Raw genomic sequence first — 72,089 nt, 5'->3', positions numbered from 1 at the left:
GCAAGCTGCCTATTTAATCTCCTCCATGGATTTCCCTCACACTGGTTGAGCTGCATTGACACGTGCTGCAAGCTGTAGATGAAAAGGGGGCAAGGACCTTTCAGTTTGTGACAACAAAAGATTTCTTGATTATACTCACAACAGATCCCTCACACTTGTAGTGTCCAAGGTCTGATTCAGACTTCTTAGCAGAGTTTATGATGTAATCTACCTAAATGGCCAAGGTGATGCAATTCTCTCGCTGATAAGTTCAAAAACTGTGGCAAAAATCTAACCGGAAACGCACATAAAGAATCGATAGTGCTGAAGGGTAAATGGACTGATTCATATATAGCGCTTTTCTAGTTTCCTGGAGTACTCAAAGCACTCAATACAACATGCTACATTCACTATCTTCTAAGCTTTTAATGCTTCCTAACTAACACTGACACTCCGATGGATGCATCGGAGAGAAACCTGGGGTTAGTATCTTGCCCAAGAATACTTGGCATGCAGACTGGAGGAGCCAGGGATCAAACCACTAACCTTCCAATTGGTAGGTGACCTGCTCTACCTCCTGTGGCAGTGTGTGTCGTGCTTTGATGTTTGATCTTTCAGTTTTTCGTGTACCTTTTAAAGTTTTATAATTGGCAAAATGGCCAGTTCAAGGTCATACCAAAGCATAAGTAAAGACTTTACCTAAGCCACACCAAAACCTTTATTTTATTTACTTATTTGCATATATTTAGTTATTATATTCTTCTTCAGAATTTTCTGGTAGAGAGCAGAATTCATGGTTCCATCGATTACAGCAAATGGTCCAGATCCTGAAGCACCAAATCTTCAGGTAGTGTGATGGTCTGAGGCCATCACACTCGCACTACCACCACCATGTCTGACGTTGTTTTTATGAAATACTCTCTTAATTTTATGCCAGATGTCTTGGGACTCAAACATTCTGAAAAATCTACCTTATGTCTCATCAATCTACAGAATATGTTCCCAAAAGTCCTGGGGATCAACAAGATGTTCTTTGGAAAATGTGAGACGAGCTTTTGTACTCTTTTTGGTCAGCAGTGTTTTTAATCTTGGCTCTCTCATTAACATTCACACATAGTCAAAGCCCGACAGATGCACTGGAGAGGGCAACATTAACATGTAAGCTGCAAATAACAGGCATCCTTAACACGAGCTTAATGTTCAAGTTCCATTCATAATCAGCCTACTGGTTATTAAGCATGTGCAAAGGTTTGAAAAAACTGCATGTGTCAAAAAGTCTAAGCCTATAACAGGTAGCGTTTTCTAACCAAAGCCACCCAGCGGCCAAGAAGCTCCGCACAGAGTTCTGTGTCAGCTAGGAGAGAAGACAGGAGCTGTGTCACTGTGCTAATACCTACTTGTGCTCATTTCCCAAGGCGACTTATCTTTCCCAGGGGAAACGGACACTGATCCATTTAGCTGCTTGTTAGGAGCACTGTTTTGTCTTGCCTCTACTTTCTCCTGCCAGCTCCAGGGCTCCAAACAGAGCCCACATGGTCATTCATACATAAACACAAGAAATTTCAATTGAAGCAATCGCACATTGAGATTGATTGCATAAAAAATGAATACAACGTGGACCCCGTATTTCTTGGGAAATAATCTTACGTAATTGCACAGAGAACCCAAAATTATTTTCTAGCATGATTGGCAGTGAGTGCTTGAAATCCACATCATGGTTCACAGTGCAGGTTTACCATGGTGGTTGCAATCACTAACGGTAATAAACAGGAGTGTGAGGAATAGTTATACTGGTTCTGACTGAGCTCAGTGACATTTAAATATCAGGTGGTTGGTTTTAGAATTACTTATATCGAGTGTAAAATCATTGAGCTATATAAATGCCAATCTTTTTTGCATAAGGTTGTCATGAGGCATTCTAGATCATTCATATTTTCTTCTCACTAATACAGTGCAGAGGCTTAAACATTCATATTCAATTATTTTTAGTCCTACTGCCCTAAGTGCAGTAGGATATTATAACAATAATAACACAGAGTTTGAATGTGGCATAAAAGTGGTTCTAGTTCCAACGATCTGCTTCTATCTATCTGTTTCTAGACAAGACTAAAAGACAGGATTCAGTCAACAACTAGAGCAACCAGACACAGCAGTGAAAAGAGATACAGATTAGACTAAAGATCATTGTGACTCAGTTGAGCAGACTGAAAGACTATGCTTCTTCCTGTGGCTGCGGTATGAATGGGATAGGGTTTAGAGGGGGATAAACTTCCAGCATCAACGTCGCTACCAACTCAAGTCTGTCCATGAGGCATCGCACATGTGTACCAGTGTTGACGTCATAGGGAGTAGATTGAGAAGTCACTCATGACTAATTTCCACAAAATAGAGTTAAAGGTCTGTGACAGCTGTTACATAACCAGCAAAAGTGCTGTGAATATGCTAAGAATGATCCATCACAGTGTTTTAGAGACAGAATATTCCGTTTATTTTAATTATTTTTTAATTAATGATGGATCACATGACTTCCTTAGAGTGGCAGTGTTTAGCACTGTTGCCTCAAACCAAGAAGGTCTTGCTTCGGTTCAAATCTGTTGTCTGGGGCCTTTCTGGTAGAGTTTCGTATGTGGGGGTTCTCTCAGGGTTCTCCTGGTTCCTCCCACTGTCCAAATACACTCTTATCAGGTGAGCACTGAGAAAGGCTCATGACTTATCCAGGGTGTATCCCATTTTCCACCCCATGATCACTGGGGTAAGCTTCACACCTGCATGAACCAGAATTGGATAAGTGGTTAAAAAATGGAGGGCTGTCTAGTTTATTCAAATATGATTATGAATGGCATTTAGTTTACCCTTTTAGTCAGTTTTCTTAATGCTGGTTGTGCACAAGTAAAAATATAAAGGATAGGATCCACCTATGTAAAAAAAAAAATCATTATTGAACATTTTCTTGACTCTTACATTTTAAAAATTAAATTCTAATAATTTTATTTTAATGTTAAGTTGTGAAAATTAATGATTCATTTGTTTTTTCCCTCACTATCATACAGCCATGTCATCCAGACCCTATAGAATCACTGTTCTGTCAATCCTGATGTTTTGAAATTTTATATTGTTGCAGATTGCCACACAAACCAACTTAATCATAGTCTTCCTGTGTTGGCAGGCGTGACACACCGCCAGTAGTCACAACCACCGGTACAGCCAGTAAAAGCAAAACTCCCTTTCATGAGTGTATCAAGCTGTTCTGTACTTTAACTAAGCATCAACCACTTTTAGTATAAATACTCAAATTGAAGATGACACTTTATATTTGCTCCATATTAATCCAGGAAACCAGGACTAGAGTTTTTCCACCATAATATACCCCATGCTCCTGTTGTGTAGTGCCAAAGCCATAAATAAAAGCTTCAGACTGCATGTCTTTTGTGGGCATGTGCTGGTGTACGTAAGCTTGGTGATTTCAGGCTGGTGTGTAAAATATGGCTGAAAGTCTTCTTGGCTTAAAAACTACAGATTTATAGAAATAAATATCTTTAGCTCAGTTTATTTGGTATGTCCTTACTTGCTACATTTTTAGGTTTAGTGATATTCAAAAAGGAGATATATTGTAGCTATCGAGGTATCTTCACAGTCATTTATTAAAATGATCCTCTTCATGCTTAGGCTATTTTCATTAAGCCGACTAATCGAGTAAAACACCAATAACCTGACTCATATTCAGTGAGGGAAAAACATTCCCCAAGCTTTTCTTGACACAGTGTAACATGAGCGAAATAGTAATCTGTGAGTTTCCTAAGTGTACTGTAGCTGAAAGTGTTCCAGAGTTTGAGTAGTACTCTGCAATTGTTTCTCATAACAAAAGGGAAATATGTCTATCATTGTTTTTAATCCAAGGAATACACTGTAATTAATATAAGAACACTAGTAATATGAAGATGATTAAAAAAAGACAAGCTGCTAATCACTGTTTTGCATTAATAACGGATCAAATTACCAATTATCAAATGGTCAAACAGGGCCGTTTCTAGCGATAAACCCAGAGAATTATCTCATTAGGAGTATAGTCATGCACCTTTTTATGTGCAGAACAAGCCTGCATGGAAATATCAAAGAAAAGCCTTTGCTAAATGCGTAATGCAGTGACGTGGAAAGGACCTGATGAATACATTTATTAAATGTGACGTGCAAAACTTGTGACAATGTCCGTGGAGGCTTCCACTCCACTGGAGAGATGGAAACTATATGAAAACATCAGATCTGTGTGGAACAAAAGGAAACTTTAAGCTTCCTAAGAGAGAAAAATGAAATGACATGTTTTTCCACAATCTTTCAATGATGTCACTTTATTGTGTTCTCCTACTCTCCAACTATTTGATGGCATCTGACTGGAGAATTCTTGCTGTTCGTTTCAGCTCCACCTATATATTAATCACATGTTAAACATCAACAGAATTCGCATATTTTCTAAAGTCTTCCTACTGTAGTTTTCTTCAACTATAGTAAGAATTTTGACATCTTTAGCTCATTGTCTGGTCTCAACATGGCTGTTTGCAAAAAGAAAGAAAAACTGCATGCTACCTGTTACTTGGCTTACGCACCAAATGAGCTACTGAAGAAGGTGGAACAATTTAGCGAATAAAGGCTGATGTTTTTCTTTGGCGATAGCAGAGACCAAAACACAAAAAGAGAGTAAGTATTGAACATAGTTTCTTCTGGAGAACAAGAATGACTCCCAGCCTTTCTCTTCACATTGACATTATGAGATGTTAATACAGTTAGGTCCATAAATATTTGGACAGAGACATTTTTTTTCTAATTTTGGTTCTGTTCATTACCACAATTAATTGTAGTGCAGATTTTCAGCTTTAATCCAGTGGGTTGAACATAAAAATGTGAGGAACTAAAGTATTTTTTACACAATCCCTTGATTTCAGGTGCTCAAAAGTAATTGGACAAATTAAATAACTGAAAATAAAATGTTCATTTCTAATGCTTGGTTGAAAACCCTTTCCTGGCAATGAGAGCCTGAAGTCTTGAACTCATGCACATCACCAGATGTTGGGTTTTTCCTTTTTAATGCTCTGCCAGGCCCTTATTTCTTCAGCTTTCAGTTGCTGATTTTTTGTGGGCCTTTCTGTCTGAAGTTTAGTCTTCAGGGTTACGGTTAGGGTGAAATGCATGCTCAATTGGGTTAAGATCAGGCCATTCAAAAATATTCTACTTCTTGCCAAAGCCACTCCTGGATTGCTTTGGCTGTATGTTTTTGATCATTGTCCATCAGTATTATGAAATTGAGCCCAATCAATTTGACTGCATTTATCTGAAATAGGCAGACAGTATGTCTCTGAATACATATGGCTAATTCTGTCCTGTGTCACATCATCAGTAAACACTAGTGTCCCAGTGTCATTGGCAGACATGCACGCCCAAGCCATCACTCTGCCTCCGCCGTGTTTTACAGATGATGTGGTTATGCTTTGACGTCTTCTCCATACTTTATTCTTGCCATCATTCTGGTAGACGTTGATCTTGGTTTCATCTGTCCAAAGAATGGTTTTGTAGAACTGTGCTGGTTTTTTTAGATTTTATTTTTATTTTACCAAAGTCCAATTTAGCCTTACTATTCTTGAGGCTTATGAGTGGCTTGCACCTTGTAGTGAACACTCTGTATTTACTTTATTGTGGTCATCTTTTTACAGTAGACTTGGAGACCTTGCGTGTGTTGTTCACTTGGTTGGCTCTTCTGAAGGGGTTTTTCATCACCATGGAAATAAACCTGCGATCATTCACCACTGTTGTCATCCATAGACGTCCAGGTCTTTTTGTGTTGCTGAGTTTACCGGTGCTTTCTTTCTTTCTCAGAATGTACCAAACTGTAGATTTTGCCACTCCTGATATTATAGCAATTTCTCGGATGGGTTTTTTCGGTTTTCGCAGCTTAAGGAGGACTTCTTTCACCTGCATGGAGAGCTACTTTGACTGCATGTTGCCTGTTCACAGCAAAATGTTCCAAATGCAAGCACCACACCAAGGAATTCCACACAAGGAATTGCCAACACCTTCCAAAGAAATACTGAATTGTCCAATTACTTTTGGTCCCCTTGAAAAGATGGTGGCACATGTTAAGGAGCTGAAACTCCTCAACCTCCATCCAACTTGACTAGAGATACCCTCAAATGAAGCTGAGAGTCTATACATTGAATTGAATTGAATTGAATTGAATTGAATTGAATTGAAAGCCTTTATTGTCATTATACATAGTATAACGAGATTAGAAACAGCTCTATAAAAGTGCACACGTACTTATAGCTCATTATAAAAACTATACAATAATTTAACTATACACTTACTATATATATATAAATACACAGTACAGTACTGACAGAGACAGACAGGCAGAGAATTGATGATATTTCAATGCAGATTACTTTTTGTACAAGTTTGAGTTGAGTATGGTGATGGCTTTGGGGAAGAAGCAATCCCTGAGTCTGTTTGTTCTGGCCCTTATGGATCTAAAGCGCCTGCCAGAGGGCAGTAGGTTGAAAAGATGGTAGCCGGGGTGGGTAGTGTCCTTTAAAATCTTTCTGGCCCTACTAAGACAATGGGAGTTGTCGACGGCAGACAAGGAGGGCAGGGGGCAATGTCCATTATAGTTATTTAATGGACATTGACATAATGTCAGTGTCCATTATATAACTATAATTGGAATATGTTTCAGTAAACATGTATAGATAGATAGATAGATAGATAGATAGATGTTGTTTCATCAGTTGTTCTGCTTCTCTAATTAAAGAAATTAAGTATTTTACAGCTTTAGAGTAAATTCATTCAGAACACAGAACTGTGGTGGTAGAAGATTTAAAAAGTATCAAGAAGGGATTAAAGTGAATAGGGAGAGTGAAGTCTGGGCTTCTCGGATGAATGGCTGGATGGATGAATGTGCACCATACTGTTTCTTTAATATGTTATTGGAGTGTTAAATGTTGTGTCATTTATGCTAAAGTTTGTGGATTTTTTTTTTAAACACATCCCCTGTAACTGGTAACTTTATCATAATGATGAACAACTTCAATTATGCTATTATTACAACTGAACAGCAGAAACCATCCTGGTTACACAAGATAGAAGCCTTCCCCTTATCAAGAGAGAAGGACTTAGTGCAGATTAAAAATATATTTAAAGAACATTCGTGAATTTTCCAATATCAACAAAAGTTTCTTAGGAAAATATAATGAAGTGTGTTGAAAGTGTGCTCTCAGGATAACTGCTGTCTTCTTCTCAAAGACTCATCTGGTGTTTCCAAAGCTTTGAGTCAAATAGAATTCCATTCACCTCCATTATCAGGGTGCATCAGAAATCAATGTGGCCGATACCTTAAAACCTGGCAAAAAAAGTGCATACCATTATGAGAAAGTTTGGAAAAATAGGTGTTTTTGTGATTTAGATGAACTGAACCTTTAATGTCTGTCACTCATATCACCCTGCAGTAGTTAGCAGACGGTAGAAAGGGAGCAATAAATACTAACATACGGTGAATATTCTTTCAACGTGACCAGCCCACTCATCATCTGCCAGAGCTGGTTATAAATCATCAATCGAGCTCTACAGCTGTGAGAGGAGACAGATTTAAGAGCCTCTCCAGGTCTGTGGCTCAGCCTTACTTATTTTCCTCTTCATGGACACGGAGCACGAAGCTGCCACTGATGCTCCTCTTTCTGGCGCCATGATACAATCAACCCTGTTGTCTTTTTCCCACCTGCAAGTCCTTCAAAGTGAATTTCTATGCACAGATGTATGTGATATAGAGATGAACCGCGCATATGGAAATAAAACAGCTTTAAGTGGTGAGAGTGGTGCACCCCATTTAGGAAATCAGGCCTGCTATACCCTCCTTATGTAAGCCATATGAGTGGGTTCCTATTTGCCTCAACAAACGCTCCCAAGTTTAGATCACGTCAAAAAAATTAGAGGAATTTTAATGAAAGGGCTGCTGAACGGAGGCAAATGGGGAATTGTGCAAACAACGGAAATGGTGATGCATTAAAGTCAAGTGCATATTTTTGAAGTCACACTGACAACCTGTGCCATGAACTATGAGGTTCTTGTATTTTTTGGTTAACAGCTAAAACAGTGAAGGATCATTTAACATTTAAACAGATCAAGCTATTCCCTCATGCTGCCATTAAATGCTGTCCAAGTTCTGGCCTGACGTGCTCGCTATTACATAAGCTTTGTGCTTATTTCAGCAATTATTATTTTCCTCTTCTTTCATCTGTGAAGTCATGGTAGTAAGTACTAAAAGTATTAAAAACAGAATGTAAAAATGCATTAGGGAAACTGCAAATTCCTAATGTAAACTAAAAACTAACATATATATTACTTTTGTTAATAAGGCTTTATAGATTTTTTTGTTTTGCTTTTTGTTATCTTTTACACTAAAACTCTGGGTGTGAAATTTTGAGCACTGAACAAGTGTACAATTTCTTTTTCTATATTTTATATGATGTGTACAAGCTCACAAAAGTATTGCACATTATCTACTAATCAATTCGCGCACTGACCCCCACACCACTAATGACGTTAACAGGGATTATATAGGTAGGGTTAGTGAAGCAATGTAGTTACAGGGATACAAGGCTAATCCGTTCTGTACCATGACCTACTACTAATGCACTATTAATACACATAAGAGCATTTAAGACAGGAGAATTGTAGAAACTCGCAGCAAGATGACCCACAGGCTAATGGCCAGTTAGCTTGTTGACAAGACAAATGATTTTAAACAAAGAGCGTAATTACATTTACAGTGATAATTGTCTTGTTTTGTTTATTTATTTATTTATTTATTTTCAGAAATAAGAACCCCTCATTCAAAATCCCGTTGACAATTGTGAGTGCCCTTACTCGTCTTGTTAATGATCTGAAGGCAGGCACAGTCACCTAGAACACCACAGGTAGCACACCACGTCATGATTTGAAAGAACGCCATCACAGAGGTGGAAACTTTGGAACTGTTCTCCTACTAAGATTACAGGACTTCTCCACACACAGGGGCCAATGGACGTGGCCATTTACCGTAAAATTCAGAACTGAAGATGGGTCGTGGAAAGGTCTTCCAGGATGACAGAGACCCAAAACATATCATGCTAAAGAAAAAGCACATTAAGGTCTTTGAGTAGCATAGCCAGTTTCTAGACCTCAGTTGTGTAGAAAATCTGTGGAGGGAGCAGATGTTGACAAGAGTCAGCCAAGAAATCTAAAGAATTTAGCGAGAGTTTCTCCACCAAATGCTAAGTTCTTTTTTGCTTGGGGTTTAAATATTTAACACTTCACTCAGTGAGATGGAAATAAATCTATAACTTTGTAGACTTTATATGTACAGACATTGGTGCCTAGCAGCTTTACCTTTTTAAATCCCTAGTTTTTAGAAAAGGAAAAAGGATGTAGTTAGATACATGTTATATGTGAGGGAAAGAATTACAAGCCATCCATTCTGTCATTTTGTACTGACTATGCTGTATTTTGGGCTTTTGCTAATCCCTACTCCTGACATTTAAGTTGGAAGCTGCATCCATTTTTCACTGCATTTGTTTTGTCCTACCCTGGCTGCAGAGAACCATTTTGCTCCCACTTACAATGGATTCTGTGTTTCTCAATTTCCAAAAGCATATTTATCATACTTCTTGAAAAGCCAGAGCAATTGCGACTATTAGACTCTGTTTAAGACCTGAGAGCTTATTCTCTTACTGTGAAAGATATGCAGGGCTCTGTGGTGTTTTAAATAAATCAGTATTTGAAGGAGGCCTGGGATACATTCCTGGCCCAGCTTTAAAAATGTAGATGGTAAAAAGAAATTGAGCTACATGCACCTTTCTCTTTGTAGCTACTGTTTGCATTTGATGGCAATAACTTTAGCAAAGCTGATTACAGAGATATACTTCTGATGAATAACGCAAACACGAATCACCAGTCTTTGTTATATTATATCTACTGTATATTACTGTATAAGAACTAACAAAAAACAGAATGAAATCAGTGAGTTTATACAGTGAGTCCATCTCCTCCAATCAGGTTTGATTCCAGCCTAGGCCTTTTGCTTTACATCAGTGCATGTTTTCCCTATCAAATGCAATTCTCACCTAACCTTAGCTAGCTAGCTAGATAGATAGATTTAAAAAAAAAAAAAAAAAACTTAAAAAACATCAAATTTTCATGTATATATCTATATCTTTGGCAAGTGATAACTATAGCGTGTTAATACATGTGAAGGAAAACATTATGTTTAGTGAGATTTTGTGCCTTGGGGTTTAATGTGTTATATCCAAATTACAAGGAAAAACAGACCTTCTAATCCTATATACATTTCAAATTAGTCATTAACTACTTTTAAAAGAAAAACAGTGCCTCTACACTTCATGTTCATTATTTACAGAATGGGTCTTTGGTAACAGTGACAGATCATGATCATTTCAATAAGGACTCTCCAGGTAGAGATACTTCTATGTCAATATGTCATCTCGGGACAAAACCTTTCCCATATCCTTCTTTGTGGGTCTCATTCCTTTGTTCAGAGATCCAAAAAGCCCATTTGTTAAAATGTAAAGCTGCCTGGTGGCTGTTGTAACTTATAATATAGCACACATATAGCAGGGTAGCTGCTATATGTCACCACCCACTGGTTGTCTGGCCAGACCTTCTACAAAATATTCCGTCACTCCTAAGTCCTTTCATTTTTCCACTCTTGCCCAGCTTCCCAGGCCTGTAACACTGTAAATGGCAATTGGTGAGGCCTGAATCTTTAGCCTGAAGATTGTGATTCCTGGAGCTTTCGCCTCTGTTTCCGAGCATTCCTCTTTTTGATGGTTGCATTGGCGTTTAAGGGGATGGAAAGTTTCTGCCTAATTTGGGTGCGATGGGGAAAAGTTTGTGGGAAAGCGCAGTCCCATCCACATATCCAGAGCAGACAGTGCACCACAGGAGGAAAACAAAATAAAAACCTAACATTTTCTTTCAAATCGTTGATCCATAATATGGCTGTGTAAACCTGAATGAGTAACTGTGGCACAGCTCTGTCTTGTTTTCTTAAGGGGCAACATGCCAGTTCAATATAAGGGAAATTTAGAAGATGACCATAGATGGTCAGTTCCAGCCAAGATATAACTGCCACTGTGAGTCGTTTTGTCCCCAACGAAAGGCAAAAGACATTTAATAAAGTGTGTGTTGTACCAAACAGTCCCTCTAAGTTAAGACGTGTTTGGAAAATCACTGATAAAGTGAAAATGCCCCCAAGTGAGGGCATATTAACCATCACCTGTGTACAAGATCTTACTGCCCTCAATGGAAATTATTAACTTGGCTGGCCTCAGGTGATGCTCGCTCATGCATCTACTCCCATTAGCCAGCACCATCTTCCTGTCATACTAATCACCGGTTTACAGGCTCTAGGCTCAGTTTGAGAGCCAGAGCGAGCTGTTGCTGGGTAACAGCAGTCCTTTTAAAGTATTACAGTATGAATTAGGAATCAGCAGCAAGCCATAGAACAGACAGCTGTGTGGAGGTGATGAAGTGTCAACAGATTTACACAGGAAATAGAGCAAGAGCTTCTGTTCGGATTCTTTTTTCGTGTCAGTTTCATGCAGGGGCGATTCTAGGATCAGAGCTTTGGGGGTGCTAAGGACCCAGAGAGCTGCCCAGCCAGGCAAGATAAACTTTACTCGTCACGATGAGACTTCTTCCCTGTCTCTGTCAGTCCCTGCATCCCTAAATGTCTCCAGTTTTCCCGAGTTCTCTCTGACTGTCTCCTTGGTGCATTTAAACCCCTGTTCCTCCCTGACCTCATCGTCTGTTGTCTTCGTCTCCGTTATCAGTCATCATAATTTTACCATCTCTGTGCAAGTCTGCAAATTTCTTTATTAAATCATAAGATTCTTAAATTCATCAAGTCTCTCTGTGCCTGGGTCCTCGTCACAAAGCATTACATCACTGTTTTGTACATTTTAACATAATTTAATCTCCACATTTGTGAAAGAAAAGCTATACACTTTTTTGAAATTTCTATAACAAAACCATCAAATCTGATAAAGGTTATTTAAATGCTGCAAAAGAAGAATGGATTGAAATAAAAAAAATACATATCCTAACCTTAATTACTGGGGGAGAATGATGCTTATAGTGAGTAAAAAGTAAACTGAGTGCATTTTTTGGACAGAGATTCACTTTTAATGTGTAAGTATAATATAATACAGATACATAAATGGTAATGCAGAAAAGATGAATGGATGGTCTCTACATCCACCATAAAGCTCGGAGGAGGAGGTGTGATGGTGTGGGGCATGGCTACCATTGTGTGGGAGCCAAGTTAATATAGTTCATATATTTTAGTATTTATATTTGTTGTTGTTCAACTTGTTTGTGTAATTAATAATTTAACAAGTAAATGCATGGTTATAATTGAACTAAGATTATTTTATTGCTGTGTTGGCTTGGTTAAGTAAAACAGTGAATATGTTTGCCTTGAAGGTTTGGTTTATCGTTAAAATCCCAGCATCACGGATTTATGCAAATGAGTGCGTGCAGTGCAGGAGGGGGGAGAGAGAGACAAAGAATAGTATGGCGTAGGCAAGACGCTGGACCGGGGAGGACAGAGTGTTTTTTTGTTGAGGAGATGTTAAACCTAATTACTCCTGTAAGAAGATTTGCAAGCTGTGAGATAAATTTTTGTTGTATCTTTTCACATCGGAGTCACGAGGAAGTTTTTCTTTTTCCTCTTCAAACTAATGTACACGAGTGAAGCACAGGAAAAGTGGTCTCACTGCTATACACACGGCATCCTGCAGTGACATGTCATCCCATCTGGTTTGCATTTAGTCAGATCATCATTTATTTTTTAACAGGAAAATGACCCTAAACACACCTCCAGGCTATGTAAGGGGTATTTGACCAAGAATGTGATGAAGCGCTGCACCAGATGGCCTTCACACTCACCTGACCTAAACCAGTTGAGATGGTTTGGGATGAGATGGACCCCAGAGTGAAGGCAAAAGGGCCAACAGTCAGCATATCAAGTAAAAATCCAGAAAAAACACATTACATAAAACTTACAAACTGATTTGCAGGGAGCGATAAAAAAAGCATATTTCTATTCTATTCTATTCTATTCTATTCTATTCCGTATATTCAAGTGTCATTTTTTTATATTATTTATTATTTTTTACAACCCTGTTCCTAGACACCAAGATGATTCAGCTCAAGAGATCATAACTTGAATAACAACTGGGTGGTGTGAAAGCTGAATTTTTATCACAATTTAAAAGTGGCATCAGTCTGCTTCACTTACTTCAGTTGAGATTCTAAATTAACAAAGCACACCTTGTCAGCCATAGTAGGCCTTTCAGTTCCTTATTTCTATTTTTGAAATTGTGTGCTCCATTAACACTAATGACACGCTGGCACATTTTCCTTGATTTTAAACATCAGTTGTGGTTTGATTAGCAGCTCCGTAAAAAAAAAAAGAAGAAGTTTTTTTTCACTGTATCTATGTTTCTTTTAAGGACTGATAACAGTCAACTTAAATCTCCTTGTTAGGTTAAGCACTCAGGGCAGAAACTATTTTCCAACGTAAACACTGCCTCCCAAAAGCCTGGGTGCAAGGCAAAATGATAACCAGCAGTAATGCTAAAATGGTCTAACACTCTTTGCTCTTGCTGGGAATCCAAGTGCCCAGGTCACAGGGTGGAATTTGCAGAAGGCTTGTTTTTAATTAGAAAAAAAAGGCTATTCAGCTCCTTTGGCAGTCTCAGCCACGATATATAGATTGGCGTATTAATCTGATATTATCACTCTAAAGGCAGCTTATTAAGCTCAAAGAAAAAAAAAACAATCACCAAAGGCTCTCGTAGAGTTAATAAAAGTTTGAACAAATGCTTATTGTTTCATATTCAGCCAGTCGCAGCTTCGGGGTACAAAATGAGGGTAAATATACTTCTAATGCATACTTTAAAAGCCCATCACAGCATGCAGAGCATGCTCACTCAACATTTTAAAATTAAACCTCAGATAAAGTGACTATTAAACATCATTACCTAAAGGCACTGGGCAATTACTGCTTTCACTCGCTCCCTCTTTGCTCCTACACATTGTTCTACTTGTGTCCCCTTGCTCTGTAAACACTTTGAAGAGGCAAGAAAACAGATATAGTGCTGGATCTACAGATGTATATCCTCACTGGTTTTCTATAGCCAGGCTACAGACCTCAATTTCTCTCCAAATCCTCTGACCCTCCAGCCCCTGATCCCAGTGGGGAGCTAGAGTACTGCTGGTAGGACTCTGGATTTAACAGCCATGGACATGGAAGGCAAAGAGGTGTTTCAAATAAAAATGTCCCACATGGCCGTAATAAGAACTCCCCCCTGGCGAGTGCTGGGAAATCAGGAGAGCTGTCAGCCTGGCAGGGAGGCCTCAAAAAAGTGCATGTTGACAAAATTCTCTCCTCCACAATAGCTCCTAATGATTCCTCACACTGGAAGCTGTATCTTGGGCTTATATTAACAACAGAGGGGGTGGGCGAGGGGGTATGCAATACAACTTTAGCTTGTGCAATACAAGGGGAAGGGTGATGCTTAAATATTTAGCTATCCACCTACATAAATACCTGGTACTTTCTTCCATGATCAAATGAAATCCTTTGAAACGTAACAGCTAAAAGAGGGTCTAAAGTTATCAAAGCTTCTTCTCCTTTACACTGAAGCAAATTCCCTGCAAAGAGCTGGATTTTTAACATCGTTTCCTCTCTAAATTTCTGCAGATTGTGTTCCTGTTTTTGCATCTATCTCACTATTTTGAATAGTTTGAATCCAACTTTAGTCTAAAAAATGTGTATAATTACTTGATAGCACACATTCACACAGGCAGTTTAGAAGTGTGTTCAGTCAATTAAAGTGATGAATATCCTCATTGTGATAAGTCTTTCAGTGCACCCAGACATGTGTTATTCTTAGCCTTTCTGTCAGCACCTGTCTGCCTTCCTTTTACGCCAGCCTGCCTTCTGATGCCATACGGAAACACCTTCTTCACTCTGACGTCTGCTGTTATTTCACATGGAGACCAAAACAGAGCCAGGAAGAAACTGTGGCAGAGTCACAAAGATCTCATTGTTCAAGCAGTCTAATTGTCTTTTCAAGTATTTCCATGGTGAATCTCACAGATGGATGGCTCACCTGTTCTTTCCATTGGAGTTGTCTTTCTGGATCTTCTCCAGTAGACCGCATCCACAGCAGCTCCTTTCAGTGGGAGGAGGGCATGGAAACAGAAAATACAGGAGGGTCACTTAGTTTGCAGACTCTTCCACAATGCTCCATTTAAAAGCTTTGAATGTTGTCTTCCAACAAAGTCCCACAGCAATTTGTGAAGTAGTCACAGAATTTTATTTTATTTATTGACATTAAAGACATTTAGTATGCGAATCCTGATATACTGGTACTGTTTAAAAGTACTTCAGTAGTCTGGAATAAACAAATAATTTCCTGTTCACAGTGACCACAAACATTTTTTAGCATTGCTAGAAGCTTGGCAACAAGGATGCAGGTAGGAACTTCAGTCTTTCATTCAGCTGGGATAAAGGAACTGCCATATTTCTGCAACTATTTGATGGAATCCCTCAGTTCTACTGAGTGATTCTACTTTTAGCATATCTCTTATGGGGTGAGTTACATTTTTGACACATAGTAAACCAGCTTCAGCAGTTCAGCAACAACTTTCAGGTCAAGTCTTCTGTAAGACACTTTGGCCTTGCAGTTCTTGTGTTATGAGATTTCAATTAGAGTATGCTTACTAGTTGAAAATTCCAGTAAATATTAATTCTCTGAGGTGTAAGTCATAACTATGAACAATCCTAACCTTAACTGTATATTAGAAAAATATAGAGAAAGACTAAATTGATGCTTTTTTGGGGGAAAAAACCTAAATAGTCATTGATGTATGACAGTTATAATAGTCATTTTCTTTGCCAAGGCTAGGGAAAATTCATGTTTTGATTGCTTAGGGGTAGGGTTGGGGTTGTCACCAATGATGACTGGGTATTCAGAGTGTTAACCTATTCCTAACTCTACCCCTAACCCTAAAGTGGCTGTAGAGGTAAAGTTATGTTGGTTCGGTTTTCAGCCGCATGCTACAGTGCCCAGTTTCAGATATTAGAAGATCCTACTTTTTCAGTCAGGATTTTTCAGTGTACTTGGCATTTCACCTAACCCTAAAAATATTGTCAACAATCCAGTGAATCTAAGCAGGTTAAAGCTCCAGCTTTGCTAACTTTTTCCACCAGTGTAAAACCATTTTGGGTGGTTAAAAAGCTGCTGCTGATATTTGCTAAAAAAAAAATTTAAAAAAACAGTGTGAGTTCTGCGACTGATGGCGTGGACACAGGTATTTTTGCAGCTGGCCTTATTAAACATATATTTGTGGCACATTCCATCAATAATACATGATTCACCAAGGTTCATGGCCATGCAGTTGTCTTCAAATTGCACTAAATTAAAGGTCAGTTTTATTATGCACCTGATACAGCAGAGATAGTTTCCACCAACTATTATTAATATTATTAAAAACCACCACAGAGACATTTACTTCCCAAGCTGTCACTGTGATGTGAAATAACCACGGTTATATCATTCAGGTCATACGCACATGCACTACTTTTTTCCACTATTAAAATGAATATGTAAGGTTCATCCAGTGTTGCACCATATTCAGCCTATTTGTGTCTAACATTCATGGATAGTTGTAGTTTCTTTGTGTGTAGTTTGTATAGTTTCATTACTTTTTATCTTCTCTCTTTCTGTATATAGATTGCCTATATAAAACATTGTGTGCACAATCTTGGCCAAATAATTGTTAAATAATGATTCTGAGTAATACTCGATGTCCCTTTTGTTCATCGGTGGAACTCTTTGATGGATGTCATTTTTCCTCAGTTTCTTTCCTGTTGCTGAGTCATGAACACTAACCTTAACTGAGTCAAGTGAGGCCTGACGTTGTTTAGAGGTTGATCTACATTTTTGTGACCTCCTGGATGAGTCATTCATATGCTCTTGGAGGTAATTCTGTGTGTTTTCACACAGGGCCAGCTGGGTTGGATAGCTTTTTTCCCTTAATGAAATCATTATTTAAAAACTGCATTTTGTATTTACTCACTTTTGTATTTACTTACTATTTTGTTTGAATGAATTAAATGAATGAATTAAAGCTTTTAAATGTAACAAATATGCAAAAAATAAATAAACAGAATGGGAAGGGGGGTATACTTTTTCATGGCAGTGTACAGATAGATCTTATACACTGTACTACTATATACAGTATAAGATTTGGCGTTAAAAAATGTCAAAGTAACATGTTTTTATTTCATTTGTTTGGTCATTTGTATATACTCTTAGGACTTGCATGACAAATTCAGTGGCATATTCAGAAATATAACTTTTTTTCTGCCAACATAAAACTTTTTCTTTTTGAGCATAGGCATTTAGATGTAAAACACTGAATGGTTATGCCACTCAAACTGGATTTCTCTTGTCTATATTTGTAGCCTGTACTCTATGGAATGTCAAGGAATGTGCCAGTATCAACATGTTTAAATTCCACTAAAAATTCCAGCTAAATGGCCCATTCACAAATAAACTCAATTTGCAAAGGCCTGATGTGAGCTCTCCTCCCTAAGAGCTAATGCAGCAGCGTGCTGGAATCCTGTTTCTTCCCTCGCTAAACTCAGGTGGACTCACACCTTGTTTTGCAACTGTATCTTCTTGGTGGCCACCATTATATTTTCCAGTGTCCTGTGAGCCGCAGTGCCATAAAGCAGATGGATTCATGGTAGTACTCTGACTGAAAGAGACAATGAAGAGGTCTTTTTGTCATTACCGTAAGCTATAATGTAGGCGAGCCTTCCCACTAAGAGTACTGTATGATCCAGGTGTGCCTGCGGAGGGTAAAAAGCAGGGCATGTCTTTTTTGTCAGTGCTTTGCATGGACACGGCTGATAACTGACAGCGTGTAGTCTTGCGAAGGAGTTAGCCAGAGTTTAGACTTAAAAAAATCTTTATTCTTTTGCCAAAAAGAAAATAAAACACGCTTGTATTTTAGCAGCATTTACAGACAGCATTTTGTCAGTCACCAGTTCAAAGGCATTTCAACTCAAGAATGCCTGTTTCCATATGCGTTCACTTATATGGATCTCACCTCATTGACAGCATTTCCAAGAAATAAACCCCTACAGCTGATATGTCGAAATAAACTGACATAGCCTCTAGTCGACCCAAAGCATGTTCTGGAGAAGCAGTTGAGTGTCTGAGCTTATCATGCAACAAGATGTTTTCTTAAAGAAAGAATGATTTGGATAAATATGGATCAGATCGTCTTTAAAAAACATACAGTCCAAATGAGATGACTTGGCCAGCACTGGTGTGTTTGATGTGAGAAAACAAAAAGTGCCAGCGCTTTGATGCACAATATGTAGCTTGAGTTGTAGGTACCTATTGTACCTAGATGTGCCTAGTGTTGTTGATTTTCTGATTCAGGACATGAAACTATGGAATTAGGGCACAAATTGGTATATATAGCAAAAAATTACAAGTCCAGTCTTTCTTTTTAGTAGAAATATTACTTGGCCTTTATTAATAAAGTTCTCATTTATTCTCTTTTAATGTATAAAAGTTGCCAACTGAGCCTTTTTTTTTCTATTTATATTTATATTGCCTTGGATGACAGGGCTTCCCTGGTGCTCAGGTCTTCAACATCCAGCTGCCGAGCAGAGGAATCCCTGGTATGACACAGAAGAGCTCGTGTGTTAACTTGCGTTTTGCCGAGCAGCCGTCTATCCCTCAGAGCTCTCTGTCATCTGTGATGCTGCTGATATTGGCATGGGAAAAAACAGAGTGCTGCAAACCAGACTTTCCTCCAGTGTAAATCACTCTAACCGTTTGACTTGTCTGAAGATAACAAACATGCACACATGCACATGTAGACGTGCACATCCGTGCATGAAAAGCTCTCAGAGAAGCTGGCTGAATTAAGATTTGGGACTGAGACTGGGATATTTCCTGAGGCTCTGATGGAGGAGTGGCTTGGCTTGTCACTGCTTGGCAGCCTTCTGTCCGTTTGTTTCATTCCATTTGTTTAACTCCCATTAGCACTTCTCCTCTCTGTGGCTGACACCTTTCCAAAATGACAGAGGGTGTCTGGGGCGATTGAACTAAAATGCCTTATGCATTAGCGTTTCTCTTCTTTGTTGGATCTCGGTGTCTGTCTTTCCTTCCATCACCACCACCACCGCTCTGTCTATTTTTCTCTCTCGCTGTGTCTCTTTCAGTTCTGTCTGAACAAGTGCCACACTCCCACACAGTGAATGCTCTGAGCCACACATACTCCGTGACCCCGCCTGGACACCGTGCTATAAAAAGCCAGTCAGTTTTCATCCAAACCAATGGAAATCAGTGGCAGCGCCAACCACCTCCCTTACTTAACCCTCTAGTGTACTTCCTTCCAAGGATCTAAAATATGTAGCACTCTGTGAGGTCTGAGGACTGTAAAGAGTTGTGAAACTTTGCATATCATTTCATGCAGGTTTATTTGGATTCTGTTTGAATTTTTATTAGCTGAGGGTGTGCAGTTATGCAAAGTTTATGTAATTGGTTTATTTTATTTTCACAAAAACTCAAGCCGCACTTTTCCTTCAACACTGCTCATCTTTTGTTACTTGTCTTTTGTATGTAGGACTTTGATTTTACCCTGAAAGCAGATATATAAAATAAAGTAGAAACAGACCTGTTTTGTTTTCTCTATTATTTCTATAAAAGTGTTTATTTACAAAAAAAGAATCCTCAGTGCTGCTGTATCAACTTTATTTGCCCCTGTCAGGGATCAGTGAAGATAGGTCCCTAACAGGACATAAATAAAATGACTTTTAAAATGACTATTATAAGTGGTGCTTTAATTATCTAGTTTGGCAATTTTGGAAATGAACTCACAATATGTTGTTGCAGTAATATGCAGTAAAATGTTTAACCAATGAACGTGTTATTTGTTACCGTGGCTGCAAGTCTGCTTGGGTCCAAGTGACGTAGATTTCATTATCAGACGGTGAGCGACAGGCTCTGAGGAGCTTCTTTGTGACCACATGGACTAATCTGCAGAGACTTTGCATTACACATGCACCATTTCAGGTGTATAATTGGAATGACCAACCTGTCTGTGTTACTGTCCACAACAGAGTATAATCACTGCTTAACGACATTAGCTTGGCTCTGATCCTGATGAGCAAATGTCGCCTTGCAGTAGAGATGTTAATTAATGAGATTCAGCAGTGATGTGTTATTAAGTTACCAATCAGAATCAATGAGAGTCTACCAGTTGTTTTGAGTGTTTTTTTTTTCATCTAAGATCAAGAAAGTGGAATGTACCTCAAATGTTTCATACTTCTGTTACTACATAAGCAGCATTTTGTTACTGACCCTCGCAAAACACAAAGCACAGTGCTAAATGCATTTGATCAAGTCCACTTTTTCTCTTAGTCTTCTCGTGGATTTGAAGGAAGAACTGCATAACTACATTTCTAATGTACAGCTGCTCCAACTAAGCGGACTGTATTGCAGACATAACACAAGTGGCTGTGTTTTAGAGCAAATCTTTGAAAACAAATGTAGGAAATTAAGCGCCAAAGTAGAAAAAAGACATAACGAGGCACAGTGGGGAAACCAGAAAAGTAAAACAGACTTCATCACCAAATAAATCCTGGAATTCGGCAGCGATATAAGACACAGTGCAGGAGTTGGCACTTTCTTTAATATTCTTGAAGGCAGGAGGAGCATTGTTGTTGGCCAGTCTTCTTGGACTTGAAAAAAGTGAGGATGTTTCTGCTCTGTAGCTGCCCAATTTTCCCTTTAGGTGGGATGTGCGGTGAGGTTTAGGTTAAAAGACGGCAAGTAATTAAAGTGTGCTAAGAGAAAATAATTGTTACTTTCATGTCACTGTGGGGGGAAAGGACTTGGTCTGTGATGTGGGAAGCCTGCTAGAAGGTCAAGCTTTAAACAGCTAGGAAGATGAATTGCGTGGTGGTGGCAGAGGGCGTGGAGGTCGTTTAATGGAGCAGAGAACCAAAGGTCTGAGTCAAGAGTGTTTATGCTCCCTTTCCTTTCATTTGGGCTATTGGTTAGCCATAACTAAAGAATAGGTATAGACCAATCTAGCTAGAATAATACAAAGTTGGCCATAATCACACTAATTCTGAAATATTTTCTAAACATCCATGTGAGGCAAGAAAAGGCTCCCATCTCACTTACTGACATATATTTGTATGTCTTACAATGTCTTTAAAAACTGTGCAACACTATCAAAACATTACCTACAATGACTTTAAAGATAATCTGTTCCTTCTTAAAACCAAACAAAGGAGAAATGTTCTCCTCTTTGCCGCTGCTGGTTATGGGAACATCTCATCTAACTTTGCAAACTACCACTTTTGAATATAATGACAGTGTTTCTGAACAAACTGCATGCATATTATATCACAGTGGCAAGACTCCATACTGTGAAATTCACTGTTGTTGGGATAGAACAGATGCTGTAGTCCCCTGTCTGTGACCATCCACTGGAAACTGGAAACAAAGTTGATAAGAATATTGAAATAAGTAAAAACAGCTTCACCTAAACAGCAGAAATTCACAAAGAACTGAAGAACTGAAGCTAATCTTCCTTCTCTACCACTAGAGAAAGAAGTGGGCTCTTGTCTCTCATAGCATATGTAAATGTGTAAGTAAGTAAGTATGTAAGTCATCCCGGTGGTCTTTCTCACATCCTAAAAAGATTTTTTGATATTTTTTTCCCCCTTTAGTATGTTCACTGCTGTTTGTTTCCCAAGGAAAACATTTGGACAATTCTAACCAATTCTGTCTTGCTTTGGGGGAAAAAGTTTGCCCTTCTGACTCCAGTTAAAGAAAACTTTTTCTCACATTATGGTTTGGCTAAAATACCAAGAAAGAAGAAGAAGATGGAGGAGACTTCTTTTACTGAGATCACAGAGACACAGATATTATCTGTTCATTAAAACTCACTGAGAATATTCCGAGAAGTCATTGCAAGAGCTCCATGGGGAGGAAGGGATGGGATTTCACCCTGGGGATGTCCTCTGGCATGTGTAGACACACAGAGAGCTGATTTTCACAAGAGGCTGACAACAGCCCCAAAAGGGATGGTTAAGCTCTTTCTTCTGAGATATACTTGGCTCCATTCACCAAAGCTATCTGGGATGGTATAATCTTTTATCGGCGTAAAATGATTCTGATTAACGATGGGCTAGATACTCCCGACTTCTCCACTTGGGCCCTTGATGCCTCCATTTCTTGAATATTAAGGAAATCTTCTTTTAGCCTTCTGTGGCTTCCTTCCATGGCTAACTTTCACCACTCTGGAAGGGATATCACTGCAAAATTCTCCAAGTCCCACAACTGAAGGAAAATCCCTGATACCTAATAGCGGTTGTACCTCAGAACGTCTCCATTGTGTTTCATAAATAAGTACTCATCCATTTCAGCTTTTCAACATGTTACGATTTATTGTCCCTCCACTGATGACTTTTGGAGTACGCTTCATATCCTCTATGACCCATCAGCTGTTATTACACTCACAGTGGCTTGAGTTGTTGAGCGGACACACAGTCACGCACACCTCCGGGGGTTTGAAACTGGACAAATTAGATCTGCAGGGATGGAGGTGTCCACACGTCTCGATGATCGTGGTTCCGCATATGGAGAAAGTATTTAAGCCTCAAAAGGTCATCCCCATCCTACATTCACTGCAACTAATCAAAATGATAATACACACTTACGAAGGATCATCACAGACATGATTCAGAGCAAAAGTGCGAGCCAATAAACATCTGGATATTTCACTAATACGAAATGCCAAAAAAGTTTACATGAAAAGTTGTTAAAAATAGAAATGATGGGAATTCACCTCAAGCAGGAAAGTCGTGGTTTAGCTCAAAATGGATGTTTATTACAAGTGTCGGATTAAGGATGTATTTAGTATTTTGTGTGCATCTCTATATAGTACTCAGTTTTTTCATTGCTATAACTATGAATGAGCCACTTGGGATGTGAGACTGGGTCAGGAAATACCAGTGTGGAAGGCAGTGACTCTCCTTAGAATTCCTTTGGCTGGGAGGCCCTTTCTGACTGGCCAGGCTGGAATCTGTAGGAAAGAGGAAACAGGTCAGCTTATGCACTAGTGATCCCTCTCATCAGACTGCTGCAACTTTTCAAAGACAACCCTTTTCAAAGACAGAGAGAGTGAGAAAGAGAGGGAGAGTGACAGAGAACCAAATGGCATTTTTTTTCCCCAGAGAGGAACTAGGGCTCAGCATTCCTGGCATTGCCACTGGCCTTCAAACAATCCATACTCTATCCTGTGTGCTGGGAGAGTGAATGGCCACAGTGTGTGTGAGGCTTGCAGGTCCCAGTTTGCCCTGCAAAAGGAGAACAGCCTGCGTTGCCGGCACACATTCGGAGTCTCGGACACCAGCTCTCCCTCCGTCCCCAGCCGCTAAGCCAAACACTGGGATGTCTGAGATGGCACTGTTGAGCCACCACACAGGCCAGACCGCTGCTGAAAATGCACTCCAGAAAATAAACAGACTCGGGCCCCATGAAGACCAAATATTTGATCAATCTGAGAAAGGCAAGAAAGGAAAAAGGGAGAGAGGATTAATGTGCAAAGGGAGAGGAGGGGGATTGGAGAAGGAAGAGGATGGGGATGGCTGAAGATGAAAGGAGCTGCTATTGTACAGATCACACTTTCACATAATTTTGGTGGGGGTATATATATATATATATATATATATATATATATATATATATATATTGTTTGGGGTTTTTTTGTTTTGTTTTTTTAAATCCGTTAGACTTTGCTTTGGTTTGGGTATCGGTGCAGCATCTCAGTTCAAACAGTCTTAAACAACCTGTTTTCAATTGCAAACAGGACTCACAAATCCATTCCTATGCACAGCAACCCAATTCCCTTTGCAGCTAACGCTTGGACAGCACACAGTACTTCCTGGTTGTCCTGCTATAGCTGACTGGATAGGTGGTGTCTTGTTTGGTTGAGCTTTTTTGCTGTGCACACAGCCAGAGTTGTGGAACTTTAGAGGGCCATATTAGGGACAGATGTTCCCAGTCACACAGTACAGTGTCAAGAATCTTTTTAAAAGAAACTGTTTCAAGTCAAGCTTTGAGAGCAGTGTGAAGAGAGCGAAATGTTCCAACCTAAATGGGAAGTATGAGCAGGTCACATAACAAGCTTTTTCCTCGCATGGATGACCCGCACATATGCTGATCTCATTATTTACAACTTTGGCTGTGTTTAAATATGAACATATAAATGAATAACGTGAAAAACAGGAAGAACTTCAAATATTTGAGTGGTGGACGTTACTGTTCCCAGAGTTCATTTGTCAAACTGTGACGAACACTAAGATTCTGTTTCCCATTTACATAGAGTGAAAGTCTGCACTGTTCATCTGTTCAGTCCTAAATGTTTCACGCACATGTGCAGAGCAGAGGAAACGCTTTCATGAACTGTCAGTATAAATTTTGTGTTGTCATAGTTCATCTATTCTTAGAGAGTGAAGAAACAGATTATTATATATATGGAAATATCATGGTTACTACTTCAACTGTAGTTCAACTGATTGCAAAAAAAGGATGTTTACCTTATGATCGCTTGCTGGCTTTTACAGTTTCCTTCTTTTAAATTATTACTTGCAACAATCCAGTAGTTAGTTTTGTATTGGTGTCATAATAAAGTAATTACTCTTCAATATTTGATACTCGTGAAGGTGTGATAGCTTGAAGGTGAACAAACACAAGTTATTGAACAGTAACTGTATGTTATATCACATTCTGATGGTAATTGTGTAGCTGTCTTTCATGTTAACATTCAGTGCTTTGTTAAGCCATCCATCTACCCCAATATCCTCTCTATACAGATTTTATGGCTCCGTATTTGCATCCTTTTTGCTGCTTGCACAAATGAAATGAAATAGCCTTTATGTGAGGACAATCATCATTTTCCATCAGATACAACTAAACAGAGGTAAATTTGAGGTTTACGTAATACAAAAGCACAAGGGTTAGGATGTGATTTACCTCTCCTGATCCAAACCCAGCAGAGGTTGGTGGTTGATGGAAACAGAAGCAATTCTGTCATTTTCCACCTCATCAGATCAGATGTCATTCCCTCTCACTTGCAATGAGTCAAACTGAAGTCCATCCATCAACCCTCACTGGCTCCTTGTCAGAACAGAGGCCAGCTGCCATTGCTCACTGAGCCATATTTCATAAGGAAACAAAAACACTGCTGGTGAAATATTGCTTCTTTTTATGACTCTTGATACAGAGTGTGTGGATATCCAGTCGAGAGAAAAATTAGCCCCAGTGCTAGCAAGCAGGAGGCATGTGCAATATCCCTAAAAAAATATATTCTTATGTTTGATATTTTATGTGAATTGATTCACACATCTTATCCCTTACAAATTCCATCAGGTTTGGATGGTTTCTTTTTGAATTTCAGAGAGAGCATATTTTATATTCAGAAAGCTGCAAAAAAAGTTTTTTTATTAATTTGTTTGATTATGAATCAAGCCATCATTCCTTCAAAGTTTACCTAATTTTTATCCACACTTCACAGACTCAAGTTGTTTTTCATCCAAACAAAGCTTCTTTTGTGCCCATCCTGGCTGTTGTCTACGTATCATTTGGTTGCGGTTGAATTCAAAAGACAACCAGATGTGCTGAGGTTTTCTTTATTTGAAGGTTGGGTGTGTTATATAGCTCAGGCCTAATGGGGAAGCATGGTATACCTTGTCTGTGTGGACTCATGCTGTTACATAACAGTTACGTAAGCTGTCTGAGGCCAACTGATAAATAAGGCTTATTATACAGTACTAGCCCAGCTTGGTGTGCTGAATAGTTGCAGTGGCTGGAGGGTAATCAATCACTTGGGGGAGAATTTACAGACACTGGTTATTCAAACGGACTGCTGATATAGTCTGAAGTGAAACTGTGTATTACCACTGGCTTCATCTTCAGAGCCAAAGTGAGCACCTGGCAATCAAAACAGGCCACTTTCAACTTAGAAGATCCAAATGCAGAATGCCAGACTTTCCCAGGTCAACACGTTCTCACTCCCAACTCGTCAAATGTGTGACGCATGGTCAGGCTCCCTCTGCTTCACTTATCGACGCGCAGGGTACCCCCCTCGCGTCGAGAATTGACGTGCAGGGTCCTCCTATTGAATACTATAGAGCTCCCTAATCGTTGTTTATTGACGACAAGAGATTGCCGCGGAAGAGCCTGTTGTCCGTATATTTATACATTTCCGAAATCACATTGTAGTGACGTGTACTGAACACAATATATTATATAATGTAAACAACTACCTGAGAAACAGCAGATACAGCAGCTAAATTAATTATAGGCCATTACTTTTGTATCGTTTATTGCATTTATGGAGGGAGTGGTGCATGCTGGGTAATGGCACAGCTAGCGACTGGGTGACTTTATTCACCCGCTTCGGCTGCTATCGGTCCATACAATGGGCGTTATTAGCAGGAATCAGTCCCATAGATATGGGCCATCCACCTGCTAGATTGTTCAGAAGGTTGGTATCATCCATCCAGATGGAGGATCACTGACAGGAGCGTGGAAGACTCCAGAATCCACTCTGGCTGGAATCCGGTGGATACAGCAGTGTTCCAGGTAAGACCATTTAAACGGACAGCATTTATAGAATGACTATTAAAAGTCAGCGAGTGTCAATAATGTTAATGTGGTTATGTTAGTAATACACCGAGTGCTAATATAACAGCTTTAAGATGCATTTGTAGATATTATTACGTGTTTTACCGTCTTTATGGTGCTAGCTTAAAGTTACGGTGTAAACGTTAGCTTATATTGTAGTAAAGCTGTTACTGTTTAAACGATGTTAGCACAGAAATATTAGCTTCTGTCATGACTGATGAAGTTACTAGTTAATAAAGTTTGCAGTAAAGTGATTAATCGCAGCCACAGATTGACAGCAAATATCCCGATTTGCTTCAATGCATCTCTAATGAATATGTGCAAGTTTCAGTGCTTCGTTTAAAGTGTATGATACTTATACTGACCCAGGGTCAGTGTAAACTACAACCCTAGCTGTGTGAACAAAGCCTGGCTCTTTTAATCCTGCATGACAAACCTCAGGATGCAGGTTATTATTACTCTTTCCTGCTGGCACACCTGTCACACCTGAGAGAGCTAGAAACTTACAGTGACGTGGACATCATGCAAAGACTGCCAGACTGTAATACTGTAAATGATCAGTGACTCAGGTTAACACTAAACTTTAAACAGTACCTCTGTGTCTCTGTGTGTGCTGAACATCTGGAATCAGGATTTCATTCAGGCTGCATTGACTGTGGGACTTTTCTCTGTTAAAAACAGGTTGAAGATGGCTCAGAAACATTTGAAGATTAAAATTTAGCGTTATGCCTGCTGGTGGTTTGTAAAGCCTCTACTCAGCTGTATTTTTGTTACTAATTTATGTTTGTTGTTGCTTAACACAGATTTCAGAAGAGCAAATATGAGCACTGTTGCTCAATCCTTAGTAGTTTAACTGGATTGGAAATAAAAAAAATCCAGATTCTTCTTCCACAGAAGTTTTATTTGTCAGTGTGGATCTGCTGAGTCACCTGAAGAACTCATTTCATTCTCCACGATGTTGATTTACAGAAATGTTTCACAGGAACTGATTCCTCCCAAAGGGTGAACTAGTGTGTTTCCATAGATTACCTCTGTATGAATGTACTTCTTAAATGAAGGCAAGTGTTTGTCCTTTTTTGTTCCTCAGGTACAGTATGTGATATTCAGGGCAGGCGGTCATCACTGGGGGAAGAAAAGAAGCAGACATACTTCCAAGAGGGAGCTGCAGTGAGGACACAGCCTGGTCACTGAGGTCAGAGGTCAGAATCTGAAACAGCTCAGGTTTATATTCTAGGGGTTATAAAAAATTCTAAATGTATTTATAAAGAAACCTTTAAATAATATTTTAAATAATAATTATGATTATTATTAGAAATATCAAACATTTAAGTGGATTTTCTGTCACACGTATTGTGTTAGCCCTGCGATAAACTGGCAGCCTGTCCTGTCTTTGTCCTGTATCAGCTGGGATAGGCTTCATCATCCCGCGACCTTGAATTGGATACATGAATTGTATTGAATTGTATTCCAATTATGTAATCTGATCATTTACAAACTCAAGGTATCTAATCAAAATGTAAGTAATAATGATAAAAATGGGAAAGCAGAAATAAGTGTGACATGAATGTAAATGTGTTAGCTGACATAGAGGACAGCTACATGTAGTCTGAAAAACCTTTGTTGTCACGTTTGCAGGTCCATCAGCACGAGACATTCTTACATAGAAGAGACTGTTAAAGTCTCTAACTCAGTGAAGCATTATTGGTCCAGTCTGTTTGGATAAATATAGTAAACTGATGTATGTCCATTTATTGACACATTTTCTTAAGTGCTTATCCAGTTCAGGATCACAGTGGAGCTGCAGCTGGATATGTTCAGTAAAGAAACCTTACAAAAGTTAACAATAAACCTGCATCTCTGTACGTTGTTGTCCACAGGATGAGAAAATCAAACTGGAAGACTGTGGAACATGTTAATAAATGTTTGTGTGTTTATGCCTGTGTCTCTCACAGGAGGCACTGAAAGGTTTCCCTAATAGTTCCTGGTGAATCAAAGCAGAACCATAAAGGTTGCTGGACTGCATGATGGCCTTACCCCTGAGCAGTCATCCTGTTAAAGGAGGAACCAGTTAGAAGCTGTTTTCAAAGTAGCTGAGCAGATTTCATCTCAAGTAAGCGATTAACTGTTTGTTCATTTGTTCTGCCACTTAAAGAGCATTTAAGGACATCTTTTGAGTGTCCAGTTGAATTAATTCTACTGGCTCTCATGGTCATTTGTGATTATGGACATATTTTTCATGTTTTCAACCATTTAGTAAATTCTATCTATTTAGTAATATCTGTCAGCTATAAAATGTAATATTTTGATATTTTTATATTTATATCTCCTGCCCGTTATATTTTAATGATGTAAGACCAGACGTCTGTTATCGTGTTACATAAGCATTCCTCACATATGAATGAGATGCTGTACAGTACAATCCTACTGACACATGAGAGGGATAACGACGGCTATTTAACATCGTTGCACAACACATTCGAGCTGCATGATGCAGACAAAGTGACTAAATCATCTTTTTTGTGGTTTATTGTCTTCAAACCAGCAGACAAAGCCGATGGCAGAAGATGTTTGGAGAAGAACTTCAGGCCCTGTACTGACAAGGTATTTTTTTCTTGTTATCAAAAGACATTTGGAGTGACGGCTTCTACAACTGTGCTGATGTGAAGCTTACAGTCTAAGAAGTCACAGTGTTGATATTCAACACAAAGAGAAAAGCTCACTTGTTTGAATTAATTTACAATCATAGTTTTTATAAATTCTGACTGTAAACAGCTTTTACAGCTTTGATATTGTTTGACACTCGATATCAGGTGATGGGATTTAATTTAAAGGTTTCTATGTCCCAATGAGCCATTTACACTGACCAGTGTTTCACTTTAACTGTAACACATTCATTATTTACATCCAACATTTCTAAGAGAAATAACTGAATGTAAAAAATGGCAGCACTCAGACCAGGTTTAATTGATAGAGATATATGCATGCATTATGAAATGTATGTATCCCAGATAATTGTTATTCATCTAGTCCTGGCAGACCCACCCCTTCCTCCCAAGTTAACTGCAACCCCAAAGAACTAGTGGGGCTATTTACACACTCACAACCAGTGTGGGGTAAAAAGAGCCACCAAAAACCTGTCAGCCTGCACAGCTACAGATGTGCTAGAAGCTATAAGAGTTAGAAGCTCTGCTTATGGAGAAACTTTCTAAGCCTAACAGAGGACAGGTACTCCTGCCCAAATAACATGATATAACCCCACATACAGCCCAGCCATAAAGTGAACCAAGTCATTTGGTTAAAGACAGCATGGGACCAAATGCATGTAACCAGCCTGCACCAACCTAACATTTCTTCCTCCTGAATTAAATGAATGAATGGATGAAAGTTAAATGACTACAAACCTAAAGCCACTAGTTCCCGCACTGGAGTTCCCCGACACTGTGTTAACTGTACTGAGCTTGTATCAACAGTTGCAGCAGGCTAAGCTACCTGAGACACTGCATTGAACGATTGTTTCTATCTTAATGGTTTCAGCTCATATGTTCTGCTTTTTCCTTTCAGTAGATCAAAGCAGCTCGTGCTCTTTCTGCTTCCATTTTGATGGCAAGAAGAAGAAGACTTCAGCGAAGTGGCGTTCATGGTCTCAGTGGACAGTCATGGTCACACACTGCGTGTGGTTTTAAAAGCAACATGTCTGTTCACCACAACAATGGAGATGTGTAATATTAGTGCAGCTACGGTTTGTTCTTGAACATCAGTTCTGTTTTCTACTTTGACCACTTAGACCAAAAAAAGTGTTGTTTTCGGATTCTTTCTTATAAATCTGTAAAGCACCTGCTCATTTTTTTATTACAATTAGTTTCACATAAATAGTAGTGTTTCCTTTATGATCTTTTAATGCTTACACTAGACTGTACACGTCTACATTAGAGACATTTCTGTTACCTATTTATGAGACTGGGCTGCTTGACTACAATTTGGAAATGGATGCAAAATCACACGGATCGTGCTATTGTTTGTTTTTTAATATGATGGACTGAACACAGGAGGTATCTGACTAAGCAAAGATTAATCTGATCCCATTTCTACCTGTCTCTGCTGTTTCAACATTTCACTGAAGTTTGCTCAACTGTAACTGTCAGGATATATATTTATTCCAGCTCTCATAGGGCAAAGGAATGACTCAGACTTGTCAAATGTTCTTTGACTTGATACACAATATGAAGTTCACAATTTTCTTACAAATAAAACTATAATGACAAACATGAACAGCTGTGCTTATTTCTGAGACATGATTTTTTTGAATGTGTTCATATTTAGACATCTGTATGCTGAAACTGTAATGGTGAACCTGAGGTGATGGTCAGCAGAAGGCAAATATATATAAATATAAAACAATACTGAAGTAATGTCTTTACCCTGTGCAGCGTGTGGACGCTGTGCACACAATCACCTTAATCACTGTAGTAAACATGCACCGCTAGCTCACGTGACTGACTGTCTCCATGGTTACATCGTATATTATTAGCTATGTAAACAGCTTCCAAAGATACCGCCATAGCTCTCTGCAGCTGTAACACTTTCACGCTTTGCAAATCATTTCACGTTTTTGAAAGTTATGAAGACAGAATATGTTTTTAAAGACATGCTAGGCTGTTGCTATGGTGGTTGCTGTGGCCTCGGGTGGACCGCGCGTCCGATTCCTGTTATTAGCTGTCCGCCGTAGGAAGGCTGCGTTCCGTTTAGAAGTAGCTCCAGTCTGCCGTAACTCGAACTCAAACCCCGCTTTGTTCTGTAATTAAAGGGCTTTTACAGCCGTTCATGACACACACGCACACACACATAAAGCACTTTGCCTCACTATGAGAATGCAACTTTACTAAAACCTTTAAAGTATCTGAGATAGGATAGAAAAATGAAGCAACCAGAGATTTAATGATGAAGACTCTGGGTTCTGTAGTTCACGTTTTACAGTCCTGAATGACTCACTGCACATCCAAATAATTTATTGAAGAGGAGTTTAGAATGCACTTTAAATTTAGACTGTTGCTGTTTAATTTTTTACATTGTTACCGAGTTTGTCATGATAAGGTTAACCTGCTGGGGGTTTGATGGATCAGCTGGACAATACAGTCAAAGACAGACTTCACCCATCATATGCAAGAATCCTAGTTGGATTTTTGTTTTCACTCATATTTTAGAACCAAATATTGAAAACAACTCCGACAGACTGGATACCTGGTCAGGGTGTACATTACCTTTCACTCAAGCATCCCAGGACAGAGCCCTGCCCCACCATGAGCCTGGGTGGATACGTAGTTATAATATACAATGACTGATACTGAATATGAATATTTCATGAAAATCAAATTATAATATGAATTCCTAGGTGTTTGTTATATCCAGCAAGAAATTGAGTACATATGTCTGAATTGCTAACCCTAACCCTAGCTCAACAGACCACAATGCCCTGGACTGTCACTATTATTACATGCTGTGAAAATAAGTAACTTTGATCACAGTTTATGTTGTAAAAGAGAAGGAATATTGAAAAAAAGATCTACATTGTGATATTATTTCTTCCAAACTGACCAGAAACATGCTTATCATACTCTCACAGCACAGGACCAGACTCACTGTGCATGACGGCTCAGGCAAATAATGTTTGTTAGATTGTCAGTTGTTTAGTATACTTCTGTACAGTTAGGGTCACCATCTCTATTTCAGTATAATGAATATGCAGAAAACACTAAAAGTTGATTGCCTTCCAATATTCTAGCATAATTAAAAAACTTTGACTTTGTTAGTACATATTGTTACAGTCCTAATGCCAATATGATTCTTCATAACTCCTGCTTTGAAATACTGAGCTTTAAAATTGACCTCATGAAAGATAATTTACAGTGGCAGTCTGTCAGGATAATTCTGACTATAAGATCACTGTATTAATCTGAATCCTTCTGCAATGTGCTGTGAATGAATGCTGATGCAACTGACTGTGGGAAAGCTGTTAATAAAATGAATCTGTGACACATGCAACACATTCACAGAGGAAGAGGACACAAAGGGAGGACACGCAGAGGCTGTGTTAAAGTCAGAATCCAAATCTTTAGTCAAAAACAGGCGGCGGTTACAAACAGGAAGACAAGCAGTCCATCAAACAGTCTACAAGGTCAAACATACAGTGAATTCAAACAGCAGTAAAAAATAACTGGACACTGAAAAACTTAAAGCAATGTGTGACGCAATAAAAGGAAGCAGCGCAGTATATTCACTGAATTATCATCAATTACAAAAGAGAAAAACGACGATTTCTAAGGTTTGTTTTCTAATTGCAGGTAGAGTGTGGCTGGTAAAGATGGAAACATACAGAATGTAAACTGTGTGAGTTTGATGAACTTTGTTAGTAACAAATGAGGTAAAAAAAAAAACCCAAAACACAGAAAGAGGCTCTCAGTATTCATTAATAATTAGAAAGCATCTAAACATTCTGGTCGTGGATTTTTACAGTCTTAGTTCTGCTCGCTGTCATTATTATAATCATCATGATCAATGGCGAGGTCCTGAGGTGGGCGGGGCTGTCTCTGGTGATGAAACCATGAAGGAACAGCATCTGGCACGTGTTGGTGAAACATCCCAGTACTGGTTTAGTTTCCTCTCCAGCTGTTTGACATTTGACACTTCAACATTAAGGGGAAGAAGAAGAAACAGTGTTAGGTCAGGTGACCACATGGTTTCTAAAAAAACTGACAGGAAGTAACCAGGCCGTTAGAAATGGATGGCATGTGTTTAGAGTTACTGTAGTTAGGTAACTCTACTTACCAAAAGCAAAGCTGCTGAATGTTGCAGGAACATGCTCATGTGTGGTGATCATTCAGTGCTGCTCCTGCAGGTTACACAGTCCAAGACTGATATCCTGCTCATCTGAGAGTTTGAAAACACACATGCAAAGATTTAATTGTATTACAGTCAAAGTTGGATGTTCGTTTTTGTCCTTTAAAAATGTTTGTGTATTTGAAAGCACTAACATTTAGGGATGTCTCGGATCGTCTCTCTCTAAGAGTGTCTCCTTTAAAGGGGAGACAAGTGTATCCACTGATCCACGTCACTTCACCTGGATGATGACTCCTCTCTCCCTCACTCAGAAACACTCCTAATATAACCAAGCAAATAAATAATACTGAAGATTTACTTACATCATTACAAAAACATCAAAAACATCTCCCTTTGATTCCATTCCTCCATTCCTGCTAAACATCAGGCAACAAATATCCCAGTAAATCATAGTAAAATGTAAAGCACACGTTTTCTCTGCTTTGTCTAACCTCTGCAGAGCCTCTGTCAAGAAAAACATATCTGTAAGCATAAAACAAATATACATTTCATAACACGCCGTGTTATGAAATGTATATTTGGACAAACCTCGGTCAGTTGATTTCCTCTGTGCAGTGCAGACGAGCATCAGTCAGCAAGTCAAGGTGGTGAGATGGACTCGTGCCCTTGGTGACTCTGCTAGTTCTTCTGAGGAAACACCACCGTCTCTCCACACCGTCACCATCTGTGAGCACAAACTGCTGCTCTGCTCTGCCAGCATGTAGGAAATCACATATCACACACACACAGGGGTGAAGAAACATTAGAGCTCGAGTTTGGATACTTTAGATCTAAACAGATCAAAGTAGCTCTTAGTCTCAGCAATCAGACAAACAATGATACCATACTGATTCTGTATGAATACAATATGGTATTTTCAATACAGGTGTAAATTAATGTATTAAAACTAATACAGATATATGTATATATATTTTTGATAAATTAGTTTGCTAAATTATTTTTTTTTCATTTAACAATTGCAACTGAAAGAAATTAAATATTGAACAAAAATATATTGTCACATTCTTCATTCTCAAATACAAATTTCACAAAGTAAATTTTTGATTAACAGAAAAAATATGAATTACAAAAAATAATTGCATATTATTAAAATATTATGCAACCGTGACCAAAGTCAGAATCATCATTACAGTACTGTGGACTTAATGCTTGGCTAATAGCGATAAACTTCAGGGGAGATCATGATGACAGAAAACTGTAAACAACACTCTGAAGTCAAGCTTCTTTTCTTGTTTCTTTGACCTCAGCACGCTGACAGACTTGAAGTTGCTAAAGATTTTAAAAAGTGATAATTACAGGGAAGAAACTTCTCTTTTTCATCCATTTAATCAAACATTTGATGCCTCAGCTGTCTCAGTCCTATAGCATTCTGCAACTACAACTAACCTGAGGAGGCTTGGATTTGGCTGCAGATACCCCTGTACATCCTTCTCAGCAGCACACATGTGGGTACCATTTAATCACACTTCTTCCTGAGCTTTGCTTCATCACAAGACTAAAGGTGGCATACCGTGTCACGGTCTTATCATCATCCAATTGGAGAAGAAACATTTACGGTCATCCTGGTTTTGTTTTCTGATCCTGCAAAAAGACTGAGGACAACAAAGCCCAGAGAACACGAGATACACAACATCCAACATTCAGACTCAACAGCCTCCAGAAATGAAGAGCACCAGGTTGGTCCAGTTATACTAGATATAAGCATAATTCACATTACTGTGTACGAATAATAATCAAGAGACAAACTTTGAATATGCAGAGCATGATGTCCCATCATCAGTCTGTAAACAAATATCCACCAGGCTTCTTTGTTGGCAGAGGTGATGATTCTCCCATCAGGGATCAGTAGCGTGTATTAACCTGTGGTCTAAGCAGCAGTCACTGAAATATTAGTGTTTCAGATAAGAAATCTAGCACATAAAAGTAGGGCTGCCACGATTGGTCGACTAGTCACGATTACGTCGACTATCAAAATCGTCGACGACTAATTTAATAGTCGATGCATCGTTTGAAGCTATGTAAGATCCCAAAAGACGCAGGAATAAGTAGTAGGATTTAAGAGTGTAATAACGGAATGAAACCGAAGATGGCAGCACTGCATGTACAAGGATGCCAGCTGGCGTTAAACCCAGAAGAAGAAGAAACTGTGTCCCAGAATTCATAGCGCGGCCCTGCTCAGTTTCCAACAATGGCGGCAGCTAGTTAGTTTTAATATCTTATTATTCTTTCTGGGTCACAAAATAAACGTTTAACATATTTTCAGGCGAGAATGTAGCTGTGTAAACTTCAAATATCTGCTCAGTTTATCAAGACACCACATATTTTCAAAAGCGCTCCGACGTTTTCGGAGACGTCTGTTACCCACTAGCTCGATAGCGAGCCGGGGGAAAGCCTCACTAGAGCCCGTGAGAACAGCGGACTCCCGGCAAATTGTTTTCAAACCCACCGCAGTCTTTCACTACTCAGGTTAAACATGATATATGAGTCACTTAGATAACTTAAAAATGTTATTGTTTGGCTTTTTTCAGTATTTTATTTGTTCCTGAGTAAATCGGTTTGGCTGAGATTAAAGTTATAGTTTTTACACAGCTGAATAAACATCAAGCAGACAACTGATTATCAGAAGTGTGAGATGCTCGAGAATATACTCCGATGTCCCGTTATATTTTAGAGAACAAGGAGTTTATTAAACTTAACCAAAACAATCTGCAAATTTCATTTAAATTTAATAAACTATCATCTTGTTTTTATTTTTAGTTAGCACATACCTTAAACACTTAAAGCTGTAAGCTAATGATAGTTATATAAGAGCAGATGCTGCTGGTGCAATAAGCTGTACGTTTTACGTTCAATGGATGCATGATCTGATTAGTCGACTAATCGCAAAAATAATCGGTGACTAGTCGACTATCAAAATAATCGTTTGTGGCAGCCCTACATAAAAGTCAAGATGGGAGGGATCTCTACAAACTGACTTACCTCTGCAAGTGTGAGGCTGTTCCTCCAGCTTCAACAAAAATCTGACTCTCCAGTCACAGACAAACAAAAAACTCCAGCTGGGAGATAGAAAACACTGCCTGGGTCTTGCTGGATGTTGCTGGTCAGAGTCCACACATTAGCAGAGTGCTGCTTGGTCCCACTGACCCATGTGGACAGCGACTGTGGAGAACTGTTCTGGAAAATGGAAAAGAGAATTAAAATGACAAAAAGCCAAACAGGATTTCCACAAAGACTCTCTTAGAATCAGCAATCAGAAAATCATTGGTTCATATTACAATTAAATATGAACAGGCTCCTTAAATGTAAGCAGTTAAGATCTGATTTGATTTACATCCCTCACACAGCACATGTGTCCAGGCTGTCAGGTAAACATAGAATTAATCTCAGGTAACATGACTCACAGTAGAGATTCAGTAAGAAAGATTGCTAGCTCTAATATTATTACCACACCAACAGCTCAGATTTCTAGAAGTATTTAAACAAATGTCAGTCTATCCATTCATTTTCTTCTGAATATTCAATTCATGTTCACAGTGGGAGGGTGGGGGGTATCGTGGAATTTTGTAAATAAAGTCTGCAACACAGAAAGAGCTGTGATCAAGCTATTTATTACTGCGCGCAGGAGAGCCAACACACATCAAACATCACAGTTCACAATCATGTCAGCTCTGCCACAGAAGTCGTGCTCCTACATCTTTATGCATTCCAAGGAAGAGGGAGGAAGTTACAAACTGATCCTACCACACTTCACGCGCCTCGCTATGAAACCTAACGGATCAATGGTCATGCTGTTTTGTGCCCTTGGTCTTATCAGCACCTGTAAAGGGAGTTGTTTTCTCAAACTGCTGACGCTGAAGTAGGTTCATCTAGTTTTAGAAACTTTCACTGAACAGTCTATAACAGTGTCACAACTAAGCATATGCATAAGCACTTAAATACTTTAAGTGAGAATAATAGAAATTTTCTATTACAGGAGCCAGAGCCTGTCCCAGTAGTCATAGGTAGAGCACACCTGGACAGGTACCAGTCTGTCAGAGGACTAACAGAGAGACAGACATCAGAGTAACAAGTCTATTTAAAATTAATGTAAGCTTGCTACAGCTGTATGTATGAACATGTGTTTCTGTGCTCACAGTTCACCTCTCAGGAACCTGCAGTTCATTTTAAGTCTACTTTAAACAGACCTCACAAAAGGCTGATGTGGCTGGTTCAGTAGTCTGATTTAAGTACGATACCTTTGGCCAGGGATTAATCTGGTACATCGCTTCACTGCAGTCTTACATATTATCCCCACACCTGAATAAAAAAATATTGATATTTACAAATAACAGATTCAGCTGATGCAGCCTGACTCAATCTGATTCCAGATGTTCAGCACACACAGAGACACAGAGGTACTGTTTAAAGTTTAGTGTTAACCTGAGTCACTGATCATTTACAGTATTACAGAGTCTGGCAGTCTTTGCATGATGTCCACGTCACTGTAAGTTTCTAGCTGACTCTCAGGTGTGACAGGTGTGCCAGCAGGAAAGAGTAATAAGAACCTGCATCCTGAGGTTTGTCATGCAGGATTAAACGAGCCAGGCTTTGTTCACACAGCTAGGGTTGTATTTTACACTGACCCTGGGTCAGTATAAGTATCATACACTTTAAACGAAGCACTGAAACTTGCACATATTCATTAGAGATGCATTGAAGCAAATCGGGATATTTACTGTCAATCTGTGGCTGCGATTAATCACTTTACTGCAAACTTTATTAACTAGTAACTTCATCAGTCATGACAGAAGCTAATATTTCTGTGCTAACATCGTTTAAACAGTAACAGCTTTACTACAATATAAGCTAACGTTTACACCGTAACTTTAAGCTAGCACCATAAAGACGGTAAAACACGTAATAATATCTACAAATGCATCTTAAAGCTGTTATATTAGCACTCGGTGTATTACTAACATAACCACATTAACATTATTGACACTCGCTGACTTTTAATAGTCATTCTATAAATGCTGTCCGTTTAAATGGTCTTACCTGTAACACTGCACCGGATTCCAGCCAGAGTGGATTCTGGAGTCTTCCACGCTCCTGTCAGTGATCCTCCATCTGGATGGATGATAACAACCTTCTGAACAATCTAGCAGGTGGATGGCCCATATCTATGGGACTGATTTCTGCTAATAACGCCCATTGTATGGACCGATAGCAGCCGAAGCGGGTGAATAAAGTCACCCGGTCGCTAGCTGTGCCATTACCCAGCATGCACCACTCCCTCCATAAATGCAATAAACGATACAAAAGTAATGGCCTATAATTAATTTAGCTGCTGTATCTGCTGTTTCTCAGGTAGTTGTTTACATTATATAATATATTGTGTTTAGTACACGTCACTACAATGTGATTTCGGAAATGTATAAATATACGGACAACAGGCTCTTCCGCGGCAATCTCTTGTCGTCAATAAACAACGATTAGGGAGCAGCATAGTGTTCAATAGGAGGACCCTGCACGTCAATTCTCGACGCGAGGGGGGTACCCTGCGCGTCGATAAGTGAAGCAGAGGGAGCCTGACCATGCGTCACACATTTGACGAGTTGGGAGTGAGAACGTGTTGCCCAGGTCCCTCCCCTCTGTTTTCTCATGGCCCCACAGTGGAGGAGGCTCTTGCAGCGTTAAAAGGAACAGCCCTACCTCCCATCCTCTACACCCCATATTAACAGTCAGAGGCCCCATTCGGTACAGTGGCCATTAATATTTATGAGAGCAGAGCTCCTCACGGGGGCCCAAGAGTGACAAACACTGTGACCTTTGAGAGAGCCAGTGTTTACAGTGGCCATCAGGAAACCGGTCGGATAAGGGAAGAGAACACCCCCGCCCATCTTTCTCCGAACCAAATGAAAGCAGGCTGGTGTTTGGTCCGAGCAGATGTTGGTATCACACTGTTACTTTCACATGAGCACTCTTGTGAATGCCTGTGAGCTGAAAGCAACCGTGTCTTATTAAAAGAAAATACTGCGCCATTCCGAGACGTGTCATTTCCATTCGGCACATCTTTCCCAAAATTGTGCCGTTCACTCACACGGAGGCTCATTTTGTTTATAGTCTACACCCTCGATGGTCTGGGACTCTCTTAAAAATACAGTTCATTATTTGCAGTCTGGGAGTGACTCAACAGAATTCAGCATTCAGCCCGTCTGTGTTCCAGCTCTTTTTTTGTCGTGAAAACACAGAAAGCGGCGTCTGCTCACCGTCTGTGATGTTGTTGTAAATTATAGCTTACTCACTAATTTGTACAAATAAAGTGGTGAAAGGAGAGCACTCACATGAGGAGAATTGTGTTCTGCTTATTTTGGAAAAATAAATCTGGCTACTGAAGGAATTACAGAGTGTGTGACTACAGGAAAATTATGACTTGCTTTGACTCTGGTGATTGATTCATCACTAAACTGGTCTTTATGGAGAGTTTGGCACTATTATTATATTATTTTATCTTTACTACTGTGTGGTTTCATAGGAGTAAAAGTAATGGTAAAGTCACCTTTACTTCATTTTCATTTGGTTTGGAGGAAGATGTGTGGGGGTGTTCTTTTCCTTTACAGGACTGGTTTATAGTGTAAGAAGAAGACAACATGGAAATGCTTCTACAAAACAGAATGATTTAAGATGCTCCTAATAATAAATAAAAGGAAGCTCTGTATTATGCATATAACTGCATCTGCTCAGCTCTTATCTCGACACCGCTTCATCTGATCTGCTTCAGCTTTGGCAGATGTCTTACTGGGGACTCGAGGAAATGCGGTGTAAAGTTTCAAGTTACCTGGATAGCTTGTGGTTAGATTTAGGGCATCTGCTTCTGTTTTACTGACATCATATGGGAGTATAGATAGATCGTTAATATCAGAAAAGGACATTTTAAAGAGGAAATATGAATAAAATCAGACTTAAAAATGTTTAATTTGGAAGGCCTGAAGATAACTGAAAAGGAGTACACTCTTTTCTGGAAGTTAGAGGGTGTAGGGTGAAAATTTAAATTTTGCCATAAAGGAAATAAATACTTGTATTGATTAACTGAGGTGCACTTAGCATTTTTTCTTAACTTCTAGAACCACAGATTACAAACATTGTAAGGATAATTACTACTGCAGAAGGCCAGAGAACATTTTTGGTCCCATGGTATAGAATGCACCCTTTATACATAAACCTTTGTCTACATAAAAGAAGCTAGTTACATAACAAAGGAGTGGTTTCATAAAAGGTATCTGTGTTAAGTCACTCAAGCAAAGGCCAGACTTAAACCCAGCATATGATCTGTATAGGGACCAAACAGCCCGAATGAATGGGATAAACGACCCAAATCCAGGTTTCCAAAGTCTGTAGAAAGTTTGCCAGCACTAAACACTGTTAACTGCTGTCAGAGGAGCTTGAATTTTAGCTACATGCTAAACAAGCTTAGTTTTAGATACTAGGCTCACTAGAAGATACTAGAAGATTACCTTTCAAGTCTCATGTTTATTGGACATTTCACATGTGGGGAAAATCCAAAAACAGATGAAAAGCTTTTCTAACCCTTGTCTTAAATAGGTCACTGGCAACATTGTCCATGTTTAGAAGTTAAATTAAGAGTCCTGTACAGGGGATTTAACTATTAATAAATCTAGTGAAACTTTTAAAAGTGTACTTTTTGACTTTATGGGTCACCTAGACTTGATTATTAAAGAAATTGACGTTTTCTCTATTAAAAATTAAATAAGTAAAAGAGAAGTGCTATACTTGCTAGCATCTTTAAAAAACCGTCCAAAAAGGGAGTGAAAACATATGTACAACAGATTTTTTTTAATTGCTGGATTTTTATATTGTCACTTAAATGTCAAACAGTTACACTCTCTTTGACAGAAATTTCCCAATAAATGTGTTTTTAACTCAATCGGTGGTACGAAAAGTGCACCAAGAACCCGAGTTGGATGCATAGTTTTTACAGCCCACTATATGAAACTGGCAACTCTTTTGCATTTCAGGACAACAAATAAACATCACCATGGTGAAGCTGCTCTGAATATCCACAGATGCTACAAATAGAAATCTTGTGAGCTCCTGGGAATCGCTTGCTAACGACATGATGATGGATGGAGCAATGCCACCCAGTCCAGTAAACCACTTTATGAGAAAAATTTCAGCACCACTTCCTTCATTCTTCAGCTGTAAAAGACTGAAATTAGTATCAGTCCAGTTCAATCATTTCAGAGTAAAAGAATTTAATTTGTTTTATTATGTTGCAGTTGTGGGTGATTGTTCTTTTTTGGTATTTAATTTGCAATGCAACCATTGAAACAGGGAAAGCACTTTGGATTTGTCGACTTCCTCTCTAGTTTTCCCTAAACCCCACCTCCCAAGATAAATATTCCTTTAACTTCCTCCTTCAAGTTCACTGCATTCATTCTTTTAGAGGATTCAGCCGCCCATGTATCATCTCAACTGAGGACAAATTTGTTTTTCTTCTACAATCCCCTCTGACAGCCAGTATGTCGAGATAGGGAGCTGAGATTTAATAACAGTGACGTCTCGTACAGTGGAGACCACTCTTGGTATTATGCTTGTTTTGACCCTTCCCATCCACCCACAGGTGGTGTCTATCACCGCTAAAGAAGACATTTCCGTAATCTATTCGGCAAACCTTCTGCACTTCTGAGCAACATTCACATTGCAGTTGTCAGATAGAGATTACTGTCTGCAGAAGACTGACACATGAGGGGAGGAGAAAATGATAACAAGACCTTTTAAGTTCCAATGTCTGTGGTGAGAGTTCATCCCAGGAGGCCCACCCACGTAGACCGGAGAAAACAGAGCTGAGAAGGCCAAGCTGCTTAGAGCTGGTGGGCGCTGTGGAACACTATGAACCACAGTGCTTTCCACAGTGTCATATTTATCTGTGGTCTTTGTCCAGGAAAAACACAGCTGTGGTTACACTGCCTTAAATCTCAGGTGCATGATTTTTCTGCTCCTCTTGAAGAAAGTTGCTGGCCGTTGATACTGAATAAATTAACTTAAAGACTCAGTCGTGGTTTGCTTTAATGTTGTATAACTACGAGTTTTAAAACTATCTAAAAAAAAATATTCCACACGAAATTAATCATTTGTAGAATTTTATGTGAAAATAAAAGGAACATATTTTAACTGTGTGTACCAACAAATACCAAGCAGAGGGTCTTGGCACAAAGATTGAAGTCTCTGAAAACTTTTAACATCCTGGTGTTGTTTGCACAAAACAGAAGACAAAAGACAAAACACTTCAACTTTATTTCCCTGCCACTTAGGCTCTCCAGTCAGAGGCTGCATATTTGATAAGATTGATATTTATGTAACATTTATTCAGTGCAAATCGTAACAACATTTAAGTCCCATAACTCATGTTTGAACTGACTTACAGCATTAACGCAGTCATGCAGTGCTAGGGAGCTGTCTGTGATCATCTGGCAACCAAATTCCATGAGGAAAAAATGTCTAATTCCTGATTGGTTGCGAGTAGTTACTGGCGGTCGTTGTGAAACCATTTGTTAAAATGTCAGTGACCCCCTAGTAACCACCTATCACTAGGAAAAAGTGTGTATCCCCCAACTGATTGATGAGTGGTTACTAGGGTTTTTAATTATCAAATAAGACACACTCTGGCATACCAGAAGCACAATGCACAACCAGCTGGGCATAGTGTAAATATGTCCTGTATATTCATGTTCTTATAATAAAAGTGCAGTGAAATGTTCGTATTCAGTTGAATCAATACATCATCTAAAATAATAAAGAAAAATACAGTAAATGATGACAGAAATCACATGGGCATTTCCTTTAAACAATTAGCAAAAAATAAAAAATATTCAAATAAATTACTGTAAATACAGTTATATCAGTTATCCAGTTTATTATTATTAGTTTATTATGCTATGGAGACTAAACGGCAAATCACAATCACATATCACGTGTTACTCCTCACATCTGGTGTGCGAAACTGGCCGTGACTGGACACGAAGCACTTGTCTGATATGACTGCGGTCAAATCAGCTTTGGTATTTTTAAGCGTGCCATCTTTTTGGTCAGTGGCGTTGCAGGTAACGGTCAATATACTGGATATTTAAGGCAGAATAAAGGACAAAATAATTTTGCTCATTATATGGGATGTCCCAGCTAAAACGGGACAGTTGGCAACCCGAGTGGTTACCAGAGGTTGCTGGCAGTCATGAAGTTAGCTGCAGAGAGGTACGTACTAAAAACCTCGTGCTGCTTTGGTCACTACATAACAATCTTTGACAGTGTTTTGTTCAGACAACATCATGTTATCCGCAAATACTTACAAGGCTAAAAAGCACCGGACTCCATTGCTAACATTAGCATGCTAAATTATATGCAATACTGTTAGCATATTCATGTTCACATTGTAGGTAAACCTGTCTAGAACTTCTTTATACCTTTAAATATTTTCTGATTAATACAATGCTACAATGATGGTTGTCATCAGGACACCAACTAGTAGTTTGCAACCTATTGGCAAAGTTTAAGTATTGTTAGGACTAGTTGTTATTACAGAAAGCTTGCGACTGGTGCCTACACCTTCATCAATACAGATACAGATTCGGGGGCAGGGATAGCTCAGTAGGTAGAGTGGTCCCCCCATGATCGCAAGGTCGGGGGTTCAAATCTACTGAATGGTACTCCTGAGCAAGGTACTGTCCCTACACACTGCTCCCCAGTGCGCCTGCTTAGTGGCTGCCCACTGCTTCACTGAGTGAATCGGTCAAACGCAGAGAGAGTAATTTCCCCATGGGGATCAATAAAGTATACATTATTATTATACCCCTTACCTAAATTTACAAAATTTCACGTCTGTGCCAAAATTTTTGGTATAATCAGGTAAAAACTATCTTTGAGATTCTAAAATGATGGCTAATCGGAAGTCTCTTTGTTTGTCACTAAGTAGATCAAAGGCAACCAAAGAATGAAGCAAAACAGCATTAAATTTCATAAGTTTGAAGTCAACAGCCTACAGCCAAATTCAGATCATCAAACTCTATAGCGCTGATGCATGTGTTTATATATGAATTTATGTATGAAATTTCAGAGCAATCCATCTGCAGTAGACTGACTGGCCTCCATTTTCATAAACAGAGTCATGCTCACAGGGCTACAAGTTCAGCCTTAATCTTGAGCAAATTAAACTTTGACAACTTGCTGTAGTTTGTTTATTATCATTTACACACTTCCTCCCAGCTCTCTAAAAGACTCTTGAGGTCTGGCCACCAGACGCAGAAATCGTTGGGCTGTTAAAGGTAAGGCAAGCTCCGTCTCAGTTGCCGTGTTCACGCATGCTTATCCCATGGAGCTCTCTGTGGGAGTCCTACTACATGTTTCCTTGACTGTTTGTGTAGCAGTTTGGAGAAAATTCTGACAGCTAATCCACTGAGGATTAGCTGTCCTCACTGGCTGTTTCCCTAGCTGCATTTATACCTCGCCTCTTTAATCACTCTGACAGATGTATTTCTTCCAATTGAACTTTTAATAAGGATATAACCAAGGACTTCTCTTATTTGTTCCAGCACTTCCTTAATGACCAAGTACTATGTCTTGTTTACCCACAAATATTTAGCAGGTGTGTCAAGTTATTTGCCATTTCATGCTCAAGTAAATACCAAGAAGTCGTCCCCAGTTATGCAAAAGTAATTACAAAATATCATAGGCGAGAAATATTGGTGAGGAGAAATAAATAAAAAGCATGCTCATCATCAGTATATCATGTATATATTGAGTATATCATGACATTACTGAAAAGGCGGCACTTCCATTTTACCACCTGGCTCTCAGCAGCACCTATTAGAGCTCAACTCATCCAAAGTAACAGAGATCTCCATTTTTGAGACTATAAGGCAAAGGGAAACCTTTGTCAGATTCACAGCTAGCAGGACATGACTAATGCACAGGTGCAGGCTCATGGGAAAACACTGCTCAGGGAGGCAAAAAAAAGGGAGGCACAGAGCTTGAACAAATAAGTGTTTTTGTGTAGCTGATGGAACACAGACAACACACAAGCCAGTTTGTGTGTGATTGAGAAAGATAGCAAAACATAGATAGAGGGAGATCTACAGCAACTGAAACTGAGAAAGTGCGATACACCGACCGGAGATAAAGTATGCATTTATTCTGCACGTCTCTAGACAAATTTGAGTCAACATCTTATCATCTACATCTTACTTCTCTTCCAAGAATGTGAAAAGAAAGACCAAAGTATCACCATCGTTAAACTTTTGATATTTTTTTTAATGAAACAAGTACCCTGACCCTAGATATAGAAATTTACAGTAACCTGAATGAAAAAGATCCAAAAACAGTTCATACATAACAACTACTACAAAGGTCATATTCAGGCACTTGAAACCATATACAGTCCTTGTTTGTCATGCTACACAAAGAATTTCTTTGGTCCTTTTCCCTCCCAGTCAGGTCAGCTGAAACCACAGTCAGAACAAAAAAATGACAAAAAAAAAAAAGTTTGGTTTCGTAACCAGTATTTACATTTCATTAAGACCCGAGCCTACATCAGACACAAACTGAAAAAGTTCATATATAAAGCCTTCATATTTTTCCATGTACATCCACATTGGTTATGAAAGACCAGAACAAAAAGGTATAATTATAATGGCTCATATTAGATTTCTTTTCTTTTTTTACAGCAGTGTTAATCGATATAACTTAGTGGAATATTTTTGATACAAGAGCTGGCAAAACAACAAAGTTGGGGGTCAAAATAACAAAGCCACATTGTTACAGGGATACCAAGCGCTTGACACCCTAAAATCCCAATGCATTAGGATCCATTATGTTCTAGCTTCAAGAGCTCCATCGCTGTTATAACTATATACTACTGAAACTTGTTTTATGTCTTCAGCTGTCGCATTTCTAACACAATTCAGTCGATTTGCTAACATTTTCCTCTTGCAGCAGGTTTAGATGCTTGAGCATATGTAAATTTGTGCAACTGGCTTTCTTATCATCACTTGTTTAAAAGAATCGTTTAATAAAATGACATTAGTGAGAATCATTCAACACAACAGGAAAAATATGTAAACAGAACAATAAGGTAGTGAATTCGGCTGTACTGTAAATATGCAGATGATCAGACAGCAAGACAGGGAAGATTCTTTTATGAGCTGGGTCAATAACAAATTAAACTTTGTGTAGTTGCTAATAGCTGTGTGACCTATTAATTGAATGTTTAGGGCACAAAAGTTTTTTAGATGAAAATGCCCTGAGCAATGAGTTGGCAGTTAGATTCCTTCCTGTCTGGCCAAACCTTAGTACATGTCATTTGCCTCCCTCCTTTCCTTACGATCTTCACTTTCCCTAACAAATTATCCTTTAAAAATTCAAAACAAATCACAGGCACACATTGAAAATATAATTTCCTGTTTTGAAACGCAAGATCATCTAACAAAACAAAGACCTATTCCGTGAAGGCAGCAGAGCCAGAAGCTTAAGATGTACAGCTCACAGACCCAGTAAATAGCTTCACACTGAGAAGAATGGATTGTCTTCTACAGCCAAGGCTGTTCGACACAACACTGACCCCTTACAGTGAACATTTCGGTTAATGAATGTTCTGCTTACATCAAAGTAAAGGTTCAAAAAAGAAAAAGAAACATAAACTTTCCACACAGTGATAAAAGACACTGCTCAGCTGCAAGGCAGCCATGTTTGATAAGAGTTACTGCACGTAGCCATGGGTGACTGAACTTGCGCCACGTAGTAATTGCTGAAGTTGACGTCTCTGACATAGGGAGCAGGCTGGTAGTAGCAGGTGATGTTGGACAGAGCGGGGATGGCATTCTGTTCGGCCATTACACGCAACGCCAGGGCAGAAATAAGAGCCAACGTTTGCCGGCGCTCGTGTCCCATCAGACACACAGTGCTTTCATCCACCACTTGTCTCAGAGTCACCAGATACTCGTAGCGCTTGTCCTCCATGCCCGCAAAGTGGTTCTGCAGATATCCCTCCAGCTTTCTCTGCTGCTCACTTATGTCGGGGAAGTCGATGAAGAAGCGCGAGCACATGTAGCGCTGCATCTGTTTCATCTGAGTTGCGGAAGATGGACGGAAACCGCGCACCAGCAGGTGGCAGTACTTGAGCAGGCCGCCGCCCCGGATCTCTTCTGGACTGCGGGTGGCGATGGTCTTAGAGCGGAGGTGATCCAGAGCTTCCTTAAAGTCTCCATACATACTCTCTCCCTGGACTGTAGGGTGGAAGGTCTCGGACATGGCTGTTTCCGAGCAGCGGTCGAACAGCAGCAATGAGTCCAGAGTAATCTGGAAGGAGTCGACGCTGAACTCGAACTGCCTTCTCAGCGTGTCCACAAACTTCAGTTCCACGTTTTTGCCAGTGTTGTTGGAAAGTGAGATGAGGCTCCAGCGATCTGTCTCGTTGCAAACTTTCACCAGCTTCTGAACATACGCCTCCTTTAGGGCAAGGGCTGTGATTCGGTCTCTGCACACCCCTTTGGGCAAGAAGTCCACCAGGCAGTCCAGCACCACGTCCTTCACCAGCCGGAAGGTTTTGTCATCAGTCAAACTCAAGCCAAAGATCAGGTCCAGGTCTTTGTAGCCAAGGCCATTGTCCTCATGAAGTACGTGGCTGGCTGCTGAACCATTCAGCTTAACATCACGTACCATCACACCATGCTCCTCCAGTCGAGCCCTGACCACCTGAAAGTAAAGACACACAGAAAAGACACAAAATGAGAGACTAAACACTTTATTAGGTTTATTGTGAAAGTAAAACGCACAATAAAGCATAAATGTGTAATTGAGTTTAAGTTTGATTATATATTTTTCAATCTTTCACTGCGTAATAAAGTAGTTGCTATGTTTTATTATTGCTTAGGGCTTACATGAAGAACACATCTCTGGAGTGAACGAAACGCTGCAGCTTTTTTAAAGAGCAACTGGCACTTAAGTGACTACTTATTGGTGTAGTCTCTCACTCAAAAAGATGACCTCCATTTACATTATAAAGTGACAGACCAGCAACAGCATAAACAAGAGCACCCACAAACCTCCCTCTGGCAACAGAGCTGTCTATAAGTAGACAGGCCAAAGCCAGACTGCCAGGTGACTGCGAATGCGTTTCCCCTACTGCACCATAAATTCCACTTAACAAGTGAAAGATCCCAGATTCAGTCCCAGGACGAGATACCAGTCCCCTGAGGGGCTGTGTTAGAAAGTGTATCTGGTGTAAAAATCTGCCAAATCAAATACGTCGAGCTACTCACGGTGGTGATCTCTAGTGAATAAAGCGGGATTTATGGTTCAGCGGGGGTAACACATTTACAGTCCTCAGGCAGTCTGAGGACGGTCCGTCTACCCATAAAGAGCTTTTTTGGTGATAGAGGCAGTGTACAAAATATATGCCACAACCGGTGTGTGGGCTACTCTTGCTTGGGGTGTTGTTAGTCCATCAGCCAGCTGCAGACACAAGCAAAGTTACAATATACAAGTAACAAGAATTGAAACCGAGTAAAACCAAAGTTTTTTTTCATGGTTTTCCCATTCCTGGTGAACTCCACTGTGACCCCTAACCCTATTCCAACCCACCTGTCAATCAATGTATCTTCAACAGGCACATAGGTCATGCACATCCAGCGACGCACTGTTAGGATTTTGGAGAACAACATAGGAGCACATCTAAAAACCCTTCTCCGCTCACTGTGCAACTAGAAACGTGTACGCGGACAGACACATTTGCGAGACCATAAATTACGCTTCAGGGAGCAGCTGAGTGTAGCTTTTTTTTAATCTCAAAAAGCTGCTCCACAGAGATAAGATGTGGAAAAGATGCGGCATGTCTGTGCTTGACTGGTATAAGTGACTCATAAAAGGAACTGTTGAGCTGTGAACTTTTAAACTTATGAATGTGGACCAAATTGAGAAAGGCGTTTATAAGGTTATTGGAACACACTGTACAGATGCACTGCTGTGGTTCTTGGGAAAATTACAGAACTACAGACAGCTAAGATCTTTGTGCTTCCTGTCTGTTACATCATTCAAATCACACTCAGGGGGTGGGGGGGCAACTAACAAGGCCAAGTCTGAAGAAATCCAAAGCACAGCTGTTCACAATTCATTAAAACGCTCTCACTGTGTTATGGGAATCTGATGTTACTGTTCAACAGTATGATGTCTCTTCACTGAATGCGTAGAGACAAGCAATGCCTATCCAGCCAGGTAATCCTATATACTAAAAGAGAGTATAACCATAATGCTAGGTTTAACCTGCAAAAAATACAGGGCACACATACTGAATGCTAAAATATTACTCTAAGCCTTAAGGTGAACTCTAACCCTGGACAAGAATATTAGAATATATCAGAATATGTCATTTTTGGTTTTATTAAACTTTTCTCCCATATTTGGTCATTCAGGGAACAAAGTAAAAAAAAATCATTCTGACACATCAAAAAATCGTTGGTTTTGTTTTTTATTCCTAGCTACTATTTTCACTAGAACCATAAATTAGTCGATCAGAGAGACAAAACACTTTAAAAACCTTAACTAGCTACACACACAGTCTTATCCAACCCAGAGTAAATTTAATAATCCTCAAAGATTTCTAAAACTCATATTTCCACATGCATTTTGTTGTTTATTCCACCTAATTCCAAGTGACTTAGGTTAAGTTGTGTCCTGAAGCCATTGTTTAATGACCACATCTGGTAACCAGCACATTAGGTAGAGACAGATCACATAAGAAGAACTGGATGAGTAAACTTGTTACTACTCCACCTAAAACCCCAAATTGGTGTTTTCATAAACTTGTTTATTTACATTAAACAAATTAAATAAAATTATTAAAAAAGAAAGCTAATTTCAGTTACTGCCTCATTCACAAGCAATTACCACAGCCAGTAGTTTTGGATGCTTGATTTTACACCAGAGGCCCTTTCTAACCCAACACTCGAGGATTTGTGTCTCCTCCCAGAATCAAACCAGGAATCTTTTGCTTATTACTTGAATGTGTAAACTACTATACTATGGAGCCACTAAATGTAATGATTATACCAAGGCAATCTAACATACAGTATCATGCACTGTGCTTAATACACAGACAATGAAATGCTACATGTCCTGACAACTGAATGGTAGTTTCTTAAAACCTTTTAAACTACAGATTCTGAAAAAAGCAACATATTTCTAATAATACAATCAGTTTGACCACAAATCCAGTTTACTTTCTAGTTTTCTGTTACCTAAACCTAAACGAAACAACAAGCAAACACTTCAAGAACAGCAAGATATATGTAGTATATTGTGCTATTAAATGAACTAAAGAAACACCATTACTCCAAAATCTAATGAGAAAAGGTAAGATATGTTTGCAGAGAGAAATTATGCAGGATTTCAGTCCAATGGACAAGACTGCAGAGATTTTTTTAACCTATCCAAGGGAAACCCACAGAAAGTATTTTCACTGACCTCACACTTAAACAGTTGGTTTGAGTTAACAGCACACTATAATGTGTTTGTTTGGGAGTCCCAAAAGTAGTGTATGGGGAAGTACAGCTGTGCTAGCCCCACAGAATGCATCCTTTACCACTCATAAAACAGGCTGGTACATTTCCCAAATGACTCACCAGCACCTGATGAGAGCCTAACACTTACAGTGATGTTAGAGTAAAAACACATTACAAAAAGAAATGCAAACACACCAGACTGTCTGGTGTTGACAACGCCTTGGCGACAGTCTTTCCACTTTCCTTCTGGCATCTTAATAGTTTCCTTGACTATTTCATTTAAGCTGTGGACAAAGTGTGTTTTTATTATAGCTGTTTGAAATGACCCAGCCAGTTGCCAGCACATAGTCCCCCGGACGCCAATGAGAGCTCTGGGCAGTGAGACAGATTATCCCTGTGCCAAGTAAATGGCGACATCAAATGAGGAGTTATGAGTCCCTGACCTTCAAATCCACTCCAAGACTAACCCAGCCAGTCAGTAGTACAGTAGCTTGGCAGACAGCGGGGGATGCTGATGATGGTTTTACTTCTGACTTGAAATGCTTCCTCAAATTTCTTATGCACGGGTGCTCATTTCACCTGTGCTCTTAGACAAGAATGGGTTGTGTGCTGAAACATGATGCTCTTGTGATAAAAGTTTTCAAAGAAGGATTCAGCTTCAAGGATTCACTTAAGTTTTAATGTCTCAGTCCACTCAAACTTTATTTGATAGGAATATATCCAAGGGACCCATTTGAGGGGACTTTTGCTGTATTAGATGTCTGTGCCAGCCATGTAAGATTAAACTGGTGAGAACCGCTCTAGTGTATGTGGCTTTATTAGTAAAAACCAGTCTTACTAACCCTACAACCATCTCACTTATCTCATATAAAATCACAAATTGAAAGACTCGGATACAGCACTGGAACAGAATCGTTATAGTTTAGGTGTAAGCATGTAAACTGTTCAGTATGAAAACTTGAGGTGGAAAAACTAGTAATTAAAACTTATACACCTGCAACTCTTTTTGTAATTACTTACATTTTTTAAATTTCATTATGTTTAACACTTAGTTTGTTTGTTTTTTGCCAGCTGTATTTTATAACAAGCTGTCCTTGCCTATGGCATTGTAATTATTTTTGCTGCTTTAAATATAGTTATACTTAAAAGTAGTCTGTGTATTTGTATTTTAACTCTAAAATCAAGCAAACCAAAACAATAATACCAAGAAACTTTGGTCTTTGAACTCCTGAGTGGGTTTTTTTTTTTTTTTTTTTAGATAACATGATAACTTGATCCAACCTCGATCCAACCTAGCTACCAAGTCTGAGCAGCATACGCCTGAGTTCGCTTTCTGGGATGCAGTAGAGTACAGCAGATGTGTAGAGTACACTAGCTGTAGCAACTAACCATGTTGGCCATGAATGGAACCATAAGCATGTTATCAGCTAATCCAGAACTTCCCTGACTTCTTCCTGTGGTTTGCATTCACACATTTTGGTTAACTTGTAGTTTTCTCGTGTCAAAAGAAGCCAAACTACAGGAAAAAGCTACAAGTTTACAAACACAGCTGATTCAGACCAGAGTAAATGAACTATAGATTTCAAAAGATAGATTTTGAACTAGGGTCAGGATTCACTTTATAAAATTTTAATTTGTACCACAAGATGGTTTGATGTAACCTTTACTGCACCAGGTAATTCATTGAGAATGCATCATATTTACAAATACAACCTAGAAAAAGGCATTGGGTGATGAACAATTTATTATAAAGTTTGCAGTGAGTAATGACAGAGAGTACCCTTGAACATTTTTTAATGGATGGATTTTAAAATGTAAAAATAAAATCTACACCTTGTGTGTTCCAGATATAGCCATTGCCCTGTCCACAAAAGAAATGATGGGAAGTTTTAGTTTGCAAACTTTCAATTTGAAATTAAAATGAGCAGACAGAAACTCCAACTCATGAATGGAAAGCCCAGCCAAAGAGATACCATCAACACTAAAAAAAAACATTCAGCCTAGAAATGAATGTTCCCAGGTTACCTCCTCTACGAGAACTGTGAGCATGTGGTGTCTTCATGTTGCTCGGTCCCAACAATAGCCTACTGAGGAGTTGGTTTACAGTCTGGCAAGGGCAACAGCGGCTCAGGCGACTGCTCTCCATTTACCACAGTAACACTTTGTCATGCCCAACCCTCAAGCCCACTGTTATTACAGGCACTAATCCCATCCTCATATTCTGCTTCAAACCCAGGCCATTCGCTACTGTCTGGAGAGTGGAGTAATGTTTCAAGGTTTCATGAAAAATAAGAACCCATACCTCTGCCTCCACATATGAACCCGTTCAACAGTTTACGTAACTATGATGCATTCGTCGCGTAATCTGCGTTTTTCATCATGTGATATGATGCTCCTCGGTATGTAGTACACTGGGTGTGTGTAGGTTTAGTCTGCTGAGAGGGATATCACAGGATCTGGCTTTGAGCTGTCAACGTTCACAAAAGTGTGAGTAACGGCAAAGGTTTTCCTTTACTGCTCCCAGGGTTCACTCACAACCAGACCACAAACAGATGTTATTTTAATGTGGATATTAGACAAATACACTGTTAAGAGATTGTCCTGTGACCCTTTGGGACTGTGATCCATCAGTTACTTCACCCAGTATGACAGCACAAAATACTAGTGTGGCTACAAAATCACTTAGGGGGATGACTTGACTTGAAGTGGCAAACTAGTGGTTTTGAATGTTGCAGCCTATTTACTGTGAAACACCCCGCATTACTGTCAACCATTTGATAGTTGCGTAAATCTCAAAACTTTTTCCCCCTCCAACCACACTGCCACTGGTTTCCATTCATGGCCACATGGTATAAAAATCAACTTGCAGACATTAAGTCTTTCAACAGGAATCATTGTGTCACTTCATTTTTTTTGTCAGAGGATCTGCATGGTCATACAGAATACAATTTCAAATCAGTCTACACTTATAGATGCAGTGCCTTCATGGTTTCCACCAGAAAGGTTAATCCTGACAGGTTCAGCTGCCACAGAGAAGGTGGTTTCAGGGATTTACTGTTGCACTCAATTAATATATTTCTGTCAATGAGCTGTTTCATCTGTGAGTAACAGATCAAACAGTGAAGCTGTTAGCCCACTTTATAGCTTCTACCAGCAGACATCTTAACATTTCACATTTGGCAAAAGAAATGATAGACCTCACACTCACAGTGGATAATATCAGCTAAGCTGCTATAGCATTTGCCAGGTTCTTCCATACTTTTTGAACTCCTTCGTAGAGATTTGAGCTGGATGTGTGTGACTTCTTAACTACACATTTAAACATTGTTGTTCTTACTTGAAATCCTAATCTGCTCAATTAGTTTTTTATTTTATTAAGGTACAATAGCAGCTATGTGTTGGTTCAAAGATGTTATGACGCCACCTCCCACTGCTACATTTATACATGGAACAAAGTACTTTCCCAGATTTTCTTAAACACATTTCCAGAAACTTATTTCTTCCACAGAACAAAACAATGCACACTATTTATGTCAACTGAACTAACAAGAGAATTTTTAGAATTGCTTTCCGCTGCCTCCTCCGCCTCTCGCTCTGCCTCTTCCTCTATAAAACACCTGTATATGTCACTTGAAGCCTCTTTCACACAATGACACATGATCGAATTGTTCTTCCAATTGAGACTGAACAAGTACAACTGCACTGTTTCTTCTTCAGTCACCTTTTCCACTCACTATGTGTTTATACACCTCTTTGTATATTTATTAGTTATTATTGATCACTGTCTTCATCCACTCACCCCAACCAGTTTCGAAAGATGGTTGCCTCTCTCTGAGCCTGGTTCTGCCAGAGGTTTCTTCCTGTTAGTAGGGAGTTTAACTTTGCCACTGTCACCAAAGCGCTTGCTCAGATAAATAAAATTGAATTGAACTGAAGTGAATTAACTGGGACTCAGCGTGTTGTATTTTGTAAGCCAGTGTTCCTAGGTGAACAATGTGTGCTAATTCATGCAAACTGCATTCAGAGATTTGCAAAACTGACGCAGAATGATATCTGAGTGAAAACAGTGGAATAGTGCTCAGAGTTTAGCAGGACGGAGGCACGTTGTTTGTAGATGAGCTTCATGTTTTCAGCATTGTGTAAAATGTGTGAGTGTAAAAAAAATGGAAGAACACAGTAAAACATTTACACACACGCACACACACCCAAAAAAATTAAAAAATTAAAAAATAAACCAATGAGTGATGTCACAATTGCTACATCCATCTTTTACATACAGTCTATAGTTTTAGTAAGTTAAAAAAAAAACTTTACTGGTGTTTTGAGTTAAGCAGTATTGAGTATGCCAATGTCTTAGCACTCAAACACAATAGATAAAGAATATTCTGGATAAGAAATTTTCTTAAGAATTTAATCCGAAAGTTCCACAAAAAGAATGCTGGCTCATTGTAAGAAAAAATGGTTAAGGTCCCCTATGCCTAGAGGACTATATAATGGAAGAAAGGCATTACAGGGGAGAGATTACATTGGTAGGCCTCTTTGATTATAGGGGTCTTTGAAATGTGTGTGTGTGTGTGTGTGTGTGTGTGTGTGTGTGTGTGTGTGTGTGTGTGTGTGTGTGTGTGTGCAAGGGTCTTCCCTCCCCCATATGAACACTGTAGAAAATATGAATCATTCAAGCAACACATGAACCAGGATTACAGGCTATTAATGTCCGGAAAAACTGCAGCCCACGCAAATCCCCACATGTTTCAATTCTAGTAAATATACTGTGGTGTGGTCATTATCTCACAGAAACTGTGAAAAAAGGACTTGCGGAGGAGAAGCACTAGTGAGCTAGTGGAAAACTGCAGTCACAGTGTTAGATCATCTCCACTAATGTGTCTGAGTGTAAGTGATTGAGTATCTTTTAAAGTCTTATCAGTTCTGCCACAAATCCAAATTACTGCAGAAAAACAGCAGGATGTGGAGCAAACAGAATATTTCAATATGTAGGCCTGATTTTGATTAGCCGGGCTTGTTTAGAAGTTATGTTACTGTGTACCTTTGGAGCAACAAGTGAAATCTCATTGACTCCACAGTCACTGCAAAATAAATATACTGCACTTATCCACCGTCAGCAGACTACTGTAAACTGCTATTTCCTAATTACTAAAAACTTTATTACCAAGATGGCATATGACACAGTTGTGAGCTACAGTGGCGTAATATCTTTATATATGCAGAGCATTAAAATTGCCTTTCACCCAAAAAGGTAACACACCTTGTGTCAAATTAATTAAAATAACAGTTTTTCATTAATTTCTTTCTTTCTTTTTCTCTGTTTGTTGAGAATAGGGCGATATGGGGATACAGAAGATGTACTTTTCCCTCCTCTCTATCACTTCTGCTTCAGTGCGTTTTATTAGATAGCAAAACGACTATGAGAGAGCTAGTGAGAGGGGTCTCACCTGAACGATCTGCCGGGGCTGCACGGACAGCGTGGGGAAGTTTCCTCGGCCGTGGATCGGTACGCTCTCTCCAAGGATGGAGTCCAAACGCCGAACCTGATCCCATGACAGCACGCTCACCCGCCGACTCTGCTCCGAGACTTCACCGGAGGACATGACGACCGGAGGCAACGGGACGTCCAGAGAAAGTGTCGTTGCACTGTTAGAACAACTTGAAGCAATTCTCCTCACACGAGGAAGAGCCGGTGATGTTAGGGCGACAGTGGCTGTGAAAAGCTCCCAGTGCGTCTCCCTCTCTCACTCTCTGTCTGTTCTTGTGGAAAAACTTTCAGAAAGCTCCAAAATGTGTTAACTCTTTTAGAACATCGCACATTCCCAGAACAAAACTTCCTGCGCCTGCGTCGCTTTCTGTCTCCACTGACTGTCTGTGCACATTAGAGCCTCCGCTGGACTCGCCCGGGGTTTTAAACGAGCAGGGATTAACGGGCGCCACCCCATTGGCTGGCCAGTTCCTTAATAATGCTTCAGCATACAGACTGCAGTCCGTTTGCACACAGACCCACACACACCTACTTCCCTTGCGTCACATGGCATGTTCAATGACTGTAGGAAGTATAGTAATTACTGTTTGCAAATAAAAAAAACACAACCTTGAACTGCTCACGTCAGGCTTCAAGACTTTACCCAAACTGCATACAGTACCTCATCTCACACTGGTCTGTTTAATAGGAAGGAGAAAAGACAAAGGAAGTTTACTTCAAATGCATTTTGCAAAAATAAAAAGCAAAAATAAATATATGTGCAACTAAAATGTATGGAAACAAATCATAATATTATCATATTCAAATTCAGTGTTTTTAATGAAGTAAGCTGAAAGTTCATTGTAAAAAAATAACAGATTTCCTTTTTGATTTGATACTGTGAAGCTTAAACAATTAAAAACAGTAACATTAGCAATCATAACATGCTTCTATAAAGCCAAAGTCCTGAGTTATTTTCAAAAGAAAGGAAAAGGAAACTTCTTGAGCCGGTGTTAAAAGATGAACAAATGCTTCACATCACAACATTCGTCTGGCCTTTTCCTCTAGGACTATTTTCTGGATATCCCGCTGTTAGCAGACTAGCATCATTTATCTCTCATGCGAATGTATGGTAAACAGTGGGATTAAAGTTTGGTTAGGTTTAGATACAATGACAAAATGACAGAATTGCATTTCAGGAAAGATAATTAATTTTTGTTAAAATAACTACTTTGCTAAAGTTAGAGAAAAATTGTTACACAGTTATAAAGCCATTGTTATGCCTTAAATAGCAACGGCAATGATCTCTTAAATGATAGCCAAACGTTTTGGAGGTCCATGCATCTACCCCAAACTATTTTCTTTGTATTATTGCCTTCCTTCTTTTCTTTCAGACATCTAGAAAACAAAGAAAAATTCACATTCAAAACTTCTAAAACATGTATTCTATATTGATTCCAAGTATATGCACACATTTTCATGGCAATCTGTCTGAAAGTTAAGCTAATAGCATTTCATCTTAAACTGCTCCCCCAAGTCATCCTTGTCAAAGAAGAGATCAGAGCCCCTTCACTAGCCCTCCTTTGTTCCCGGACAGAAACTTGTGGTCTGTTTTGTTTTTATTTTCTGTAATTGGTACAGTTTTAAAAAAAAAACTTATAAAAAGTGGAGTATAATTGTAACCACGATCTGCAGAATTATGAGCGCTCATTTAGAGTAAAAACAAAATGGGCAACAAGGTGTTGCTTTTAACTGGAACCACTACATTAGAATTCAGAATTAGAGGAAATGTGAAAAGAGTTTTGCTCAGTGGAAGACATGACCATTTTTCACTCCACGCTCAAAGGAAAATGACCTAATTCGTTTTGGTGATACCATTATGTACACCATAAGGTCATGATGAAGACTCACACATTTCTGGATGTTTTGGTTGACCAACATACCCGTGTTAGAGAGATTATTCATGTTTGACCCCTGTGGGATGACACAAAGGGATTTGTGACCTTAATTTGCTTTGTCGTTGTTTCATTTTCTGAAGAGCAATTTGTGTCTCCTACCATGACAGAAAAAACACGGGGAAGCCCCAGTGTCATTTTAAAGCAGAATGACAACATGGAAAAATATTGCCATGATTTGCATATCATGTGCATAATGTAAATACTGTACGTCAGTCTGCATTGACTCAACCGGCAATAGCAAATACCACACACTGCACTGTTATCACCAGCTCTACAAAAAGTGTTGTTTTTTTATTGTTGACAGTACACATGAATATAGTTCCTATTTATTTATTTATATTAAAACTCTAGCTGCTGATACCTAAAGTACAACTCATTTTCTAGCCTTTTATGTTCACATAATGTATGAACTATTTGCAGTTTAAAATAATATAATTAATTTGAATAGTAATTCTTTATTTTTTCTTTGCTTATTTCAAGTGGCCTCAAATGAACAGCCAATTGTGTGTGACATTAATGGTGACGTAACAATTGCTAAATCTGTGTTTTAAATGCAGTTCAAAATTTAGTTGGTTATTTCCCAGTATTAGTTGTATTGTATTGTATTAATATGAAACCACAAAGGAAGTCTTCAATGAGAATGTCCTTTAAGTTACAGAAGCTAGTGGAAGCCAGTTGACTTGACAGGATCTTCATGAAAAAGATGTACAGTGCTGTGCAAACGTCTTGAGACAATCCCTATTCCTTCTAATGGAAAGTGGGTGCGAAGATTTATTGAAATCCACAAACATACATGCTTTATTTTCAAGTCAATATTTGGTTTGACTACTTTTTTGGATGTTTGCCGCCTTTTGTTCCACTCTATATCAAGATAGTCACACTCGTCTTCAATAAGTTTTGAGGTTCGGGCTTTCGGGATGACAATCCATGACTGAAGTCTTCGATTGTGTATTTTTATATCCAGGTATGCTTTTACTGCATTGGCAGTAGCTAGGAATCATTTTCATGTTGTGAAATGAAACACCTACCAATCAGACACTTGCATGTGCTTGCTTGTGGTATTGCATGCTTGATCAAAATATGACAGCACTTTTCTGTGTTCATAATTCTATCTATTTTGACAATATCCTTAATATCACTGCCTGAAATGTAGCCCCGAACCATGAAAGAGCCTCCATCGTGTACACACTGTTGTATTTCTCTCCTAAACTGCTCTGAATGTATGTTTGAAGAGTTGAAACAAATATTTCAAATTTGGATTCATTACTGTATAAGACCTGTTACTACTGATTTTCAGTCCAACTCTTGTGTAATTTGGGTCACCTCAGCCTTTTCTCTTTTTTTCCCTTCTTGAACAATGGCTTATGATGAGAGTTCAGTTAAAATCTTAAACACAAATCCCAAAATTTAAACTGCATTCACAAAAGGCCAGACTTTTCTTTCAAAATCAAACCATCACCTCAAATTCAGTTATTGTGTGGTCAAAATCAAACAGTGTGTTTAGATCATACACACTGCAAGTAAAAATATATTTACCACAGACCATTGATTAGACACTGCATCAAACAATTTAAGATAGAGCGCCATGGAATCCGTTCAAACACTAAAATAGATATAAAGTAATTTAGTGCAAGTGATACAGAAAGACAGATTTCAGAAATTGAGTATTTTCAGTATATGCACTCCAAGTTACGTATGTATTTACATTACAATATAGTTTACAGTACCGTAAAAGTAGCAACTGCAGCTACTACCCTAAACTAACAGTAGGAATATGAGTATCGAATTTTTGCTGAAAGTGCGTGTAGGTTACACTTACTTGCACATACTGATATTGTAGATCTTTGACTCTTGCAGAGTTGAGCTGCCAGCTGCCAGTTATTACAGTTTTGCAACACAAGTGTCAAGTCAAGTCATCTTTATTTATATAGCACATCAAGTGTCAGCCAAAGTGCTGAACAGAGGGATAATATAATCAAATAGAAATAATTAAAATAGATAAGATGAAAACATTATAGAAAACATTGTGAGACATCCATATATGTTTGTAAAAATATATGTGTACATGCAAATATGCACATACATATACAAAAGTGTGCACATGCACACACAAGCATACGTGAACACAAAATATGTGTATACGTGTATACACATGCAAACATCATCCAAATGAGATAAAAGACCAGAATAGCTAAAACAAAATAAAAGTGGTGTCAGAGAGATCCGAAAGTCTTTGAAAATAGGTAGGTCTTCAGCTTTGATTTGAAGATTTCCAAAGACAAAGAGGATTTTATAAAAGAGGGAAGACTGTTCCAGAGTCTCGGAGCGGCAATGGAGAAAGCCCTATAAACTGTAAACACTGCAATAGTTACACCCTCTTGCACACGCTCTACAGTAAAATAACAAATGACGAAATAATGAAGTTCACAGGTTAGAGTTAAATGTCAATCATAAATATATCACCTCTGTAATGTTCTTGATATTTATAATTGAGTGATTTGGTAAATGGCCTGTATTTGTATAGTGCTTTACTTAGTCCCTAAGGACCCCAAAGCACTTTACACTATATTCAGTCATCCACACATTCACACACTGGTGATGGTAAGCTACATTGTAGCCACAGCTGCCCTGGGGCGCACTGACAGAGGCAAGGCTGCCGGACACTGGCGCCACCGGGCCCTCTGACCACCACCAGTAAGCAACGGGTGAAGTGTCTTGCCCAAGGACACAACGACCGAGACTGTCCGAGCCGGGGCTCGAACCGGCAACCTTCCGATTACAAGACGAACTGCCAACTCTTGAGCTACGATCGCCCCGGATTTGTATATATTAGTGCTATTTCTTAAGTTTGTAAAGTTTGTGATATATTGTATTAATTAATTGGTTTAGTCTGTTACTGTTACTGTCTTGGAGCAACTGTAACCCACATAATTTCCTTAGGGACTATTAAAGTATTCTGATTCTGATTCTTATAATGAACACAAAGGTTTTGAGCAGCAGGTAATCAAAGGGCTCTACATCACAGGAGTGTTCACATAGAAGCCACAAAATGGTAAAAGCCAGCACTGGCTTTAATAGGTTAATAGTGGAATATTGGCCAAGGTCAAGATGGACTGAAGACAGGGAGACAACAAGGTTAATGCATGGAAGCAAAACATAGAGAAAGAAACACAGCCGATTTATCAGTAGTAGTAGGTAGCAGACAATCTGGCAAAGAGTGAAGGCTCGAGCAGGTCCTTAAATATTTAATTCAGTATACATAGCACGAAATCACTACAGTTGCCTCACGAAACTTTATATTGTAAGATAAAAACTATACAATAATACGGAGAAAATAAATAGTGGCTCTTGATTGCGAGCTGATGAAGCACAGGTGTGTTTGAGCGGGGGGAGCCTGTAACTCATCTCTTACTGTACTCATCACTGGGTCATCCCTTGAGTTAAGTGCCTTTTTCTATGCTTAAATTATTAATAGGCCTGTGTTAAGTGACCTAAAAAGAATATGAAAATGGGTAGGTACAGGGACTGGACTGAAAATAAGTGAAACATTTGTTTTTTGAAGCAGCAACCTAAGCAGAGAAGCCCAGACCTCACTGTCCCTAGCGCCTTCCTTTAGCTCATCTGGAGGAACATTAATATGTTCCCAGACCAGTCGAGAGATGTAATCTCTCCATGGTGTCATGGGTCTACCCCAGTAGGACATGACTGGAATACCTCAACCACGAATGCCCCAGAGGCATTCTAGTTAGATTCCTTGAACACCTCAACCACATTTTTTTTCTATTTGAAAGAGTAGCAGCTCAACTCTGAGGACCTTTAAAATCATTAATCTCCTTGCTCTATCTCTAAGGGATAGAGCCAGCCACACCTTGGAGAAAAATAATTTCTGCCAATTATACATGCAATCTCATTCTTTCAGTCACAACCCAGAGACTGTGACCATAGGAGAGGTTAGGAATGTAGATCGACCGGTAAATCAACACCTTTGCTTTCACACTCAGCTTTCTCTTTAGCTCTCTGTACAGACCAGTACATTAGAGTACTGAATCAAAGCCAATACAGACCCAGTCTGTCAATCTCCAGCTCCCCTCTCCCCCCTTCGTGAACAAGACCCAAAGATACTTGAACTCCTTACCTTGGGGCAATAAATTGTCCCTGACCTAGAGTGGACACTCCATTATTTTCTTGGTGAAAACCATAGACTCAAGCTTGGAGGTGGTAATTATCATTCCTAATTCTTCACATACAGATATGAAGCATTCCAGCGCAAGCTGGAGGTCACCAAATGATAAAGGCAACAAAACCACATCATCTACAAAAGCCATAGATGAAATCCCTAGACCAGGGGTGTCAAACTCCAGGCCTCGAGGGCCAGTGTCCTGCAGGTTTTAGATGTGTCCTTGATCCAACACAGCTGATTTAAATGGCTAAATTACCCCCTCAACATATCTTGAAGTTTTTCAGAGGCCTGGTAATGAACAAATCATTGATTCAGGTATGTTGACCCAGGGTGAGATCTAAAATCTGCAGGACACTGGCCCTCGAGGCCTGGAGTTCGACACCCTTGCCCTAGACCATCAATGTGGAAAACTTGGGCTACTTGGCTACACCTAGAAATTCTGTCGAAAAACTCATGAATAGAATTATTAACAGAGGGCAGCCCAGCAGAGTCAAAAATGGAGAAGGAGTCCAACTTATTGCTGCCTTTGTGGACCAAGGTCTGGCTGCGGTCATACAGGGACAGAATGATTTGTAACAGTGAGCCAGATACTGGCGCATCTCCAACACGAAGGGGCGGTCCCCCCAAGGGACACTGTAAAATCCCTTCTCCAAGTCCACAAAACACATGTAGCCTGGTTGTTCAAGCTCCCACGCACGCTCAAAAATCTTCGAGAGGCTAATGAGCTGCTCCAGTAACCCACAACCAGGTAAAAACCTCCTGAATCTGAGGTTCAAACAAAGGGATGAACCATCAGTACTGAAGAGGGACTACCACCCCATTTTGCCAATGCAGTGGCACCACCCGAGATTGCTGCTGTTTTTACTAAGTTCATTATTTTTCGACACTTCTGTTGATCGTATGCTATTTTATTGATGAACAATATATATTTTGCTATTCAATATTACAAACCTAAACTTATATTATATGGGTAGTGCTATTAAATTTAACTGGAGTGTCACTTTTGACTACAGGGTAAGATATATGTTTCTATAGAATATGAAGCCATAGCTTAGTGTTGTGAGAACACATGCATCTTAAGTGTCATCTTGCAATTCATTTGCATTTATTCCTCCATTCCATGGAATTTGCTAGTGAGAAAAGCATCTGACTTCCCAAATTGGCACACTTGTTATTTTTCCACATAAGGTCACCATAGGGTCGTCCATGTTTTTCAATTGCACTGACCTTTCAGTGCAATTGAAAAGGAATGTGTGTTTGTGTGTTTGAAAAAGCCACAAAGAAATACAGCAGAACACTGTGTTGACATATTAGATGATGGCATTTCAAACTAGCCTTTTGTAAAATGTGACAAATGCAGATTTGCTTATCTCGTTAGGCTGATATCAACTTTGATTAACATTTATATTAGCAAATATCATTATCACTGCCCTGTCAATCATAATGTATCCTTCAAAAACCAGTTATCCTTACGTAAAGTTCGTTATAATAATATTACAGAAACATTTAGGCTAGGATTTTATAACAAATTCAAATGTTTTATCGGGGGTAAACATATTTGTGGTATGAAAATTTTATAATAAAGTGTTCTACTTTCAGCTCAGCTGCAGGGGCCTCTGGGTTACATCACAGCCATTTCTCAGGCATTCATCTGTGATGGGCTATGTTGCTCAACTAGCCTTCTGGTATTTGCATTTGGTACCTTGGTTACCTAACACAGTGTTTGTGTAATGTCAGCATGGAAACTATAGGGCAGTCCCATTGATGGTGAAAATACTACTGACTGCAGGATTTGATTTAGGAACATGTGGACTGGATTTCTGGCCTGTTACCCCTGAATATATTTTGGTGACTTAATAACATTGTACACATCTTGTCTGACACTATATTGTCTCAAACATTAGCTTTTAACTGCTATTTACTGGATTTTGACATACACTTCCAACTCCATTTAATAAAGGACTTAGATCAACATCTTAACTAATTTTTAGGAAATTCAGGACATTTATAGAAAATTTGGTAGAGATTAAAGTTATTTAACAGATTAAATCTCAAAGTAATTTAATATTGATAATTTAATATTTTAATAAATATATTAATCTATTAAAGATTCAGGGGTTGTCATGTCTCCAGCCACTTTAACTTTCCTACACTCTCTTCTTCACCTCTCTTGTCCACTGTCCATTGGATGACTGACCCCAGCTATTTAAAGTAATCTACCTTCTCTCTGAGCTGATCCCTGATATAAACCCACCCTGATTTTGGATCCATCTGTAACTCCTATCAGCAACCTTACCACTGTCTTGGCATCCAGTCCTATGCTTCAATTTCTAGTCACAGTGTAACTCCCTCTGACCCTCTCCGTACTTCTCCATCAACACTCTCAAACCAAACATCACATCTATAGTGTGCTTTCTCTGCATTAAGGAATTAAGCTTCATCAACTCTTTCCCATATCTTCACTACAACAGTTCTGCACATCAACCTTGTTCTTGAAATTCTGTATCAGTACACTTCTTCTCATCTGTCATCGTGTCATCTGGACCAATCATTTTTCCAGTCTTTATCATTGTCTTACCTGCCTTAACTGTTACACATGCATCCCTTTCTGAATGCCATGTTAAGTTCTGCCTTTGTGTTTGGCCATGCAAAAATCACTGGTGTTTGTTTACTCAACATATAAAAGTTCTGACTTCAGTTCTAGCTTAATTATATGGGAAAGATGAATGAACTGAAATGTCTTGATGCATTCTCAATCATCCAGGTAAGTAAATCTCCAAAGGTTGATTCTGTTCATATGGACGTAACGTTTTCAGTGGGAGAAACGTTTCGTCACTCATCCAAGTGACTTCTTCAGTGAAGAAGAAGTCACTTGGATGAGTGACGAAACGTTGAACAGAATCAACCTTTGGAAAATGAACTGAAATGTCACTTTATACACATTTTTATTTATCTACTAACTAAAGATACATGTTTGACTGTGACAACTTTTGACTGTTTATCAGCTTAAAATAATGAAGGCAACCAGCTGCCTTTTTTAAAAATTCGGTTAACTTATTTGAATTTCCAGGACCATCATTTGGAATTATTATCAGTGAAAGGTACAAAATAGGACAAGCAGCTGCTGAACTCACACCCAACTCTGGAATTCCACTGGACAAAGCTTTATAGTTTGTCCCAGATCACTGTTTTGCTTTTCTGGCCTACAACTTAAGCATTTTGGTTGATACTCACATTGGTTTAATGGTTTTGTGTTTGGTGCAGCAGACAAAAATAGCACTTAGCTCATTAAAATAGACACATCTGCTGTTCATCATAGGAGATTTCTTACACAAAATCTGTCTTGTTACAAAATCTCAGAAGGATTTTAGGTTTGTTCCTACATCAGAAAAGGACTGTGAAACTAAACTGTTCCTTTAGCTTGCAAATGGCATTAAAGAAATCATTTTATTCCTCAGTGAATGTGGGGAAAATTTAGCAAACCAAATAAAACTCATCCTCGTTACCATGTTAAATCGTATGATTTTATAAGCATTTAAACATGCCAGAAGTATTACTGCATCCAGCCAGTATATTGTCCACTCTTGCATTGTTTCAAAATGAGTCTGCGATTCTTGCTTGTGGCAAAGCAAAAAGAAACTGCTTTCATCAGTCAGACGCAAACAAAGAGATACTGAATGTAAACTGGGTACATTTCTACATCGTGACTAATACAACCAACCCAGTATGGTCTATGAATTAGTGACATAAACACTGTTATGTAAGACATGCTGTGGATTTCCCAGTTACATAAGCTACATTTAATACCAACAAACCAGTATCTCAGCAGCTTTTCTTTGCCCAACTGCTTTGAACACCAAGTGACGTTTCCTGGCCATTTCTTATATAAAAAGTACATTGTTCATCTCTGTTATGAACAATGAGTGCCTCTGTTAGTTCCCTGTCATTTTACATTATCCTTTAAGCTCCGAGACGTTTTCGTAATGCCAAAGAAAGACTTGCCAGGCAGTGTTGACACAAGTGAACCAAAAGGACACAGTTTCTTAAGCACTTCCCTTGTTTCACATTGCTGTCAACTTTAATCAGTATGTTCATTATTTCCCAGACCTGAGCCACATAGTAAACTCAAGAAGGCTTTGTACCTAAAATTCAAAAGGGCCATCATTTCATCGGTGTTACTCAACAACACCTACCACCAGTCCACAACTGGCTGACCTTTGAAAACAATACCTTGTTGTTTCTACACCAATGTCAGTCAACCCTGGTGTCTGTTCAAAGTCATCATCACCAACATTTTTGCTGGGGTAGAGAAAAAAACTTAACTGGGAATGAAAAAATACACTCCTTATTACTGCTGCTGCCAAATAAGACAAACTACACTCTATGATAATCTATTATGCTCACATTTCTCTAACTATAGTTAAAGAAAACTTTGTAACAGTGTAGATTTGATGATCTGTAACAAAAATGATGTTCATTGGTAAGCCAATAAGGACAAATTCCTTATTGACTTACCAATAAGGATTTATTGACACCATTGACATCAATGATTCAGGTTACAGGCTTAATTCTTAACTGATTCTCTTAATGATAACCATATCTATTTTTCATGGAAAAAGGGTGGGTACACACTGAGTAGCAAACTCTGAGACTGAAAAAACAAGCCAATACAAAAGAATCACTGGGTGCTAGCTCCACAACGCTGGGGGATTCCCATGATGCATTGAGTATTTCTTCTTCAGTCACCTTTTCTCACTCAATATATGTTAATAGATCTCTCTACATTGAATCATACTTGTTATTAATCTCTGGCTCTTTTCCACAGCATGTCTTTTATCCTGTTTTGTTTTTCACACCCCAACCGGTCGCAGCAGATGGCCGCCCCTCCCTGAGCCTGGCCCTGCTGGAGGTTTCTTCCTGTTAAAAGGGAGTTTTTCCTTCCCACTGTCACCAAAGTTGAGCCTTGAGGTGACTGTTACTGTGATTTGGCACTATATAAATAAAATTGAATTGAATTGAAGTTATTGAAACACTTCCCTTCATCTGTTTGCTGTTAAATCTGATCATAATTTTCACAATTCATGGGCTTGCAGCACATAGTAAACCCAGAAGGCCTCGTGTTTAAACACCAAAAAGGTCATAATTTTGTTTACGCTCTCAGCATCCATTAGCAACCCATAAGGTTATGTTCATCACAAATGATGACTTAGACCTAAAGGGTTGACTGGTGCAGAAGAAGAAGCATAATGTAAATGCAATATAGAGCACCTTAGCTTGTTTTCCCCTCCTGTTAAATATAGCTATTACGGGGGATTATTGGGGATTTCTTTTGCTCTGTATTGCCACAAATTTGGAAAGCAGTCTGTCATGGTCTTGGATTACTAGAAAGTATTTCTTCTGTTACTGGTACCTTTGTTTTTGTGTATCTACTTCCCCCTGCTATCTTACCCTGTTATATCATTTAGTGTTAGCCTGCATGCCTCAATGTTAGGCACCAGTCAAACAGTCAGTTTTGCTTAGGAACGTCCCCAATGGAGTAAAGTGACTCGGCGAGCATTTCCATGGCAGCCAGAATAAGGCCTAGTTCTAACACCATATTACTAAGAAGCTTAGACTTAGTGCAGTCAAATTTCTGTGTATTCTTATAAATTTTGCTTCACATGTTTCCTTGAACTCATGATGTTTTCTGTTTCAGTTGAGCGTGCTAAAAATGTGTGCTAGTGCTGCTCGTGGTCCCTAAGGGCACTCGTGCTACCAGAATGATTATTCGTTACTGAAGGTTGAATTTCCTTTCTTGTTTTATTTTTATTACATGAAACATTGTGAAGTATATGTAGTGACAAAAGCAGTTACCACTGTTGTGGTTCACAGTATCACACAGTATCACAGATCAGCCCCATGTTATGCCTTTAATTGTCCTAAAAACACTGTGAATCACAGCCTCTTGGACCTACTGCTTTAAAAACCATTCAATGCTAAAAATGTATTATTTAAAAATGTAATACAGTATGTACACCACCATTGTTGACCTAAAGCCTTTGCACCCACCGGCTACAGCATAGCAATGAGTAATTAACAGATCTGCTCTTGTAGTGTAAAGTTGTTCCATGTCCTGTATATAGGTGGAAGAAACTGTAAAGTAAGAGAAAGCAGTTTGGAATTCTTAGTTAAAAACTTAACATGCGTAGCATTTTAACTGAATAGTACAGCTACTTCCTGTCTTGTTTAAGGTGTACTCATGTTGTTTTCTCATCTTTGTCATGAGAAAAGCAACATCATGAGTCATTTTTGAAATCGTTTGTTGAAAGTCAGATGTGTTCATACCTTTCATTTCATTTTTTTTAAATTTTGTAATATATGTATCTCTCTCTATATATAGAGAGATATATATAGACATATATATATCATTTTTTAGTGGGATTAGGTTAATTGGTAGTTCTAAGACAAAACTGCTAAGTTTTGGTAGTTTTGTTGTTGTTTTGTAATTTTAATCATTCTCCCATATCTTCACAGTCAGGGCCCAAAAATATGAATTAAATTGAATAATTCCTGACACATATTGAAAACTATAATCATATTCTTTTTTCAGTAAAGTAAATGTTAGGGTAAAGATTCAGAACAAGGGTTAGAATAGTCATCAATGATGACTCAGACCTCACAGGGTTAACATTCGATAATAAAACACGTATCTGGTTTTTGGAAGTGTATTATGTCACAAACAAAGCAGATTTCCAGGGATCTCAGCTAAAGAGTTGCTCATGCTTAAGCTGGATTAAAAAAAAAACATCTCTAACAAGTTGTGACGTAATAAATCTATATTCAGACAGACTGTATACAAACGGAGGAATTTTAATGCTGTTTTTATCCTTTCAAGGAGTGGCTGAAAAAGGTCACTCAGGGAAGAGACTCTTATCACTCATAACTTAAGGCAGGTTACCTGCTAATGCTCTTACAGTGGCTAATGTTAATAGTCATGAGTTAACCATTAAACAAATAAGGGTGTAGTGCCTTTCAGTTTGTTTTTACACCACAACTTTTTTGTTGTGCTTTGGTTGCATATCAGAACTGTAGGTTGATGTTTTTCTGATGTTTCCATACAGCAAAAATTCTCAAGAGCATGTAAATGATCTATATATTTACTTGAATCATATGTAAAAACATACGTAAATAATGTTGCTTAATTCAGGAAATAGTGGCACAGGTTTGGGATAAAGTTGTGCTGCTACTTTTCCAGGAGAAAGTAAAGTTCTTTTGAAACATAAGTGAAAACATATGGAAAGGTTATTTTTAGCTTGTAATCTAGCCAATCCTTTTATGGCTCTAATAGAGTTTATATTATACAGATAAACTTAAAGTTTTATTATGATGTGAAATATGACATTAAAGTAGAAACTTGAGCCTTGAGCTATCAGTTTTTATTTGCTTCCCAATTTAAACATACATGCTTTCTTTAATCTTGTCGCCATCACCAGCATCTAGAGAATTACCACTCAGACAAGAGCAGAGAATAAAGGCCCAATGAAAACTTTAACCTTATTACTGTGAGATGACTGAGCCAACTTCTTTACCAAGGCACAGGCAGATAAGGAATAAAAACCTGTCATTATGTAACAATTATTTTTCTTTTAATTTAACTAATCCCACCTTAAAATCTAATAAAATTAATTATCAAGTTTTGGGTCAAAAATGTACCGCACATCTATGTCTGAGAGTGGACCCAGTTCAGTTTGTTCACCAGGCAGGTTAAAAGCATTCTGTAGATTCACAAACATACACAAATGTATGAAGTTAATTAAAATATCTCTTAATTTTATTAAATTAAAATATGTATAAATGTCCAAGGTAAATCCAGAATAATTGAAAACGGGCAAAACGCAGAGAATTCCCTTCACACCACATGATGAGTAGAGATCAAAACGTGCTTTATGAGGTGCCATGTGCCAGTAAAAACTAATGAATGCTCCATTAGGGGTAAACCAATTTTCCCTATAGCATCAAACAACCATGAGGTCTACTTTGACCTTTTGCAGCTACAGTTTCACCCCAGTGCTCAGTAGCTGATGCTGGAGGCTGATCTGGGCACACCTGCCAAAGCCTTTGAAGAAGGAAGACTGCTGCTTCTGGTCCCATCTTCAAGACTATACTATTTGTGGCTTGCACCAGGATTCCCAGCCAATTACTCAAAACACCTAGAGTTTGATATTATAACCACCTGTAGGGTGGTTACGTCCTGGTTTTTAGGGCTTTCTATCACATTAAAGCCCTATTCAGATGGGATTACCTTTATAGTGCCGGATGGAGTAACGTGATCATTAACTGATTGTAATTCAAGAGCTGTCATGAAAGGGCAGCTCCTTTATTTGGTACATAATAATGTGCATGATAGCACTCACATGATGCATTGCATTTCAGAATTCCTGTTTTTCTTATTGTCCTAATTCTGTTTAAATACAGCCTATCACAAATAGCTTTGCGTAGTTGCTTATTGAAAGTGTTTGTACAGTAGGAGAAAAGAAAATTCCCCAAAGGTGTATAAGACTGGCTGTCATTCATCCAATAGGGGGAAGCTTTGACAATAGTTTCAAAAGTGCTTCATTCAAATATTGGTAGATATTTATAACAGGTAGATTTTATCTTTTATCCTTCTTCCTTCTCTCTCCCCAACCGGTCGCAGCAGATGGCCCCGCCCCTCCCTGAGCCTGGTTCTGCCGGAGGTTTCTTCCTGTTAAAAGGGAGTTTTTCCTTCCCACTGTCACTAAAGTGCTTGCTCATAGGGGGTCATATGATTGTTGGGTTTTTCTCCGTATCTATTATTATAGGGTCTACCTTACAATATAAAGACCTTGAGGTGACTGTTGTTGTGATTTGGCGCTGTATAAATAAAAATGAATTGAACTGAATAGATTTAACCCAAAGAGCTTGAAAATAAAAATTACGTGGAGCTTGACAGCAAGCTTTATTAGACAGTTGGCTTGCGAGAGAAGATAATTCAACAAATCATAAAACTACAAGCTTGTCATTCACTGTTTTCTGTGTCTGACTTGACCTGACCTTATATTAAACAGATTACTTTTAAAAAGTAAGTAATTTTTTGTTTGTTATGAGTTAGCTGAACCAGTTCATATTTCACATACAAATTTGCTCAGTACATACAGAGAAAAATACAACAATCAAATGACCCCCTGTGAGCAAGCACTTGTAATAGCTATATTTAACATGAGGGGA

The 72,089-nt window shown here is 38.9% G+C and overlaps 1 protein-coding gene and 2 long non-coding RNA genes across 11 annotated transcripts; 1 reads left to right on the top strand and 2 right to left on the bottom strand.

The window, feature by feature from the left end:
• Positions 1 to 426: 426 nt before the first annotated feature.
• LOC135933252 (uncharacterized) lies at positions 427 to 31,075 on the top strand. 4 transcript variants are annotated; one of them, XR_010573708.1, is made up of 6 exons: positions 427 to 535; positions 26,699 to 26,777; positions 27,907 to 28,018; positions 28,772 to 28,929; positions 29,362 to 29,420; positions 30,381 to 31,075. It is a non-coding gene; the product is annotated as an uncharacterized LOC135933252 (long non-coding RNA). The 4 variants fall into 4 exon arrangements; XR_010573706.1 differs by lacking the exon at positions 427 to 535 and having other exon boundaries at positions 26,380 to 26,777; positions 27,907 to 28,011; XR_010573707.1 differs by lacking the exon at positions 427 to 535 and having other exon boundaries at positions 26,384 to 26,777; positions 30,384 to 31,075.
• A 1,832-nt stretch (positions 31,076 to 32,907) lies between these two features.
• On the bottom strand, positions 32,908 to 39,318 carry LOC135933250 (uncharacterized). Of its 6 annotated transcripts, XR_010573701.1 has the most exons (8): positions 38,748 to 39,318; positions 36,693 to 36,887; positions 35,460 to 35,580; positions 35,100 to 35,305; positions 34,242 to 34,403; positions 33,848 to 33,972; positions 33,642 to 33,743; positions 32,908 to 33,499 (listed from the first exon to the last, which is right to left on the bottom strand). It is a non-coding gene; the product is annotated as an uncharacterized LOC135933250 (long non-coding RNA). The 6 variants fall into 6 exon arrangements; XR_010573700.1 differs by having other exon boundaries at positions 35,100 to 35,594; XR_010573699.1 differs by having other exon boundaries at positions 35,100 to 35,580.
• A 6,650-nt stretch (positions 39,319 to 45,968) lies between these two features.
• On the bottom strand, positions 45,969 to 57,140 carry tent5bb (terminal nucleotidyltransferase 5Bb). Its single transcript, XM_065471304.1, has 2 exons — positions 56,707 to 57,140; positions 45,969 to 48,452 (listed from the first exon to the last, which is right to left on the bottom strand). Exons 1-2 carry the CDS (start codon positions 56,860 to 56,862, stop codon positions 47,427 to 47,429), a joined length of 1,182 nt encoding a protein of 393 aa, XP_065327376.1. The 5' UTR covers positions 56,863 to 57,140; the 3' UTR covers positions 45,969 to 47,426.
• Between the last annotated feature and the right edge of the window lie 14,949 nt (positions 57,141 to 72,089).

The sequence above is a fragment of the Pelmatolapia mariae genome, linkage group LG22 (genome assembly GCF_036321145.2).
Source record: "Pelmatolapia mariae isolate MD_Pm_ZW linkage group LG22, Pm_UMD_F_2, whole genome shotgun sequence".
Taxonomy (NCBI): domain Eukaryota; kingdom Metazoa; phylum Chordata; class Actinopteri; order Cichliformes; family Cichlidae; genus Pelmatolapia; species Pelmatolapia mariae.
Note: the sequence above shows the minus strand (reverse complement) of the source record. Positions and strands in the feature narration are given on the sequence as shown.

What these genes read in the sequence shown, in the direction of transcription:
- tent5bb (XM_065471304.1), bottom strand. Translation starts at nt 56,862, where the DNA reads ATGTCCTCCGGTGAAGTCTCGGAGCAGAGTCGGCGGGTGAGCGTGCTG. An exon ending in AGCCCCGGCAGATCGTTCAG is followed by an intron (nt 48,453 to 56,706) that starts GTGAGACCCCTC and finishes CTTTACTTTCAG; the next exon opens with GTGGTCAGGGCTCGACTGGA.